At 39.4% G+C, this 72,089-nt stretch overlaps 1 protein-coding gene and 3 non-coding genes across 4 annotated transcripts; 3 read left to right on the top strand and 1 right to left on the bottom strand.

Annotated features, from left to right (window-relative positions):
* Positions 1 to 11,586: 11,586 nt before the first annotated feature.
* Positions 11,587 to 11,690, bottom strand: LOC148545379 (small nucleolar RNA R71). The gene has a single exon (XR_015900467.1). It is a non-coding gene; the product is annotated as a small nucleolar RNA R71 (small nucleolar RNA).
* A 15,092-nt stretch (positions 11,691 to 26,782) lies between these two features.
* Positions 26,783 to 26,889, top strand: LOC148545380 (small nucleolar RNA R71). Its single transcript, XR_015901495.1, has one exon. It is a non-coding gene; the product is annotated as a small nucleolar RNA R71 (small nucleolar RNA).
* A 3,405-nt stretch (positions 26,890 to 30,294) lies between these two features.
* LOC148545381 (uncharacterized) lies at positions 30,295 to 46,489 on the top strand. Its single transcript, XM_088499057.1, has 2 exons — positions 30,295 to 31,134; positions 46,160 to 46,489. Exons 1-2 carry the CDS (start codon positions 30,295 to 30,297, stop codon positions 46,487 to 46,489), a joined length of 1,170 nt encoding a protein of 389 aa, XP_088355183.1.
* Positions 46,490 to 65,770: 19,281 nt separating this feature from the next.
* LOC148545382 (small nucleolar RNA R71) lies at positions 65,771 to 65,877 on the top strand. The gene has a single exon (XR_015900529.1). It is a non-coding gene; the product is annotated as a small nucleolar RNA R71 (small nucleolar RNA).
* The last annotated feature ends 6,212 nt before the right edge of the window (positions 65,878 to 72,089 follow it).

Consider the following 72,089-nt stretch of genomic DNA (forward strand, 5'->3'; position numbering starts at 1 on the left):
GTCGCGTGGTGGACGCGATCGCGTGGGTGGCCAATATTGGAATACGACGCGGACGCGTGAGGCACACGTTCGTGTGGTAAGACTTGTGCGTCTAGCGTCAGTCCAACCTCACTCCAGCACAACTTTCGGCAATGCACCCTTTCTTACGTCGATTTTCAAGTCACGTGTCCGCGTGGGTGACGCGAACACGTGGGAGGCATTAATCCCACATGACGCGGACGCGTCAGCGACGCGGTCACGTGGGTCAATTTGTGCCAAAGGAACACCTCTAGCCACGCTCCCGCGTGACTTTCTGTTCGATTTACTTTTCCTTCTTACTCACCTGCGATGCGGACGCGTCGGCGACGCTGTCGCGTCGCGTGCCCCCCCCCCCTTTTTTTAAAAATATGCAAATGAAGATGTAAACTATATGTGCTAATAATGAGAAGATTTATTGAAAAAGAAAACTAAGAAGAAAGAAAGGAACGATCATACCATGGTGGGTTGTCTCCCACCCAGCACTTTGCTTTAACGTCTTTAAGTTGGACGCTCCACTAGCTCAGTCTTCTGCTGTGGGTGGATCCTCCAAGAGGAAAATTTCTAACTCCTTGTTTTTCGTCACCTTCTCACCATGATATAGTTTTAAGCGATGTCCATTAACTTTGATGAATTCAGATCTTGAAGGATGACTCAGGTGGAAAACTCCGTATGGTTCAGCCTTCTCTACTCTGTATGGACCTTCCCATTTTGATCTCAACTTGCCTGGCATGAGCCTCAGTCTAGAGTTGTAAAGGAGGACTAAGTCCCCAGGTTGGAACTCTCTCCTCTTGATGTGCTTATGATGCACAGCCTTCATCTTTTCCTTGTACAGCCTCGAGTTCTCATAAGCTTCTAGGCGAAGGCTTTCCAATTCTTGCAGTTGCAACTTCCTTTCAGCCCCGGCTTTCTCAAATCCCATGTTGCACTCCTTTACTACCCAAAAGGCTTTGTGCTCTACTTCAACTGGGAGGTGACAGGCTTTTCCATAAACTAAGCGGAAGGGACTCATCACAATGGGTGTCTTGTATGCTGTTCTGTATGGCCAGAGTGCATATTGTAGCCTGGTGCTCTAGTATCTTCTATGAGGTTTGACTATCTTCTGCAATATACGCTTTATCTCTCTGTTTGACACCTCGACTTGCCCATTAGTCTGAGGGTGATAGGCTGTTACTACTTTATGAATTATCCCATGCTTGTTCAGTAATTCTGTTAGTCTTCTGTTACAAAAATGGGTGCTTTGATCGCTCACGATTGCTCGTGGTGATCCAAAGCGACAAATAATATGGTTTCTAACAAAGGAAACAACAGTGTTAGCATCATCAGTGCGGGTAGGAATTGCTTTCACCCATTTAGAAACGTAATCTACAACTAACAATATATAAAAATAACCATTAGAATTTGGAAATGGACCCATGAAGTCAATGCCCCAAACATAAAATATTTCACAGAAAAGCATAATCTGTTGGGGCATCTCATCCCTCTTGGATATATTACCAAACTTTTGGCATGGGGAACAAGATTTACAAAATTCAGCAGCATCTTCAAAAAGAGTAGGCCACCAGAATCCACGGTTTTAAAATTTTTCTAGCTGTTCTTTGAGGGCCGAAATGTCCTCCACTCTTAGATGAGTGGCAGGCCTCTAAAATGGACTGGAATTCTGATTGAGGCACACACCGTCTAATTACTTGGTCAGCTCCACATATCCATAAATATGGGTCATCCCATATATAATATTTAGACTCGCTTTTCAGCTTGTCTCTTTGATGCTTAGTAAAGTTTGGAGGAAAAGTGCAGCTAACTAGATAATTAGCTACAGGTGCATACCAAGGGACTACTTCAGATACTGCTTGCAGGTTATCAAATGGAAAATTATCATTTATAGGAGTGGAGGCATCCTTGATGTGCTCAAGGCGACTCAAGTGGTCTGCCACTAGATTCTGGTTACCACTCCTATCCTTAATTTCTAAATCAAATTCTTGTAGTAGCAGTATCCAACGTATAAGCCTTGGTTTGGACTCCTTTTTAGATAATAAATACTTTAGAGCTGTGTGGTCTGAGTACACTACTACTTTAACACCAAGTAAATAGGCTTGGAATTTATCCAGAGCAAAAATAATAGCAAGAAGCTCTTTCTCAGTAGTAGTGTAATTGGACTGAGCAGTGTCTAAAGTCTTAGACGCATAAGCAATTACAAAAGTATCCTTACCTTCACGGTGAGCCAGCGCTGCTCCTACTGCATGGTTGAAAGCATCGCACATGATTTCAAATGGCTGGCTCCAGTCTGGTCCTCTCACAATTGGAGTTTGCGTCAGGGCGGTCTTCAGTCTATCAAACGCTTGTTTGCAATCCTCACTGAACTCAAACTCAATATCTTTCTGCAGTAGCCTGGATAAGGGTAGTGCTACCTTACTAAAGTCCTTAATGAATCTCCGGTAAAAATCTGCATGGCCAAGGAACGAATGGACTTCCCTCACAGAGGAGGGGTAAGGTAAACTAGAAATAACATCCACCTTTGCTGGATCTATAGAAATGCCAGTATTAGACACAATATGTCCTAGTACAATCCCTTGTTTTACCATAAAGTGACATTTTTCAAAATTCAATACAAGGTTTGTACTGACACATATATCTAATACTCTAGATAAACTATCTAAGCAAAGGCTAAATGAATCACCATAAATGCTAAAATCATCCATAAAAACCTCCATACAGCTTTCAATAAGGTCAGAGAAAAGACTTATCATGCACCTTTGGAAAGTAGCTGGTGAATTGCACAAGCCAAAGGGCATTCTCTTATAAGCATAAGTGCCAAAAGGACATGTAAAAGTAGTCTTTTTCTGATCTTCAAGAGCTATATGGATTTGAAAATAGCCTGTATAACCATCTAAAAAGCAATAATGGGATTTACCTGACAGGCGATCAAGCATCTGATCAATGAATGGCAAGGGGTAATGATCCTTGCGAGTGGCTTGGTTGAGACGCCTATAGTCAATGCAAACTCTCCATGAATTCTGCACTCTAGTTGTCAGAAGCTCTCCATGCTCATTTCTTACTGTTGTGATTCCAGACTTCTTGGGCACCACTTGTACTGGACTGACCCATTCGCTATCTGAGATGGGGTAAATGATATCTGCTTCAAGTAGCCTGGTCACTTCTTTCTTGACAACTTCTATGATGGTGGGATTCAGTCTTCTCTGAGGTTGACGGACGGACTTTTCTCCCTCTTCTAGGAATATTCTGTGCTCACAAACTTGAGGGCTGATGCCTACTATATCTACCAAGCTCCACCCAATTGCTTTCTTGTGTCTCCTCAGCACACTGAGTAGCTGTTCTTCTTGTTGGGAAGTGAGTTCCCTTGCAATGATGACTGGAAACTTCTGCTTGTCCTCAAGGTAAGCATACTTGAGGTGTGGAAGGAGGGTCTTTAATTCCAATCTCTGCTCATGGCCAGGCTCTAGATCATCCGGAGCTGGTAATAATGGCAAAGTGCCCTCATTGCCCTCTGAAAGTGTCCCCACACTTGGACCTTGTCCTGTATACTTCTCTTCTAATTTCTCCTGGTGAACTTCAGCCATGGTTTCATCTATGATGTCACACTGGGAGATAGAATGATCATCCGGAGGGTGCTCCAGAGCTCCATTTAAAATGAACTTCACTATTCTGCCATCTATTTCAAAAGAATAAGTTCCAGAAAATGCGTCCATCTTGAACTTTGAAGTCTTCAGGAATGGTCTTCCAAGCAGGATTGATGATGGCCTTCCTGAGTCATTAGGGGCATCTCCAGGATATAGAAGTCAATGGGAAATATGAGTCCCTTAATGCTCATTAATACATCTTCAGCAACTCCAACCACTGTAATAATGCTTTTATCTGCTAACACAAAACGAGCTGCCGACCTTTTTAAGGGAAGGAGACTCAAATTATCATATATAGACAAAGGCATTATACTAACACATGCTCCTAAATCACACGTGCAGTCAGAAAATATCACTCCACCAATAGTACAATTAACCATACATGGGCCTGGATCACTACACTTTTCAGGTATACCCCCCATTAAAGCAGATATAGAACTACCTAAAGGAATAGTTTCTAATTCATTAATTTTGTCTTTATGTATACATAAATCTTTTAGAAACTTTGCGTATTTAGGTACCTGCTGAATAACATCAAAAAGGGGAACAGTTACCTCAACCTTTTTGAATATTTCTACCATTTTGGGATCAAGTTCCATATGCTTCCTGGGCTTCCTTGCAATTTGTGGAAATGGAATAGGAAGGGCGTTTTCTGCAGGGTCTGCATCCTTTGATGCTTCCTTTTGTGGTTGAGCTTCTTCTTTTTCAACCATGTCTTATATGTCCTCTTCTTCTTCAGCATCATCTACTTCCACCACCTCTTCAGCTGAGGCGTGTTCTGATGGGATTGGCTCCTCCTGATTCCTCTCTTGCAGTGTGGTTTCGGACCTTAGGGTGATGGCATTGATGCCACCCTTTGGATTGGGTAAGGGTTGAGAAGGAATTCCACTGGAGCTTGCATATTGAGTGTTTGAAGTATTTGAAGTATTGGGTGATGCCAGCTGAGAGATGAGAGCTTGTATAGCGGATGCTAGGCCATTAACTGAACTTTCCACGTTCTTTTGTCCTTGCGCAATGGCTTGAAGAGCCTCGTCACTCGGAGAGGAATTAGATTGAGTGATCTACGGAACTTGTTGTTGGTTGTGCTGTGGTCCTTGGGACTGCCTCAGGTGAGGTGCCCTGTAAGGCTGGTTATGGTTCTGCTGCCTGTTGTTATTATTATTCCACCTTTGGTATCCTTGATTGTCTCTACCTCCTCTGTTATTGTTGTCCCTTCAACTCTGGTTAGAATTATCTCTCCAACCTTGGTTGGAATTGTCTTGCCATCCATGGTTGTAGCTGCCACCTTGATTGTATCCTTGGTTGGGGCGATCATAGAAGTTATGAGTGGCCGCCACAACGTTGTCTTCTTGCTGGAGCTGCGGATATTCGTCAGTGTAATGGCTATAATCAGCACAGGTCCCGCACACTCTCTGTGGGACTAACTGTTGGCTTTGCTGCACTTGCTGTTAATTCAACTGCATCTGCTTCAGTAAGTTGGTCATTTCGCATATACTCTGAGTCAGAGCAGTAGTTTTCTTGCTAGAAGATACCTCTGCAACAGCTTTTGACCGGCCTTGTTTCTGATTGTGATTCCTAGTAGATTCAGCCAAGTCGCTGATCAATTGCCATGCCTCATCAGTGGTCTTGTACTTTTTCATAGACCCATTGCTAGCACTTTCCAATGTGGTCTTATCTTGGGGCCTTATGTCCTGTGTGACGTAGCTGAGCAACACTATCTTGTTAATCATATGGTGGGGGCATGCTTCCAGAAGGTTGTTGAAGTGCTCCCAGTATTCATAGAGAGTCTCGGACTCGTCCTGAAAAATCATGGAAATGTCTTTCCTCAGTTTATCAGTAACTTCAGCTGGAAAGAATTTTTCCAAAAATTCTCTTCTAAGCGTATCCCAGTCAGAAAAAGTTGCTGCGGGTTGAGTGTAGTACCACTCTCTCGCCTTTCTCTCAAGAGAGAATGGGAAATCTTTCAACAGAATAGAAGTTTCATCTACACCATCACGCCTGACAGTAGAACAGGCTGCTTGGAAGTCCCTAAGGTGCTTGATAGGCTCTTGAGCAGGTAAGCCATGAAACTTGGGCATCAAGTTGAGCAATGCAGTCTTTATTTCAAAATCTGTAGCCACTGCTGGATGATGCGCTTGAAACGGTTGCATTGTAAAATCAGGGGCTCCAGCCTCCTGGATAGTAACTATTCTAGGTGCTGCCATGTCACCTGCACGTAAATCAACCGAATCAGTAGAACGGGGGCTTGTTTCTTCCTTACGTGACATTTCAGATTCGCCCTCGGAGAGGACTAACTGATGCCGAGCTTGCCTTATACGTGAAATAGTTCTTTCGATCTCAGGATCAAATACTGACAAGCTTGGATCAGGAAGTGAACGCGTCATTTAACGAAAGAAACATGCAGCTCATAGTAGCAAAATAAAATAAAATGCAAATAAATAAATTCCAATCAATAACTCAGCACTCTATTGCAACTCCCCGGCAACGGCGCCAAAAATTGACGTGGCAGAAATTGGCGAGTTAAGAAATTATTATAAGAGATACGTTGCAAGTACAGTTCTTAACCAACCGAAAATCCGCTTATCAATTTAGAAGGGGTTGTCACAAAATTAGAATTAAAATACTGGGAGTATGAATCCCAGGTCATCTCCCAACAAGTTGCAGAAAGGTGTGCTATTTTATTAATCAGATGTTTTCCAAAATAGTTTGAGTTGATAAATAGGAAATTAAATCAGAGAATTTATGTAATTTAAATAAAAGCCTTGACCGGGAGTAGATTAGTTGGAAGCCCTATCCTTGATGGAGTTCTCTCAAGATCAAAGTGATAATTAAAGGTTGTTCCGCTTAGTTATCCTTTACTAGGTAGAGGAAAGTCAAGCAAGTTGGAAGGCAACTTCTATTCACAAGTCTTAATCATCTCCCTTAGGAAGGATTAGTGTCAGTGACTAGAGGGCAATCCAACAATAAACCCAATTACAATTTTTCTCTTGATCGTTCCAACTCAATGTTCTCCTTTTAATCATCTCCCAATCAAGTTATGGAACTACTCGCTCATTATGAATATAAACTTCGCAAAATAAGAAATGGAAGTAAAGAAAGACATGATAAATAATAATCAAAAGGATAAATTAAAATAAAAATAATTCTTGTATTAATAAATTCTAAAAATAATCCAATAGTAACTCTGAAGAAATTAAGGATATGGAAGAGTAAGTGACAAGTAAGGAAACAAACTAGAATGACGAAGTCTTGACAGAGGTAATAACTCTTCTCAATATCCCAATCCAAAAAGCAATAAAATCAAAATCTTAAGAACTATGAATGTGTAGAGAGAAAACCTAGAGGAGGAGTAAAATTAGATTCTAAAAACTAAAATTATGTGGAATGATTCTTCTTCTCTGGTCTCTGCATGTTCCCTGGCTCTAATATGCTTTTTTGGGCCGAAAACTGGGTCAAAACAGGGCCCGAAATTGCCCCCAGCGAATTCTGCAGATTCTGCAGATCGCGCTTGTCACACGATTGCGTCATCCAGGTGTTTGCATCATCCAGCATTTTGCCTTGCCACGCGTGCGCATCGTCCACGCATTCGTGTCACTTGTGCAGTTTCCAATCCATGCGTTCGCGCCAGGCATGCGGGCGCTTCACTACAATTTTCTCTATTTCGCGCGGTCGCGTGAGCCATGCGTCCGTGTCACTTCTCGCTGGTCATCTCCTCCATTTCTTGTGTTCCTTCCATTTTTGCAAGCCTCCTCTCCAATTTCCAAGTTATTCATGCCCTATAAAGCCTGAAACACTTAACACACAGATCACGGCATCGAATGGAATAAAGGAGAATTAAAATATATAATTAAAAGTCTTCTAGGAAGCAAGTTTTCAACCATGGAGTAATTTTGGGAAGCAATTGTAAATACATGCTAATTTAATGAATAAGTGGGCAAAGATTTGATAAAACCACACAATTAAACACTATAAACCGTAAAATAATGGTTTATCAACTGCAGATGCTGTTGGATTCTGACCCTCCTGCACTCGAAGTAGATTTTCTGGAGCTACAGAAGCCCAACTGGCGCGCTCTCAATTGCTTTGGAAAGTAGACATCTTGGGATTTCCAGAAATATATAATAGTCCATACTTTTCCCGAGATTTGATGGCCCAAACTGGTGTTCAACACCAGCCAAAGACCCTTTTCTAGCGTAAAACGCCAGAACTGGCACCAGAACTGGAGTTAAACGCCCAAACTGGCATCCAAGCTGTTTAACTCTAGAAATGGCCTATGCACGTGTAAAACTCAATGCTCAGCCCAAGCACACACCAAGTGGGCCCTGGAAGTGGATTTCTGCATTATCTGCACTTAGTTACTTATTTTCTGTAATCCCTAGTAACTAGTTTAGTATAAATAGCACTTTTTACTATTGTATTCATATAATCATACCTTAACTTATGCCATTGTTCACGTTTGGAGGCTGGCCTCACGGTCATGCCTAGACCTCTTTTCACTTATGTATTTTCTACAGTGGAGTTTCTACAGCCCATATATTAAGGTGTGGAGCTCTGCTGTTCTTCATGAATTAATGCAAGAACTATTGTTTTTCTTTTAATTCACGCTTACTTCTTCTCCAAGATATACTCTCGTACTTAATTCAGTTAAGTCAGAATGAAGGGGTGACCCGTGACAATCACCCAATCTTCGTTACTCGCTTAGCCAAGATCCGCGTGCCTGATAACCACAAGTGGTCTACATGATGTTCAACGTAGTCATTGGATGACAGCCGGAGTATATTCTCTTGGGTCTCAAATTCTCGATTTGCATCATCTCTCCTGATAACAGAGCATCCGAATTCGTGATTAGAACCTTCGTGGTATAGGCTAGAACCAATTGGCAGCCATTCCTGAGATCCGGAAAGTCTACACCTTGTCTGTGGTATTCTGAGTAGGATTTGGAAAGGGATGACTGTGACGAGCTTCAAACTTACGAATGTTGGGCGCAATGACAGTGTGCAAAAGGACAAGGGTCCTATTCCGACGCTAGCGGGAACCGACAGATGATTAGTCGTGCGGTAGCTGTACTTGGTATTTTTCATCCGAGATGAGAAATCAGACAGTTGATTAGCCGTGCAGAGATCGTACATGGTATTTTTCATCTGAGAGGATCAAACAGCTTGCCATGGAAGGAAGCACGCATGATTGGAAGAAGACAATAGGAAAGCAGAGGTTCAGAAGCAACAAAAGCATCTCCAAACGCTTATCTGAAATTTCCACCAATGAATTACATAAGTATCTTTATTTTATTTTATGTTTTATTTATCTTTTAATTATCTAAACCTCATAACCAATTGAATCCGGCTGAATAAGATTTACAAGATGACCATAGCTTGCTTCAAGCCGACAATCTCCGTGGGATCGATCCTTACTCACGTAAGGTATTACTTAGACGACCCAGTGCACTTGCTGGTTAGTTGTGCGGAGTTGTGAAAAGTGTGAGTCACAATTTCGTGCATCAAGTTTATGGCACCGTTGCCAGGGATTGTTTGAGTTTGGAGAACTGATGGTTCATCTTGTTGCTTAGATTAGGTAATTTTATTTTATGTTTAAGCTTTTTTATTTTTAATTCCAAAAAATCATTCAAGGAAAAAAAAACAAAAAAAATATGTGTTTTCGAAAATCATCATTCAAAAATTTTTAAGAATGAATTCTAGAGTTTCATGAGATATGTTGAAGCCTGGCTAGCTGTTAAGCCGTGTCTAATCTTTCGGACTGAGGTTTCCACTTTCCATTGTAGAAAGGGCATGTCTGTATTTGTTATGCTAAAGCTTGGCTGGCCTTTTGGCCATGTCTAATTCTTTTGGACCGAAGCTTTAGACTAAACATTGCACGAATCCTGGAATTCTTATTAAAAATTTTGAATTTCTTTTCTTTTTCCAAAATAATTTCTAAAAATATACAAAAAATTAATAAAATCATAAAAGCAAAAAAAAAAATTTGTGTTTCTTGTTTAAGTCTTGTGTCAAATTTTAAGTTTGGTGTCAATTGCTTATTTTTAATTTTTCTTTAATTTTCGATAATTCATCATGTGTTCTTTCTTGATCTTCAAGTTGTTCTTGATGATTTTCCTTGTTTGATCTTTAATTTTTCTTGTTTTGTGTCTTTTGTTGTTTTTCATATGCATTTTCAAATTCATAGTGTCTAAACATTAAAAATTTCTAAGTTTGGTGTCTTGCATTTGTTTCTTTTCTTAAAAATTTTCAAAAATATGTTCTTGATGTTCATCATGATCTTCAAAGTGTTCTTGGTATTCATCTTGACATTCAAAGTGTTCTTGCATGCATTATTTGTTTTGATCTCAAATTCTTATGTCTTATGTCATTTTGTTATTTTTCTCTTTTCTCATTAATTCAAAAAAAATAAAAAATAATATATTTCCCTTATTTTACTCATAAATTTTGAAATTTTGGGTTGACTTAGTCTAAAATTTTCAAAATTTAGTTGTTTCTTGTTAGTCAAGTCAAAATTTCAACTTTAAAACTTTATCTTTTCAAATCTTTTTCAAAAATCAAATCTTTTTCATTTTTCTTCTTAACATTTTTGAATTTCTTAAATAAATTCTCAAAATCTTTTTCTTATTTTTATTTCATATTTTCGAAAACTTTACTAACAATTAATGTTTTGATTCAAAAATTTCAAGTTTGTTACTTTCCTGTTAAGAAAGGTTCAATCTTAAAATTCTAGAATAATATCTTTTAGTTTCTTGTTAGTCAAGTCATCAACTTTAATTTTAAAAATCAAATCTTTTTAAATTTTTTTTTTCAAATCTTTTTCAAAATAAATTTCAATCATATCTTTTTCAAAATTTAATTTCAAAATCTTTTTCTAACTTCTTATCTTTTCAAAATTTATTTTCAAATCTTTTTCAATTAACCACTTGACTTGTTTGTTTTAATTTTAAAAAAGTTTACTATTTCTTATCTTTTTCCCAAAAGAAATAAAAGCAAATTGAAAATTACTTAACTATTTTTTCACATATCATTTTCTAAAACAACTAACCACTTTTTCAAAATTCTTTTTAATTAACTAATTGTTTTAAATTCTAATTTTATTTTATTTCTTTTCTTAAATTTTGAATTCTAACTTATAATTAAAATAAAAATAAAAATATTTTTTTTTCTTTTTAAAATTCGAATACTCTCTCTCTCATCTCTTTCTATTTATTTAATTATTTACTAACACTTCTCTTCTACTCATAATTTGAACCATCTCCCTCTCTTTGTATTCGAATTCCTCTTATTCTCTCTCTACCTCATTCTTCTATTCTTATATTCTTATACTCACATAAAGGAATCTCTATACCGTGACATAGAAAATTTCTCTTCTTTTCTGTTCTTTTCTTTTTCATATGAGCAGGAACAAGGATAAGAACATTCTTGTTGAAGCTGATCCTGAACCTGAAAGGACTCTGAAGAGGAAGTTAAGAGAGGCTAAAGCACAACACTCTGGAGAGGACCTTACAGAAATTTTCAAAAAAGAAGAAGACATGGCAGCCAAAAATAACAACAATGGTGGAGATGCAATGAAGATGCTTGGGGACTTTACTGCACCAACTTCTGACTTCTATGGAAGAAGCATCTCAATTCCTACAATTGGAGCAAACAACTTTGAGCTTAAGCCTCAATTAGTTTCTCTAATGCAACATAATTGCAAGTTTCATGGACTTTCATTGGAAGATCCTCATCAGTTCTTAGCTAAATTCTTGCAAATTTGTGATACTGTTAAGACCAATGAGATTAATCCCGAGGTCTACAGACTTATGCTTTTCCCCTTTGCTGTAAGAGACAGAGCTAGGATATGGTTAGACTCACAACCCAAAGAAAGCCTGAACTCTTGGGAAAAGTTGGTCAATACCTTCTTGGCCAAATTCTTTTCACCTCAAAAGATGAGCAAGCTCAGAGTGGAAGTCCAAACCTTCAGACAGAAGGAAGGTGAATCCCTCTATGAAGCTTGGGAAAGATACAAGCAATTGATCAGAAGGTGTCCTTCTGACATGCTTTCAGAATGGAGCATCTTATGTATATTCTATGATGGTCTGTCTGAATTGTCCAAGATGTCATTGGATCACTCTGCTAGTGGATCTCTTCATCTGAAGAAAATGCCTGCAGAAGCTCAGGAACTCATTGAAGTGGTTACAAATAACCAGTTCATGTATACTTCTGAACGAAATCCTGTGAATAATGGGATGACTCAGAAGAAAGGAGTTCTTGAGATTGATACTTTGAATGCCATATTGGCACAGAATAAAATATTGACTCAGCAAGTCAATATGATTTCTCAGAATCTGACTGGAATGAAAGCTGCATCCGGCAGTCCTAAAGAAGCTTCCTCTGAAGGAGAAGCTTATGACCCTGAGAATCTTGGAATGGAAGAAGTAAATTACATGGGAGAATGATAGCACGGAAACTTGTCTCTCAACAATTTTCCTTCGGCAAGTATTGATGACAAGTCATCCTAGCCTAGTTTCACTAGTCTTTTTCCTTTGTTTTCATTTAGTTTTATGCACTTTCTTAAGCCACAAGTAAGCCAATTGGGTGGAATTTCATGTTTCCTTAGATTCAATCAACTATGGATGAATTGATGCATTTTCATGAGTTTTATGCCATAATTGCTTATATGACAAGAAAAAGAATAACTCTCATGATTAGAGCATAGCTTTGATGCAATTGTTGGTTGATGATAGGTAGAAGAAAGCTTGGAAGAAGGTTGAGGAAAACGGTGATAGCAAGAGGCAAGAGGAAGGACTCACGTTTGAGCCAAAGTTTGCCTCAAACTTGGGCTCAAACGTGAGGAAGAGTGCAACCACACCCTAGAGAAGAGCCAACATTTGCGCCAACGTTTGCCTCAAACGTTGAGGCAAACGTTGGCTGAAGAAGGAGCAAGGGAGGGCAACGTTTGCGCCAACGTTTGCCTCAAACGTGAGGTCAAACATTGGCGCCAAAAAGAAGAGAAAGAGCACTCCTGGGCATGGCAATGTTTGAGCCAACGTTTGCCTCAAACGTGAGGTCAAACGTTGGCTACATTTTGGCAAGGAAGAGCAAGCAAAAGCACCCCTGAAGCAAGCCAACGTTTGCGCCAACGTTTGCCTCAAACGTGAGGTCAAACGTTGGCGCCATTTTAGCATGAAGAAGAGTCCATGATTTATGAGTAATTTTGCCACGTTTGCGCCAACGTTTGCCTCAAACGTTAGGCCAAACGTTGGCCAAAAAGAGAGCATGGGGAGATCCACGTTTGAGCTCACGTTTGACCTCAAACGTTGAGCCAAACGTGGATGACAGCATCTTGGCCTAGCTGCATAATTTTACACAAGTGACGTTTGAGTCAACGTTTGCCTCAAACGTTGACTCAAACGTGAATGGTTCATGGCCCGGTTCACTAATGGATTTCTTCCCAACACCAAGAGCAATCAACGGAGGCTACTATCAACCCAATTCCATCAAGACTAAAGGCCCAATTCAAGGCTTAATGATCATTTGAAGAAAGTGTATAAATAGCTTAGGATTTGAAGTTTTAGGGAGCTTTTTTTCTTTAGAGTTTTCTTTAAGAATTTTTATAGTATTCACAGTAGAGAACTTTTGGGTTTTGAGCTATTTGGAGATTTAGAGTCTTGGGTGTTGAAGAATTGAGGAAATTCTGTCTCAATCTCACCTTGAGATCTCTTTCTGTTTCTTTCACTGCACCATTGGAGAATTTAGATTTGATTCCAAGTTTTCTTCTATGTTGATTTCTAATCTCTTGCAATTAAATTCTAAACTTGGATCTAAGAAGGCAGTGAGATCTAGACTTGGTTATCTAGTCTCCTTGAGTCCTGAGATCTACATCTTTCAATTTCAATTTCCTTGCTCCATTGCTACACCAAGTTTATTTTCATTTGCATTTAAGATCCTGTTTAATTGAATCCAGCTTCTACGTTTCTGTTTGTTGAGATTTACTGTTTTCTTGTTTAATTTTTGCAATCCCACATCCCTGATCCATTTACAATTCAAGCCATTTACGTTTCTTGCACTCTAAGATTCTGCAATTTACATTTCTTGCGTACTAAGTTTCTGCCATTTAATTTCTTGTTCTTTAAGATTCAGCACTTTTATTTTCTGTTCTCTTTAATTTCCTGCAATTTACCCCTCTCCCTTTACTTTTCATGCAATTTAATTTCTGTTAATCACAAATCACTCAACCAACACTTGATCCGCTTGACTAAATCAACCACTAAACTAAAATTGCTCAATCCTTCAATCCTTGTGGGATCGACCTCACTCCCGTGAGTTTTATTACTTGATGTGACCCGGTACACTTGCCGGTGAGTTTTGTGTCGGATCGTTTTCCGCACATCAAGTTTTTGGTGCCGTTGCCGGGGATTGAATAGATTGACAATGATTAAGTGAGGTGGTAGTTTAGATCAAGCACTTTTTCTTTAATTTTTGACTAACCCACTAACTGTTTGAAGTTTTGTCTCAACTAACTATACTCAATTTTCAAGAGTACCACTGTGTGTTCTGTTTGTTGATTTATATGTCACAGGAAAGAAGAGAGGCCAGAGGGAAGGATATCATTGAAGAAGGAGTTTCTGAGAAAGAAGAACACCACAACATGAAGCCGCAACTCATTACACTAATCAAGAACAATTGTTCCTATGGTAGAAGTCCATTGGAGGATCCTAAACAGCACCTATCCATTTTTCTGAGGACTTGTGGTGCTGTCAATCTCAATAGTGTAAATCATGATACCTATAAGCTCTTGTTATTTCCTTTCTCACTGAAGGATGAAGCGGCACAATGGCTTGAAACCTTTCCCCAAGGAAGTATCACTAGTTGGGATGATTTGGTTGCCAAGTTTCTAGCCAAATTCTCCTCATCCCAACAAAACATCAAGATGAAAGAGGGAATACATCCATTCATACAAGGAGAGGAAGAACCTTTGTTCAAAGCATGGGAAAGATACAAGAAAGCAAGTGACAAAGTGGGTTTCCAAGCGTTCTATGAAGGATTAACCTCAGAAACAAGAAGAGCGGTGGACTACTTCTCAGATGGCCTACTCAAAGCAACAGCAACTGGCCAAGGAACTGCAGAGTTCAATGACAAAAGAGCCAATAACCAACACTCATTTGAGACACCACAGAATGCAATTTCAGAAAAGGAAGTAATGAATCTTGAAGGAGTGAAGGCAGTCATGAATCAAAACAAACAGCTACACCAGCAAACTCAGCAACAATTGGAGTCAATAGCTAGACAAATCGATTTTCTACATTCTACTATAGTGAATGCACAATTTCCACCATGGAAGCCACATTCTTACCTAAGAATGAGGGAATCTCAACAGTAGAAACAAAGGGACTTCAACTACAACAACCCCAACTTCCCAAACCTACAAAAACACCACCATACCAACAACAATCACTACATACCACCACACTACCCACCCTTCCAACCCCCAACAACCCACAACCAAATAATCTCACAAGACTCTCAGAGGATCACCAATCTGGAGATCTTAATAGAGAGAATGATGAAACACCAAGAGGTGACAATGAAGAACCAGGAAGCCTCAGTCAGAAGAATCGAGAAGCAAATGCAACAACTGGCTAAGAACCTCGCAGAAATGGGTGAGAAGAGTGCTAAAGGAAAAGAATCACACATCCAGGATGAGCATCACAGAGCAAAGCCTCACTTAGGAGGACAATGGGACAAGGAGAAGGAAGCTCAGAATCTGAGCTGAGCAAGCATAGAGGATGTCAAGCTAATGACAATAAAGAAGCGCTTGTTGGGAGGCAACCCAACCTGAGGTAGTTCTCTTTTCATAGCTATTTTAATAAAAAGGTTAATTAACTTCATCTATATTGCAAGAAGCTAAGTTTGGTGTTACACACCAAAACAATATAAAGGAGAATGAAGGATTCTAAGTTTGGTGTTCCACCAAAATCCCATCATAAAACACATTCTCACTTTCTGCATAATGCTAGCTTCAAGCATCTAGACGAACTAGTTAACTATTCTGCTATTTCCTAGTTTTTAGTTCTATTGCTTTTGAAAAAGAAAAAGAGTTTCACACATGGTTAATCTGATGCATGAGAACCATTGGCAAGGTGCTAAGTTTGGTGTTCCCACACCAAAGTAAGTTCAAAGGCCCACAAATAAATTATGCATGCTAACCAATTTTCAAGTGCTTGGGGAACAAGCAACTTTCAATATCATTGCAGAGCACCATACAAACTTTTGGAAGATTTAGCATCATCAATCAAAGAGGTGAAAGAGGAATGTGAAGACCAGCAATGATGATGAGGAAGAGGACATCAAGTAAACTCCAAAAGGTTGTATTGTTCATTATCAGATATTGCTGTGATTGAAAGTGATATTATACCCCTGTCTGTCCTTCTGTCTAGTATAGTTTTACTGCAATTCAAGAATCAAGATGCTTGACCATTTACAACACTATACTCTCCAAACTTGTTTGCACTCAATATTTCAAAAATGCATCACATGAAAGTTCTTTGAAAAGAAGAAACGAGGAATTAAACAATTTTGAGGCAAGCAAAAGATTAGAAAAAGTGGTGGTTCTAGTTGTATGATTATGTATTGAGGTTGCATGCTTATGAAAACTTGCATGAGAGCTCATAGGCGGGATATAGAGTTCAAAGAAGTGTTGTGGAGATTCTCAAATATTTATTGATCCAAGAAGCAGCAAACAAAATAAAAGAAAATAAAGAAAATACAAAAACAAAAAGAACATGGCCCAAGGCTCTAAGCATCAATTACTAGGCAAAAAAAAAAAAAGAAGAAAGAAACAAGAACTCAAAGAGTTGTTATCCTAGTAAATGCTTGTGGTCGAACTGTGTCAAAGAGAGAGGCTTGAGCAAGTAAATCCTAAGGGGTGCTTCAACACCTAATACCTTAAAACCAACTGGTGTAGGAGTATTGATTGAAAGTTTATCTAAAGAGCCGCTTTGAGACATGACACTTAGAGTCAAGGCCAAAGCACAGAAACGATAAGCTGCTTCAAGGTGATTACCTATAGAGAGATCTCCATGATATTATTTGGATGAAAGTTCTAAGACCTAAGACTCCCAAGATGTAGGGACTAGTAAGCACTGAAGCCCTTGCATGAGCACATAATTTAGAGTTCACCCCACTGTCACTTAATCTCTTCACTCACAGAATAGTACATGTAATTCTTCAAATCCATTATAATTGAAAGGACCTTTGAGCATAATTCTTTTCTTGCTTGGGGACAAGCAAGTTTTAAGTTTGGTGTTGTGATGACAAGTCATCCTAGCCTAGTTTCACTAGTCTTTTTCCTTTGTTTTCATTTAGTTTTATGCACTTTCTTAAGCCACAAGTAAGCCAATTGGGTGGAATTTCATGTTTCCTTAGATTCAATCAACTATGGATGAATTGATGCATTTTCATGAGTTTTATGCCATAATTGCTTATATGACAAGAAAAAGAATAACTCTCATGATTAGAGCATAGCTTTGATGCAATTGTTGGTTGATGATAGGTAGAAGAAAGCTTGGAAGAAGGTTGAAGAAAAGGGTGATAGCAAGAGGCAAGAGGAAGGACTCACGTTTGAGCCAAAGTTTGCCTCAAACTTGGGCTCAAACGTGAGGAAGAGTGCAACCACACCCTGGAGAAGAGCCAACGTTTGCCTCAAATGTTGAGGCAAACGTTGGCTGAAGAAGGAGCAAGGGAGGGCAACGTTTGTGCCAACGTTTGCCTCAAACGTGAGGTCAAACGTTGGCGCCAAAAAGAAGAGAAAGAACACTCCTGGGCATGGCAACGTTTGAGCCAACGTTTGCCTCAAACGTGAGGTCAAACGTTGGCTACATTTTGGCAAGGAAGAGCAAGCAAAAGCACCCCTGAAGCAAGCCAACGTTTGCACCAACGTTTGCCTCAAACGTGAGGTCAAACGTTGGCGCCATTTTAGCATGAAGAAGAGTCCATGATTTATGAGTAATTGAGCCACGTTTGCGCCAACGTTTGCCTCAAACGTTGGGCCAAACGTTGGCCAAAAAGAGAGCATGGGGAGATCCATGTTTGAGCTCACGTTTGACTTCAAACGTTGAGCCAAACGTGGATGACAGCATCTTGGCCTAGCTGCATAATTTTACACAAGTGACGTTTGAGTCAACGTTTGCCTCAAACGTTGACTCAAACGTGAATGGTTCATGGCCCGGTTCACTAATGGATTTCTTCCCAACACCAAGAGCAATCAACGGAGGCTACTATCAACCCAATTCCATCAAGACTAAAGGCCCAATTCAAGGCTTAATGATCATTTGAAGAAAGTGTATAAATAGCTTAGGATTTGAAGTTTTAGGGAGCTTTTTTTCTTTAGAGTTTTCTTTAAGAATTTTCATAGTATTCACAGTAGAGAACTTTTGGGTTTTGAGCTATTTGGAGATTTAGAGTCTTGGGTGTTGAAGAATTGAGGAAATTCTGTCTCAATCTCACCTTGAGATCTCTTTCTGTTTCTTTCACTGCACCATTGGAGAATTGAGATTTGAATCCAAGTTTTCTTCTGTTTTGATTTCTAATCTCTTGCAATTAAATTCTAAACTTGGATCTAAGAAGGCAGTGAGATCTAGACTTGGTTATCTAGTCTCCTTGAGTCCTGAGATCTACATCTTTCAATTTCAATTTCCTTGCTCCATTGCTACACCAAGTTTATTTTCATTTGCATTTAAGATCCTGTTTAATTGAATCCAGCTTCTACGTTTCTGTTTGTTTAGATTTACTGTTTTCTTGTTTAATTTTTGCAATCCCACATCCCTGATCCATTTACAATTCAAGCCATTTACGTTTCTTGTACTCTAAGATTCTGCAATTTACATTTCTTGCGTACTAAGTTTCTGCCATTTAATTTCTTGTTCTTTAAGATTCAGCACTTTTATTTTCTGTTCTCTTTAATTTCCTGCAATTTACCCCTCTCCCTTTACTTTTCATGCAATTTAATTTCTGTTAATCACAAATCACTCAACCAACACTTGATCCGCTTGACTAAATCAACCACTAAACTAAAATTTCTCAATCCTTCAATCCTTGTGGGATCGACCTCACTCCCGTGAGTTTTATTACTTGATGCGACCCGATACACTTGCCGGTGAGTTTTGTGTCGGATCATTTTCCGCACATCAAGTATACCGAATTGTCGTCAAGTAAAAACTCACAATAGAGTGAGGTCGAATCCCACAGGGATTGATTGGTCAAGCAACTTTAATTGGAGGAATGTTCTAGTTGAGCGAAGTAGAACGTGGTTTGAGAGTTGCAGGAAATTAAATGGCGGGAAAGTAAATAGCAGAAAATGTAAATGCTGGAAGTAAAGAGCTGAAAGTAAATGACGGAAAGTAAATTGCAGAATTGTAATTGGGAATGGGGAAGATGCTCATGAAAGTAAATTGCAGAAATTAAAGAGAATGGGTAAGTTCAGAAATTGGGATTCATTGGGCTTAGGAGATGTTGCATTCTCCGGATCAAGTTCATTTTCATCTCTTCCTCAATCAATGCATTCATTGATCTCCTTGGCAATCTTAAGTGATCGAATTCCAATTCCTTGGTAATTCAATCTATCAAATCTTGATCAATAGCCAATTCCTTGGTCAATTGCTCATGAGAAGAGATGAAGTATGGTCACTGATTATACCACATGCATTCCCAAATCAAGTGTTGGTTGGATTATAGTCACCATACCCAACCAAACCCAATTTGGTCCAACATGAGAAAGCATTTCTAGCATGATCTCTTCATTCCTCTTCCATGGTTCAGAAGAGATCCAAGTATGAATAGCTTCTTTTCCAAGATAACTACCCAATTGGATGAAGATTGAAAGCTTTCTAGTAAAATCAAGAGAAAAGATAGAAGAAGTGTAATGAAAATAAGTATTGATCCATCAAATTACAACAGAGCTCCCTAACCCAATGAAAGGGGTTTAGTTGTTCATAGCTCTGAAAATGGAAAACAAAGATGGATAATACATCATGAAAACTAGAACTAGAAGTGCAGAGAAAGTAAATTATACAGAGAGTAGTTCTCAATTTCTCATCCCCCAAAAGCTCCTTCTTGATTCAAAACTACCCCTATATATACTACTCTTCTGATGTTTTAGTTGGTTCTTCAAGTCTTGGATATGGGCCTTTGGATCTTGAGTTTGAAGCAGTTATACTCTTCACTGGGCTTAGCTTTACTTGCAGAGAGAAAGTGCGGAGTAGGCAGGGTGTTTAGCTCAGGACGTTAGTGGCGTTAACGTTAAGTGAGAGTGTGGGTTCGAGAACGTTAGTGGCAATCACCTTTTTCACTAACGTTCCTCACCCAGGGATGATCCACGTTAACTTCAACGTTAGTGGCATCAACGTGACCACTAACGTTGCCTCTTGATCCTTCGCACACATTATTGGGACTCGCCTTTTCCAATAACGTTGAGAGTCCTCCCTCCCCCTACGTTAGAGTTCACGTTAACATAGTTAACGTGGCTCTTAACGTAGGCTTGCCAATTCTTCGAGACCGTTAGTGACACTTACCTTGGTCACTAACGTTCCAAGGTGCCCCTACTTCCCACGTTAGAGTCCACGTTAACTAAGTTAACGTGGCTTCTAACGTGGTAATGATAGGCATCTCCAACGTTAGTGACAAAGGTGAGTGTCACTAATATTGGCTCATCATCCTATCCTCAACGTTAGCTTCCACGTTAACTAAGTTAACGTGGAAGTTAACGTGGCTCATAGTGGCTTGTGGTGGTACATCCCAATGTTAGTGACAAAGGTAAGTGTCACTAACGTTGGCGATCACTTGCTTTCTCCACATTAGCTTCCACGTTAACTAAGTTAACGTGGCAACTAACGTGGCTCATTGTAGCTTGGCCAACGTTAGTGACAAAGGTGAGTGTCACTAACGTTGGCTTCTCTTTTGCTTCCCAACGTTAGAGTCCACGTTAACTGAGTTAACGTGGCTCTTAACATGGCCACTTATGAGCTTGGTCCAACGTTAGTGACAAAGGTGAGTGTCACTAACGTTGGCCTTATTTCTTTCTTCCACGTTAGAGTTCACGTTAACTTAGTTAACGTGACTCTTAACGTGGGCTATGATGGCTTTCGAGGACGTTATTGGCGATTACTTTTCTCATTAACGTTGCAAGCTAGCTCCCATTCCACGTTGGTGGTCACGTTAGTTAGACTAACGTGGCTGCGAACGTGGCTCTTTCTTACTTCCTTTGTCCTGAAATCAAGCAATAAAGTGCATCAAAGTTCTAATCCACATCATGAGACAACCATCGTCGAATTTGTCATCTAATTCATGCAAAATTCTCATGAAATCATGTAAAGTGCTCAATGTATGCTTAAATCAAGATGTAAGTAAAATTCTACCCAAAACTTGCTTATTTCCTAAGAAAATGCATGAAACTACCCTAAAATAGTAAAGAAAAGGTCAGTGAAACTGGCCAAAATGCCCTGGCATCACAACACCAAACTTAAAGCTTGCTTGTCCCTAAGCAAGTACTAGAACAAGAGAATGATGAATGGAATGCCAAGAGAAATGAGTCATTATTATGGAGGTCATATACTTGGTTTTATGGTGGTTTCATGCATAGCAACTTAGGTTCATTCCTTCACTGGCTTTCAGACCTTTATCATGTCCTGGAATACTCACTTGATTACACCCTATGAGACTCTTATTCATTGATCCTTTTATTGTTTTCTGGGCTTATTTGTGTTCTTAGGCTAAGTGCTCTGTGAGGGGGCGACTCTTTAAGATAAGCTTTCAGCCAGCACTCCCGAACCAGTTGGTTCAAGGTGCTAGGTGTTAAGACACCCCTAAGGACTTACTCCCTCAAGTCTCTTTCCCCTATACATACACACCACAGGCACATGGTTCGTTATTTCCTTTCTTGAGACCTTGGTGTCCAGCACCTCTTTGGGTTACTAAATGTTCTGTAGCAAGGTTGCTCTTGATAGTGGATTTTCAGTTGATAATCCCGGGTTAGTTAACCCAAGTTACCAAGTGATGAAGCACTCCTACGAACTTATTCATCCAAGCAGATCCTTGGTACAGGAGCACCACAGACACATCTCTCAAGTTTCAAACCCTTGGTGCCTAGCCTTATTCTTTATTAACTTTTCTTTCTTTTTCAACTCTTATTGTTCTTTTCCCCTTTTTCTTATTAGGATATTATTATTTAGCTAGTCTCATGGGGTGTGTTTCAAGCATATAATTCAGGACAGATAGTTGTCTTCCCACCCTTGTTGGTGAGCCAACTTAGCTAACTTATGACCACATCACACACTAAGGAACTTACTCCACAATATGAACTCCACTCTGGTCTTTGATAACAAACATTCTCTTTTTATTTGATTCAAAAGGAGACAAGCAACACAATAAGCAGGATGGAATTGAAGCAGGTATTGACTAGTAATCATAGACCTAGGCAATGAAAAACTTAAAGACAGAATTTAAAATTTCTAAACTACCATGGACATGTTCTATTTCATACATGATTTTCCTTATTTAAAGCTTGAAAAAGATGGAACAGATAGGGAACTCCACCACCTTTTACTCATGGGATTGCCCATGCTCTCCCTCTGACTTGTCCTCTTTGTGTCTACTTGTGCTTCCTTGCATCCGTGCTAGTCTGTCTCTTTTCCAGTCTTCAAGTGCCTTCTTTACCGATTCATGACTCTTCTCCACCCTTACTCTTTCTTCTCGTGCTAACTCATCCTTCACTTCGTCATATTTTGTGATTCCTGGATGTACATTAGGTAGCTGTCCAACTAAGTATCCAAGCCTTGCTAGCATGTTTACATGATTTCCACTTTCACTCATGTAAACCCCTTCAGAGAATGCCCTGTGCTCGTCAAAGAGTTCTGCTTGTTCTATTTGTTTTCGATGTATCTCATGTATGTGTGCACCTTGATGTGCTTGGATTTTGATTAGCTTCTGGATAGATTCTTGTTGTTCAATTTGCCTTTGTTCTATCCTGTGGAAAGATTCACCCCATTGTTTTCCTTGTTCCAATTGCTGCTCCATCATTTTCTTCTCCCACTCCCCTTGTTGATTCGTCCAACTAGAAAATGATTCTTCTTGGCGGTTCATTATTTGTAGCTGGAGCTCCTTCTGTGCCTCTTGATTTTCCTAATATTGCCTAGATAAGCCATCAATGGCTTCTTGTAATTGGTGCATGTTCAAGGTGGCTGGGGCTTGCTCTTCTAGGTCTTGTCCTTCTACTACTTGGTGGGCTAGCCTCTTTCTTGGCTTCCGTTGAGGTAGGGGGGATGCAACAGCATTCATCCTTTGGACTGTAATGGGAATGCCCTCTTTGATCCACTCGGGGTCTTCATCTTCAAACACCACCCCAGCCTTGTCGCAGAGTCGGAAAATAGTGCTGGGGTAGCCTAACTTTCCTCTAGAATTGCTATTTTTGGCCCTTTTCCTAATGCCTTGGGCTATGAGTTCATGAACCTTGATCTCTCCCCCTTTGAGAATACAGTGTACCATTGTGGCTCTTTTGAGATTTACCTCTGAGTTGTTCCCTGCGGGGAGGATGGATCTCCTTACAATTTTGAACCACCCCTTTGCTTCAGGAGTGAGGTCCCCTCTCTTAATGAACTTGGGTTTCCTTTCGGAATCTCGCACCCAATCAACACCTAGTACACATATATCTCGCACAATCTGGTCATAATTTGGACTGTTATCAATTCTTGAATGATAGCTCTCTTCCTCAAACGGTATAGACCGCAGCTTTAATGCTCTCATGACACTCATGGGACTGAAATCCACGGTCTTTCCTCTTACGAAACATGTATAAGACTCATCTGCCTTATCATAACGAATAGCATTTGCATAAAATTCTCTTACAAGATTTGCATTTACCCTAGTGACCGGATAAGTGAGGAACTCATATCTTCTCTTTTCCACCTTCTTTGTGATTTTGGGACACTACGTTTTTTTTACTTGAAAGCCCAGCTCATAGACGATCTCCTTATCAACTATCCATCCGTACTGTAATGCATGATAAAAAGTTCTGAACTTCTTTTCATCAAAAGGGCGTTGCTCCATAGGCTCCTTTGCCTTTCTTCTTTTAGAGCTTGATGATGCCATGAGTGACTTTTGAAAAGAAAGGGTATGGAGAATGGGCTTCGGTTGATTAGGATTTGGTGCAATGAAGGGAGTTGGTGAGAATGTTTTTAATGTGGTAGGAAGTGCTTAGTTCCGAAAAGGGAGAGGTGTGAAGAGTGGGAGTGGAATGTGAAGGTGGGTTACGGAAAACAGATTACTTATATAGAAAGGTGGTGAATGAATGGAAGGTGTGGATTGATGGAGTTGTTGTGTGATGGACGAATGGGGTTTATCATGGGAGGAGGACAAGGATCATCAACTTTATGAAGGGAATTTGTTCGGTCTCCAAGAGTATCCTTCTTCCAATGTTGCATGGCCACATTTTCCAATGTATTCCCCTTGAGACACGTGTGTATTCTCCCTTCATGAAGTGGCCGAACCCTCCTCATTTAATTGTCCACTCAATCCACTTCAATACCCCTTTCTTCTCTCCTACAAAATAAAAGAATTGTGATTAAAAAAAATATATGTGTTGAAAGTGGCGGCAAAATTAAAAGAATAACTACTTTTTAAAGTTTTTGTTTTAACTAACTAAGTGCCATTCAATAGATCAAACCAACTGATTAACTCAACATCCATGTGTGCAATATTTGCAACACCAAACTTAGTTTGGTGCCGTGTGGTGTAAAAGATTTGTTCAAGGCCCCTAAGAGTGACATGATATGGGTTACGTTGATGTTCTCTTAGTGTGCCTTGAACACCAAACTTGTTCTTCACTATATGTTGCACACAAGGATTCATTCAAGTCCATGTCAAGTTGATTTGAAATCCCTGAACCTTGCATTATTAACTACTTTCAAAAGCATGTAAAACATGGGTTGCCTCCCATGAAGCGCTTCTTTAGCATCACTAGCTTGACGTTTTGCCTTTGTCATGGTGGTTGGTAATGCTTCAGATCTTCCCCTCTTGCAGTAGGCCTATATCCATTGGCTTCATCAAGGATCTCCACATGTTCTAGAGAGAGAACTCTGTTGATGGTAAAGACCTTAGGTAGCTGAGATGGGATAGTGGGGAGATGAGGAGGAATAGCTGGAAAGTAGGCTGAGATCACTTTATCCCCCAGAGAAAAGTCCTCTGTAGGGATCTTCTTGTTCTTTCACCTCCTTGGTGCCTTCTTCTTTGTCCCTTTTGATGTTGCCTTGCTCTTTGTGACCTCCTCTTCTAAGGGAATTTTGTTGCTGGTCTCATATGACTTTGGTGGTTTAGGTTCCTCCTTATTTTCCTTGAGCTGTGATAGCTGCTGATTGCCTTGTTCTTCAACCAAGTGGTTTCCCAGAGGTGTTGGTTGTGCTTCAGTGCTTGCCTCCTCCCTCAGTATCTCATTATGGTCTGTTTTTTGTGAGAGTTTGAAGACATTGAAGCTGAGTTGTTCATCATGGATCCTCAAAATTAGCTCCCCTCACTCCACATCTATGAGTGCTCTGGCTGTAGCTAAGAACGGTCTTCCCAATATGATTGGGTGAGTGTGACTTTCTTCCATGTCCAAGATGACAAAGTCTGTGGGAAGGAAGTATTTTCCCACCTTCACCAGTACATTTTCAACCACTCCTACTGCTTGTTTTTGAGTTTTGTCAGCCAGCCTGATAACTACATCTGTGGGTATTATCTCATTGATCTGCAGCCTTTTCATAAGGGATAAAGGCATTAAGTTGATGCTTGCTCCCAAATCGCAGAGTGCTTTATCAAACATTGTTTCTCCTATGCCACAGGGGATGTGAAAACTCCCTGGGTCCTTCCTTTTTATAGGCAACTCTGGTTGAATGAGAGCATTGCACTCCTGATTCATCACTATTGTTTGTCCTCCCTTGAGTGAGCTTTTCCTGGTCAGCAGCTCCTTCATATACTTAATATATGAGGGCATTTGTTGGAGGGCCTTGATGAATGGTATGTTTACATGGAGGGATGCAAACAGGTCAAGAAACCTTGAGTATATTCTCTTTTCTACAGCACCATTGAGTAATTGGGGAAACGGTGCATAGAGTTTCAGCAGCTCCTTCTGTGTCAGCTCTTTTTGTGAAATTTTGGGTTCTTGGTGATCCTTTTCCTGTTTCTCTGCTGATGTCTCTCCAAGTTGTTCTAATGGCTTGTTTTGCTTTTCCTCAGTCTCTTTATTACTTATAGTAACCATCTTGCAATCTTCCCATCTGACTTTCTTTGCTTCACCTCTCGGATTTTTCTCTGTGTCACTTGGGAAGCTATCAGTAGGTTTGGGAATCTTTTCAGATAAGTATCCCACTTGAAATTCCAGCCTCTTGATGGTGTCCCCCTGGTTCTTGATACTAGCTCGTACCTCCTCTTTGAATACCTTATTATCTTGAATCTCTTTGCATATGCCTTCAAGCAGAGTCTCAATTTTGGAGAGTCTTTCTTCAGATGATGGTGAGTTGAGAGTGGATGGGTGAGTTGGGTCATTTTGGTTTTGGTATGGATGTGGAGAGGTGTTGTTAGGGTGGTGCTGATATGATCTCTGTGTGGAATGTTGGTGAGCTGCATGGTTGTTAGGGTTGTGACGTCTCTGATCTTTGGCTTTGATCTTGTTGATTTCCCCACCCAAAGTTTGGGTGATTCCTCCAACCAGGGTTGTATGTTTTGGAGTAAGGATCATGGGTCTGCCTGGGTGAGTTTCCAATGTAGTTGGCTTGTTCTTGCTCCTTTTCTGCCTCATCATTCACTCCCTCTTGGGTTGCTGATGAGGTGGTGATTGCTGCCACTTGGTTCCTCTCCATCTTCTTGGTGAGGTCAGCCAGCTGCTTGGTAATAAGCTTGTTTTGGGCCAGCAGTGCATCCACATTGTTTAGCTCCATCACTCCTCTAGTGCTGCCTCTTTCAGAAGCATAGAAGTAGTCATTCTCCGCTACAGTCTCAATGATATCTATAGCTTCTTCAATAGTCTTCTTCTGGTTCAGAGATCCTCCGGATGAATGGTCTACTGCCTTCTTTGATTCATAAGAGAGGCCTTCATAGAAAATGTGTAGTTGCACTCATTCATTGAACATATCTGGTGGACACCTTCTTGTCAGGTCCTTAAACCTCTCCCATGCTTCATATAGAGTCTCACCATCCTGCTGCCTGAATGTTTGTACCTCAGCTCTCAGCTTGTTGATCCGTTGAGGAGGATAGAATCTTGCCAAAAATTTGTTCACCACATCTTCCCAGGTTGCTAAACTCTCCTTTGGGAAGGATTCCAGCCATTTAGATGCCTTGTCCTTAAGTGAGAAAGGGAACAGAAGTAGTCTATAGGTGTCAGGATGAATACCATTAGACTTCACAGTATCACATATGCTCAGGAAGGTGGTTAGATGTTGATTGGGGTCTTCTTGGACACTTCCTCTGAATGAACAATTGTTCTAAACAATGGTGATGAGCTGTGGCTTTAGTTTAAAGTTGTTGGTATGTATGGTTGGCCTTTAGATGCTGCTTCCATAGTTTCCTGGGTTTGGGTTGATGTAAGAACCCAGAACTCTTCTCTCTTGTCCAGCCTGATGCACTGGACCTTCTCTGCCATGGTTGTGAGCCTCTTCTTCATGATGGTTCTCCATGTTTTCATTCATGTCTGGTTCAAAGTACTCCTCCTCTTCCTCAGCACCAACTACTCTCTTTCCTCTTGCTTCCCTCCTTAATCTAAGGAAGGTCCTCTCAGGTTCAGAATCAAAGGAAGTTGAAGCCCCGCTTCTTCTCCCTGTCATACAACCAACAAGGCACAAGCAAGGAAATAGATGCAGAAAGTACTCTTGTTAAAATTGCTGTTAGTGTGAGTGATGCAATATATCAAACAGTTAGTGGGTTAGTGAACTGAATGGTAAATAACTAAGAAAAAGGAGTAGGGGGGAGGGAGGAAAATAACTAAAACTAAAAGTAATTAACTCAAACAGAAATTTAAATCAAACAAAAGAAAAATGCTCAATCTAGTTATCCTCCAATTTAGTCATTGTTGATACAAAATCAATCCCCGGCAACGGTGCCATAAACTTGATAGCACGGAAACTTGTCCCTCAACAATTTTCCTTCGGCAAGTATACCGAATTGTCGTCAAGTAAAAACTCACAATAGAGTGAGGTCGAATCTCACAGGGATTGATTGGTCAAGCAACTTTAATTGGAGGAATGTTCTAGTTGAGTGAAGCAGAATGTGGTTTGAGAGTTGTAGGAAATTAAATGGCGGAAAATGTAAATGCTGGAAGTAAAGAGCTGAAAGTAAATGACGGAAAGTAAATTGCAGAATTGTAAATGGGAACGGGGAAGATGCTCATGAAAGTAAATTGCAGAAATTAAAGAGAATGGGTAAGATCAGAAATGGGGATTCATTGGGCTTAGGAGATGTTGCATTCTCCGGATCAAGTTCATTTTCATCTCTTCCTCAATCAATGCATTCATTGATCTCCTTGTCAATCTTAAGTGATCGAATTCCAATTCCTTGGTAATTCAATCTCTCAAATCTCAAGTATGGTCACTGATTATACCACATGCATTCCCAAATCAAGTGTTGGTAGGATTATAGTCACCATACCCAACCAAACCCAATTTGGTCCAACATGAGAAAGCATTTCTAGCATGATCTCTTCATTCCTCTTCCAAGGTTCAGAAGAGATCCAAGTATGAATAGCTTCTTTTTCAAGATAACTACCCAATTGGATGAAGATTGAAAGCTTTCTAGTAAAATCAAGAGAAAAGATAGAAGAAGAGTAATGAAAATAAGTATTGATCCATCAAATTACAACAGAGCTCCCTAACCCAATGAAAGGGGTTTAGTTGTTCATAGCTTTGAAAATGGAAAACAAAGATGGAGAATACATCATGAAAACTAGAACTAGAAGTGCAGTGAAAGTAAATTATACAGAGAGTAGTTCTCAATTTCCCATCCCTCCAAAAGCTCCTTCCTGATTCAAAACTACCCCTATATATACTACTCTTCTGATCTTCTAGTTGGTTCTTCAAGTCTTGGATATGGGCCTTTGGATCTTGAGTTTGAAGCAGTTATACTCTTCATTGGACTTAGCTTTACTTGCAGAGAGAAAGTGTGGAGTAGGCAGGGTGTTTAGCTCAGGACGTTAGTGGCGTTAATGTTAAGTGAGAGTGTGGGTTCGAGAACGTTAGTGGCAATTACCTTTTTTACTAACGTTCCTCACCCAGGGATGATCCACGTCACCTTCAATGTTAGTGGCATCAACATGACCACTAACGTTGCCTCTTGATCCTTCGCACACGTTATTGGGACTCGCCTTTCCCAATAACGTTGAGAGTCTTCCCTCCCCCTACGTTAGAGTTCACGTTAACTTAGTTAACGTGGCTCTTAACGTAGGCTTGCCAATTCTTCGAGAACGTTAGTGACACTTACCTTTGTCACTAACGTTCCAAGGTGCCCCTACTTTCCACGTTAGAGTCCACGTTAACTAAGTTAACATGGCTTCTAATGTGGTAATGATAGCCATCTCCAATGTTAGTGATAAAGGTGAGTGTCACTAACGTTGGCTCATCATCCTATCCTCAACGTTAGCTTCCACGTTAACTAAGTTGACGTAGAAGTTAACGTGGCTCATAGTGGCTTGTGGTGGTACATCCCAACGTTAGTGACAAAGTTAAGTGTCACTAACGTTGGCGATCACTTGCTTTCTCCACGTTAGCTTCCACGTTAACTAAGTTAACGTGGCAACTAACGTGGCTCATTGTAGCTTGGCCAACGTTAGTGACAAAGGTGAGTGTCACTAACGTTGGCTTCTCTTTTGCTTCCCAACGTTAGAGTCCACGTTAACTGAGTTAACGTGGCTCTTAACGTGGCCACTTATGAGCTTGGTCCAACGTTAGTGACAAAGGTGAGTGTCACTAACGTTGGCCTTATTTCTTTCTTCCACGTTAGAGTTCACGTTAACTTAGTTAATGTGACTCTTAACGTGGGCTATGATGGCTTTCGAGGACGTTATTGGCGATTACTTTTCTCATTAACGTTGCAAGCTAGCTCCCATTCCACGTTGGTGGTCATGTTAGTTAGACTAACGTGGCTGCTAACGTGGCTCTTTCTTGCTTCCTTTGTCCTGAAATCAAGTAATAAAGTGCATCAAAGTTCTAATCCACATCATGAGACATGCATCGTCCAATTTGTTATCTAATTCATGCAAAATTCTCATGAAATCATGTAAAATGCTCAATGTATGCTTAAATCAAGATGTAAGTGAAATTCTACCCAAAACATGCTTATTTCCTAAGAAAATGCATGAAACTACCCTAAAACAGTAAAGAAAAGGTTAGTGAAACTGGCCAAAATGCCCTGGCATCAGAGAATCCTATGGAAATACCTATAATCCTTCATGGAGAAATCATCCAAATTTCTCATAGAAGGATCAGCAAAAGCCTAATCAAGGCTTCAATAATAATAATGGTGGGGGAAATAGGTTTGGCAATAGCAAGCCTTTTCCATCATCTTCTCAGCAACAGACAGAGAATTCTAAGCAGAGCCTCTTTGACTTAGCAACCTTAGTCTCTGATCTATCTGAAACCACTCTTAGTTTCATGACTGAAATAAGGTCCTCCATCAGAAATTTGGAGGCACAAGTGGGTCAGCTGAGTAAAAGAGTTACTAAAATCCCTCCTAGTACTCTCCCAAGCAATACAAAAGAGAATCCAAAGAGAGAGTGCAAGGCCATCAATATAACCAAAGTGGCCAATCCTATAGAAGAGGAAAAGGCAGTGATTTCCAGTGAGGAAGACCTCAATGGACGTCTACTGACTACTAAGGAGTTCCTTATTGAGGAACCAAAGGAATTTGAGGCTCATACAGAGACCATAGAGATTCCACTGAACTTACTGTTGCCATTCATAAGCTCTGATGAGTATTTCTCCTCTGAAGAGGATGAAGATATTGTTGAAGAGCAAGTTGCTCAATATCTAGGAGCAATCATGAAGCTGAATGCCAAGTTATTTGGTAATGAGACTTGGGGGGATGAACCTCCATTGCTCATCAATGAACTGAATGCCTTGGTTCAATTGAAATTACCTCAGAAGAAACTGGATCCCGGAAAATTCTTAATACCCTGTACCATAGGCACCATGACCTTTAAGAAGGCTCTGTGTGACCTGGGGTCAGGTATAAACCTCATGCCACTCTCTGTAATAGAGAAACTAGGGATCTTTGAGGTACAAGCTGCAAGAATCTCACTTGAGATGGCAGACAAATCAATAAAACAGGCTTATGGACTTGTAGAGGATGTCTTAGTAAAGGTTGAAAGCTTTTACATCCCTACTGATTTCATAATTCTAGACACTGGGAAGGATGAAGATGAATCCATTATCCTTGGAAGACCCTTCCTAGCCACAACAAGAGCTATGATTGATGTGGACAGAGGAGAATTAGTCCTTCAATTGAATGAAGACTACCTTGTGTTTAAGGCTCAAGGATCTTCTTCTGTAACCATGGAGAGAAAGCATGAAAAGATTCTCTCAATACAGAGTCAAACAGAGCCCCCACACTCAACTTCTAAGTTTGGTGTTGGGAGGCCACCATTAAGCTCTGAGTCTCTGTGAAGCTCTCTAAGAGCTCACTGTCAAGCTATTGACATTAAAGAAGTGCTTATTAGAAGGCAACCCAATGTTATTTAATTATGTTTATTTTTATAGATATTTGTTTTCCATTATCGTGTTATGTTTTCTTTAGGTTGATGATCATGTGGAGTTACAAAAATAGCTGCAGAATTAAAGTGGAATAAAAAACAGCATAAAAAATAGCACACCTTGGAGGACAGGCTTACTCGCGTTTAAACACCAGTAAGGATAGTACAATGGGCGTTTAATGCCCATGCAAGCAGCATTCTGGCCGTTTAACGCCAGAAATGGCAGTATTCTGGGCGTTCAGAAAAACACCCAGTAAAGAAGGATTCCTGGCGTTTAACGCCAGCCAGGGTATCTGGTTGGGTGTTAAACGCCCAAAGAGGCAGTCAAGGGGCGTTAAACGCTAGAATGGATAGCATTCTGGGCGTTTAACCCCAGGATGACACAAGGGAGGTAATTTTGTTTCCAATTCGATTTTTTTTTAAAATTTTTATGTTTTAATTCATAATTTTTTGCATCAAACATATTTTAAACGTTCTTCTTTCAATTTCTATTTTCAAAAATTAATAATCTTTCCAATTCTTTTTAATTCTTTTTCAATTCTTTTCAATTCCTTCCAAAACGTTTTCAAAACTTACATATCTTTTCAAATTCTTCTCAACTCTTTTTAATTTTTCTTGTATACATTAATAAGTTTTCAAAATTAATTGCATCATTCTTCTTCTACCCCCTTCTATCTTATTTTGCTCGAGGACGAGCAAAGCTTTTAAGTTTGGTGTGGAAAAGCTCAGCTTTTTGTTTTTCCATAACCATTAATGGCACCTAAGGCCAGAAAAACCTCTAGAAAGAGGAAAGGAAAGGCAGTTGCTTCCAACTCCGAGTCATGGGAGATGGAGAGATTCATCTCAAAAGCCCATCACTAGAAAGAGGATGGAGCAAACAAGAGAGCCCACTCATGGACCTCAACAAGAGCACTCCATTATCCTCCATGAAATCAGAGAGGACCAAAAGGCCATGAGAGAGGAGCAACAAAGGCATGGAAGAGACATAGAGGAGCTCAAGAACTCCATTGGTTCTTCAAGAGGAAGAAGAAGCCACCGTCACTAAGGTGGACTCGTTCTTTAATTCCCTTGTTCTTATTTTTCTATTTTTTGGTTTCTATGCTTTGTGTTTTGTCTATGTTTGTGTCTTTATTACATGATCATTAGTGTTTAGTGTCTATGTCTTAAAGCTGTGAATGTCCTAAGAATCCTTCACCTTTCTTAAAAAATGAAAAATGTTTTCTGAAAAAGAAAAAGAAGTACATGAGTTTCGAATTCTATCTTGAAAATAGTTTAATTATTTTGATGTAGTGGCAATACTTTTTATTTTCTGAATGAATGCTTGAACAGTGCATATTTTTGATAGTGAAGTTTATGAATGTTAAAATTGTTGGCTCTTGAAAGAATAATGAAAAAAGAGAAATGTTATTGATAATTTGAAAAATCATAAAATTGATTCTTGAAGCAAGAAAAAGCAGTGAAAAACACAAAGCTTGCGAAAAAATGGGGGAAAATAAAGAAAAAAAGAAGGAAAAAGAAAAAAAAAAAGCAAGCAGAAAAAGCTAATAACCCTTTAAACCAAAAGGCAAGGGTAAAAAGGATCCAAGGCTTTGAGCATTAATGGATAGGAGGGCCCAAAGGAATAAAATCCTGGCCTAAGCAGCTAAATCAAGCTGTCCCTAACCATGTGCTTGTGGCGTGAAGGTGTCAAGTAAAAAGCTTGAGACTGAGCGGTTAAAGAGCTTGTTTGGGTGAGCTTCTAAGAAAAAATCTTTTTTTGAGTTATCTTTTTTTAAAAGATCTTATGGAAAAGTAAAAGTAATTTTATGTTTGGGTATCTCATGCAAAAAGATCTTTTTATCTATCAATTATGTTTGGGTATAACGATATAAAAGTACTTTTTTGTTTATTTATTAGATGAAAAACATCTTTTTTTTTAAGAGAAAAAGATCTTTTAAAAAAAGATGTAAATTACAGCTTCTCAAAAAAGATCTTTTTTTTTATTTTTCTAGTGCTTTTACTTTTACTACTAGAAATTTTCCAAACACGCTAAAAAATAAAAAAGATCTTTTTTCATTGAAAAAATATCTTTTTTATCAAAATAATGGCGCCCAAACAAGCACAAAGTCATGGTCCAAAGCAAAAAGAGTGTGCTTAAGAGCTCTGGGCACCTCTAATTGGGGACTCTAGCAAAGCTGAGTCACAATCTGAAAAGGTTCACCCAGTTATGTGTCTGTGGCATTTATGTATCCGGTGGTAATACTGGAAAACAAAATGCTTAGGGTTACGGCCAAGACTCATAAAGTAGCTGTGTTCAAGAATCAACATACTGAACTAGGATAAAGTGAGATGCTAAAACTGTTCAGAAACAGAAAGCTACTAGCCCCGCTCATCTAATTAAAACTAATCTTCATTGATAATTTTGGAATTTATTGTATTTTCTCTTCTTTTTATCCTATTTTGTTTTTAGTTGCTTGGGGACAAGCAACAATTTAAGTTTGGTGTTGTGATGAGCGGATAATTTATACCCTTTTTCGCATTGTTTTTACATAGTTTTTAGTATGTTTTAGTTACTTTTTACTATATTTTTATTAGTTTTTATGAAAAAATCATATTTCAGGACTTTACTATGAGTTTCTGTGTTTTTCTGTAATTTCAGATATTTTCTAGCTGAAATTGAGGGACCTGAGCAAAAATCTGATTCAGAGGCTGAGAAAGGACTGCAGATGCTGTTGGATTCTGACCCTCCTGAACTCGAAGTAGATTTTCTGGAGCTACAGAAACCCAATTGGCGTGCTCTCAATTGCGTTGGAAAGTAGACATCTTGGGCTTTCCAGCGATATATAATAGTTCATATTTTTCCCGAGATTTGATGGCCTAAACTGGCGTTCAACGCCAGCCAAAGACCCTTTTCTGGCGTAGAACGCCAGAACTGGCACCAGAACTGGAGTTAAATGCCCAAACTGGCATCCAAGCTGGTGTTTAACTCTAGAAATGGCCTATGCACGTGTCAAACTCAATGCTCAGCCCAAGCACACACCAAGTGGGCCCTGGAAGTGGATTTCTGCATTATATGCACTTAGTTACTTATTTTCTGTAATCCCTAGTAACTAGTTTAGTATAAATAGCACTTTTTACTATTGTAATCATATCATCATACCTTAACTTATGCCATTGTTCACATTTGGAGGCTGGCCTCACGGCCATGCCTAGACCTCTTTTCACTTATGTATTTTCTACGGTTGAGTTTCTACACCCCATAGATTAAGGTGTGGAGCTCTGCTGTTCTTCATGAATTAATGCAAGTACTATTGTTTTTCTTTCAATTCACGCCTACTTCTTCTCCAAGATATACTCTCGTACTTAATTCAGTTAAGTCAGAATGAAGGGGTGACCCGTGACAATCACCCAATCTTCGTTACTCCCTTAGCCAAGATCCGCGTGCCTGACAACCACAAGCGGTCTACATGATGTTCAACGTAGTCATTGGACGACAGCTGGAGTATATTCTCTTGGGTCTCAAATTCTCGATTCGCATCGTCTCTCCTGACAACAGAGCATCCGAATTTGTGATTAGAACCTTCCTGGTATAGGCTAGAACCAATTGGCAGCCATTCTTGAGATCTGGAAAGTCTAAACCTTGTCTGTGGTATTTTGAGTAGGATCTGGGAAGGGATGAGTGTGACGAGCTTCAAACTTGCGAATGTTGGGTGTAGTGACAGTGTGCAAAAGGACAAGGGTCCTATTCCGATGCTAGCGGGAACCGACAGATGATTAGTCGTGCGGTAGCTGTACTTGGTATTTTTCATCCGAGACGAGAAATCTAACAGTTGATTAGCCGTGCAGAGATCGTACCTGGTATTTTTTATACGAGAGGATCATACAGCTTGCCATGGAAGGAAGTACGCATGATTGGAAGAAAACAATAGGAAAGCAGAGGTTCAGAAGCAACAAAGCATCTCCAGATACTTATTTGAAATTCCCACCAATGAATTATATAAGTATCTTTATTTTATTTTATGTTTTATTTATCTTTTAATTATCTAAACCTCATAACCAATTGAATCTGCCTGACTGAGATTTACAAGATGACCATAGCTTGCTTCAAGCCAACAATCTCCATGGGATCGACCCTTACTCACGTAATGTATTACTTGGACGACCCAGTGAACTTGCTGGTTAGTTGTGTGGAGTTGTGAAAAGTGTGAATCACAATTTCGTGCACCACTAACCTTGAACAAATTATGGTTAAAGGTAAGCCTAGGGATTAAGTTTGGTGTGGCCACCACCACACGAAATACCACCATCTAGCAAGCCTAATACTACTAAATCTGAAAACATTTAATATATTAGGGAGAGCATAAACGTGGTTTAAATGTGTTCAAAAGAGGATGAAAGCAAAAGCATATGAAAAGATTGGAATTATTCTACCTTTATGAACACATTTAAAACCCAATGATAAACCCAATTTATTATGATGCAAGGGGATTAAGTTTGGTGTCTCAGGGGACACCCATCAGTTGCAAATTCAACCATCCATATCAAAGAGGAATGTGGAGGATTCTTTTGTCATTACTAATGAGGTTTCAGTTTCATTTTCAGGAGAGAGAATGGGACCCACATGATTGATAGCACATAAAGCAAAGAGGTCAAAGTGTACTTGCACTTTGGAACTCAAAATATGCAGGAAGCTAAGTGGGATAAGGATTGACGCCTCTTCCCACACTAGGCGCCACTCCCCAAGTGGGAAAATATTGAATTCCTTTACTTCCCACCATTCGAACCCCACTTTACACCCCTATAAAAACCCCCACTTTTCCCACCTCTTCTCACACTTCAAACCCCAACCCACAGACGAAAAGACTCCACAAAGCCTTCCTTCTTTTTATCTCTCTTCTTTTTCCTTAACCTTTCTTTCACTACTCCCCTACCATTTTCTTGATCGGGACGATCAAGCTCTAAGTTTGGTATTGGAGCAAATCAAAGCAAAACTTTGTTTTGCTTGCTAATGAGCAGATAATTTATACGTTTTTTGGCATTGTTTTTAGGTAGTTTTTAGTATGATTTAGTTAGTTTTTACTATGTTTTTATTAGTTTTTATGCAAAATTCATATTTCTGGACTTTACTATGAGTTTGTGTGTGTTTTCTGTGATTTCAGGTATTTTCTAGCTAAAATTGAGGGACCTGAGCAAAAATCTCATTCAGAGGCTGAAAAAGGACTGCAGATGCTGTTGGATTCTGACCTTTCTGCACTCAAAATGGATTTTCTAGAGCTACAGAAGCCCAATTGGCGCTCTCTCAATTGCTTTGGAAAGTAGACATCCAGGGCTTTCCAGCAATATATAATAGTCCATACTTTGCCCAAGCTTTGATGACGCAAATTGGCGTTTAACACCAAGTCTTTACCCTATTCTGGCGTTAAACGCCAGAAACAGGTTGCAAACCAGAGTTAAACGCCAGAAACATGCTACAACCTGGCGTTTAACTCCAAAAAAAGTCTCTACATATGGAAGCTTCAATGCTCAGCCCAAGCACACACCAAGTGGACCCTGGAAGTGGATTTCTGCACTATCTATCTTTGTCTACTTAATTTCTGTAAACCTAGGTCACTAGCTTAGTATAAAAATTACTTTTAGAGATTTATTTTGCACCTCATGACATTTTTACCCTTTACATTGTATTTCTAACAGCATGAGTCTCTAAACCCCATGGTTGGGGATGAGGAGCTCTGCTGTGTTTCGATGAATTAATGCAATTACTACTGTTTTTCATTCAATCACACTTGTTTCTATTCTAAGATATTCACTCGCACTTCACCCGGATGAATGTGATGATCTGTGACACTCATCATCATTCTCACCTATGAATGCGTACTTGACAACCACCTCTGTTCTATCTGCATTAGCTTGAGTGTGTATCTCTTTGCCTCCTGGTTCACGATCAGAGTCTTCGTGGTACAGGCTAGAATTATTGGCGGCCATTCCTGAGATCCGGAAAGTCTAAACCTTGTCTGTGGTATTCCGAGTAGGATCTGGGAAGGGATGACTGTGATGAGCTTCAAACTCGCAAGTGTTGGGCGTAGTGACAGACGCAAAAGAATCAATGGATTCTATTCCAACATGAGTGAGAACCGACAGATGATTAGCCGTGCGGTGACAGCACATTTGGACCATTTTCACTGAGAGGATGGATGGTAGCCATTGACAACGATGATCCACCAACATACAGCTTGCCATGGAAGGAGCCTTGCGTGCGTGAAGGAGAAGACAGTAGGAAAGCAGAGATTCAGAAGACAGAGCATCTCCAAAATCTCAACCTGTTCTCCATTACTGCATAACAAGTATTATTTAATCCGTGTTCTTTTACTCATTCCAATTAAAACTGAGAATTATTATTGATATCCTGACTAAGAGTTACAAGATAACCATAGCTTGCTTCAAGCCAAGAATCTTCGTGGGATCAACCCTTACTCACGTAAGGTATTACTTGGACGACCCAGTGCACTTGCTGGTTAGTTGTGCGGAATTGCAAGAGTGTGATTGTAATTTCGTGCACCAAGTTTTTGGCCCCGTTGCCGGGGATTGTTCGAGTTTGGACAACTGACGGTTTATTTTGTTGCTTAGATTAGGAAAATTTTTTTCTTTTTAGTTTAGAGTCTTCTATTATTGTTTTTGGTTGAAACTTTTTTTTAAAAATCCTTATTTTCTCTTTTTAAATTTTTCGAAAATTTTTATTAACTAATAATTGAGTTTTTCTGTTTGAGTTTAGTTTCATATTTTAAGTTTGGTGTCAATTGCATGATTTTATTTTTCTTTCAATTTTTTTTCGAATTATTAGTGCTTAGAATATAAAAATTTTTAATTTTGGTGTCCTTTGTGTTTCTGTTTTCTTAAAAAATTTTCAAAAGTTGTTCTTAGCGTTCATCGTGATATTCAAAGTTTTCCTATTTGTTTCCTTTGTTTTAATCTAAAAATTTAAGTTTGGTATCATTTTGACTGTTTTTCTCTTTCTTCATTAAATTCAAAAATATCTTTTCTCTTTATTTTAATCAATTTTCAAATTTTCTTTTAAAAATTCATATTTTTATTTTAAAACTCTCTATTTTATCTTATCTTAGTTTTGAAATTTCAAAATTCAAAATCTTTTTCAAAAATCATATCCAAAGTTTTTCAAATCTTCTTAATTAAGTAATTATTTTCGTTTTCAAATTTATTTTTCTCTTAGTTTTCGAAATTTATATTTTAATTTCTAATTATTTTATTTTATCTTATTATTTTTATTTATTCTTAATAATTCGGTTTGTTTCTACTTAAATAAAATAAAAACAAAAATATATTTTGTTTGCAATTCATATAAATTCCATTTTATCCATCATGGACCTAAATGGAAATGAACAGTCAAGAAGGACTCTGGGGTCATATGCTAACCCCATTACTGCTGCATATAGGAGTAGCATCTGTATACCTCCCATCAAGGCAAGCAGTTTTGAGCTAAATCCTCAGCTTATTGTCATGGTGTAGCAAAATTGCCAATATTTCGGTCTTCCACAGGAAGAACCTACTGAGTTTCTAGCACAGTTCTTGTAAATTGCTGACACAGTACGTGACAAAGAGGTAGATCAGGATGTATACAGGCTGTTACTGTTTCCATTTGCTGTAAAAGATCAAGCTAAGAGGTGGTTAAATAACCAACCCACAGCAAGCATAAGAACATGAAAACAGTTATCAGACAAATTTCTGAATCAATATTTCCCTCCAAAAAGGATAACACAGCTAAGGCTGGACATCCAAGGCTTTAAACAAGAGGATGATGAATCCCTTTATAACGCCTAGGAGAGGTACAGAGGGATGCTAAGGAAATGCCCCTCTGAAATGTTTTCAGAGTGGGTACAATTAGACATCTTCTACTATGGGCTTACAGAAAAAGCTCAAACATCTCTAGACCACTCAGCTGGTGGATCTATACACATGAGAAAGACCATTGAAGAGGATCAAGAGCTCATTGATATAGTTGCCAAGAATCAGCATCTGTACATAAGTGATGAGTCTTCCATGAAAGAAGAAGCTAAGGCAGTATCAATTGACTTTAGTCCTCAGGATCAAGTTACTGAACTCAATCAGCAACTATCCTCTATAACAAGGCAGTTAGCAAAATTTAAGGAGATGCTACAAGAAACCAAAATTGCTAACAAGGATATGGAATCACAATTGAATCAGACAAAATAACAGTTATCAAAATAGATAACAGAGGAGTGCCAAGCAGTTTAATTAAGAAGTGGAAAAACGTTAAATACCTCAACTCAAAGCAGCAGAAAGCCAAGAAAAGAACAGCTGACAGAGGATGAGCAACCTGCTACCCAAAATCCCTCTGAGGACAGTAAGAGCCCAGAGAGGAACAAGTCTGGCATTCAAACGCCAGAAAAGGGTGAAAAATTGGCGTTAAACGCCCAATCCATGTCCAGTTCTGGCGTTCAAACGCCAGTGAGGGATCAGACACCTGCAAGTGTTGATAATAACTCCTTCAAGAGGGCTTCTCAACCTGCCTCTGTAGGAAATAAACCTGCAGAAACTAAGGTTGAAGAATATAAAGCAAAAATGCCTTATCCTCAGAAACTTCGCCAAGCAGAACAGGATAAACAATTTGCCAGCTTTGCAGACTATCTCAGGACTCTTGAAATAAAGATTCCATTTGCAAAGGCACTTGAGCAAATACCCTCTTATGCTAAGTTCATGAAAGAGATCTTAAGTCATAAGAAGGATTGGAGAGAAATAGAAAAAGTTTTTCTCACTGAAGAATGCAGTGTAGTCATCCTAACAAGCTTACCAGAAAAGCTTAAGGATCCCGGAAGCTTTATGATACCATGCACATTAGAGGGTGTTTGTACCAAGATAGTTCTATGTGATCTTTAGTCAAGTATCAACCTAATCCCTGCATCCACTATCAGAAAGCTTGGCTTGACTAAAGACGTCAAACCAACCCAAATATGTCTTCAACTTGCTGATGGCTCCATTAAATACCAATCAGGTATAATTGAGGACATGATTGTCAAGGTTGGGCCATTTGCCTTCCCTACTGACTTTATAGTGCTGGAAATGGAGTAGCACAAGAGTGTAACTCTCATTCTAGGAAGACCATTCCTAGCAACTGGACGAACCCTCATTGACGTCCAAAAAGGGGAGATAACCTTGAGAGTCAATGAGGATGAGTTTAAGTTGAATGTTGTCAAAGCTATGCAGCATCCAGACACATCAGAAGACTGCCTGAACGTTGATATTATTGACTCCCTGGTGGAAGAGGTCAATATGACTGAGAGTATCGAATTAGAGCTAGAGGACATTTTTAAAGATGTTCAGTCTGATCTGGAGGAACCAGAGGAAATAAAAGAACCTCTGAAAACTCCTCAGGAAGAGGAGAAACCTCCTAAACCCGAGCTCAAACCACTACCACCATCCCTGAAATATGCATTTCTGGGAGAAGGTGACACTTTTCCTGTAATCATAAGTTCTGCTTTAGAGCCACAGGAAGAGAAAGCACTAATTCAGGTGCTAAGGACACACAAGACAGCTCTTGGGTGGTCCATAAGTGATCTTAAGGGCATTAGCCCAGCCAGATGCATGCACAAGATCCTATTGGAGGATGATGCTAAGCCAGTGGTTTAACCACAGAGGCGGCTAAATCATGCCATGAAGGAGGTGGTCCAGAAAGAGGTCACTAAGTTACTAGAGGCTGGGATTATTTATCCTATTTCTGATAGCCCCTGGGTGAGCCCTGTCCATGTTGTCCCTAAGAAGGGAGGAATGACAGTGGTTCATAATGAAAAGAATGAACTGGTTCCTACAAGAACAGTTACAGGGTGGTGTATGTGTATTGACTATAGAAGGCTCAATACAGCCACCAGGAAGGATCATTTTCCTTTACCATTCATAGACCAGATGCTAGAGAGACTAGCAGGTCATGAATACTATTGCTTTTTGGATGGCTATTCAGGTTACAACCAAATTGTAGTAGATCCTCAGGACCAAGAGAAAACAGCATTCACATGTCCATCTGGAGTATTTGCATACAGAAGAATGCCTTTTGGTCTGTACAATGCACCTGCAACCTTTTAGAGGTGCATGCTCTCTATCTTCTCTGATATGGTAGAGAAATTTCTGGAAGTCTTTATGGATGACTTCTCAGTATTTGAAGACTCATTTAGCTCCTGTCTTAACCATCTAGCACTTGTTCTGAAAGGATGCCAAGAGACTAACCTGGTTTTAAATTGGGAAAAATGTCACTTTATGGTGACTGAAGGAATTGTCCTTGGGCATAAAATTTCGAACAAGGGAATAGAAGTGGATCAAACTAAGGTAGAGGTAATTGAAAAATTACCACCACCCACCAATGTTAAGGCAATCAGAAGCTTTCTGGGGCATGCAGGATTCTATAGGAGGTTTATAAAGGATTTTTCAAAAATCGCAAAACCTTTGAGCAATCTGCTAGCTGCTGAAATACCATTTGTCTTTGACACAGGGTGTTTGCAGGCCTTTGAGACTCTGAAGGCTAAGTTGGTCACAGCACCTGTCATTTCTGCACCAGACTGGACATTACCATTCGAACTAATGTGTGATTCCAGTGACTATGCCATTGGTGCAGTATTAGGACAGAGGCATAACAAGCTTCTGCACGTCATTTACTATGCTAGCCGTGTTTTGAATGATGCACAGAAGAATTACACAACCACAGAAAAGGAGTTGCTTGCAGTGGCTTATGCCATTGACAAGTTCAGATCTTATTTAGTGGGATCAAAAATGATTGTGTACACTGACCATGCTGGTCTAAAATATCTCCTCACAAAGCAGGATTCAAAACCCAGACTCATAAGATCGGTGTTGCTTCTGCAAGAGTTTGATATAGAAATAAGAGATAGAAAAGGGACAGAGAATCAAGTAGCTGATCACCTGTCCCGGATAGAACCAGTAGCAGGAGCATCCCTCCCTCTTTCTAAGATCTCTGAAACCTTTCCGGATGAGCAATTGTTTGCTATTCAGGAAGCTCCATGGTTTGCAGACACTGCAAACTATAAGGCTCAGTAATGTCAACCTGTTGACAGTAAAGAAGCACTTATTGGGAGGCAACCCAATCTTATTTATCTATGTTAATTACTTTTTCATTTCATTTTCCATTATTATTTTATGTTTTCTTTAGGTTGATGATCATGTGGAGTCATAAAAATAGCTGCAGAATTAAAGCAGAATCAAAAATAGCATAAAAAATACCACACCCTGGAGGACAGACTTACTGGCATTTAAACGCCAGTAAGAAGCATCAAACTGGCGTTTAAACGCCAGAAAGAAGCATCAAGCTGGTGTTAAACGCCAGAAACAGGCTACAGCTTGGCGTTTAACGCCAGAAACAAGCACCAAGTTGGCGTTCAATGCCAAGAAAGGGGGAAAAGTTGGCGTTTAATGCCAGAAACAAGCAGCAGTCTGGCGTTAAATGCCAGGATTGCACTCTAAGGGCATTTTGCACACCTCAATGTAGCAGGGATGCTAAGTCCTTGACCCCTCAAGATCTGTGGACCCCATAGGATCCCAACCTACCCCACCCTCTTTTCCATACTCTCTTCACCACTCACATCCATCCATCATAAACCCCTCATACACACTATCACCCTCCCTTGGCCGAACCCACCACACATCTCCATCTCCTCCTTTCTTTCTTCTTTTGCTCGAGGACGAGCAAACATTTTAAGTTTGGTGTGGAAAAAGCCCCGCTTTTTAATTTTCCATAACCATATGGCACCTTCCCTGAGATTAGAGAAGATCAAAGAGCTATGAGGGAGGAGCAACAAAGGCAAGGAAGAGACATAAAGGAGCTCAAGAGCACCATTGGTTCTTCAAGAGGAAGAAGACGCCACCCTTACTAAGGTGGACCCGTTCCTTAATCTCCTTGTCTATTTATTTTTACTGTTTTCGTTCTCTAGGCTTTATGTTTATTTATGTTTGTGCCTTTCTTACATGATTATTAGTGTCTAGTGTCTATGCCTTAAAGCTATGAATGTACTATGAATCCATCACCTTTCTTAAATGAAAAATGTTTTTAATCACAAAAGAACAAGAAGTACATGATTTCGAATTCATCCTTGAAATTAGTTTAATTATTTTGATGTGGTGATAATACTTTTTGTTTCTCTGAATGAATGCTTGAACAGTGCATATGTCTTTTGAATTTGTTGTTTATGAATGTTAAAATTGTTGGCTCTTGAAAGAAGGATGAAAAAGAAGAAATGTTATTTGATAATCTGAAAAATCATAAAATTGATTCTAGAAGCAAGAAAAAGCAATGAAATGCAAAGGCTTGCAAAAAAAAAATTGGCAAAAAAATAGAAAAAAATAATAATAAAAAAAAGCAAGCATAGAAAGCCAAGAGCTCTTTAAACCAAAAGGCAAGAGCAGAAAGCCAGTAACCCTTTAAACCAAAAGGCAAGGGTAAAAAGGATCCAAGGCTTTGAGCGTCAGTGGATAGGAGGGCCCACAGGAATAAAATCCTGGCCTAAGTGGCTAAACCAAGCTGTCCCTAACCATGTGCTTGTGGTGTGAAGGTGTCAAGTGAAAAGCTTGAGACTGAGCGGTTAAAGTTGTGATCCAAAGCAAAAAGAGTGTGCTTAAGAACCCTGAACACCTCTAATTGGGGACTCTAGCAAAGCTGAGTCACAATCTGAAAAGGTTCACCCAGTTATGTGTTTGTGGCATTTATGTATCCGGTGGTAATACTGGAAAACAAAGTGCTTAGGGCCACGGCCAAGACTCATAAAGTAGCTGTGTTCAAGAATCAACATACTAAATTAGGAGAATTAATAACACTATCTGGATTCTGAGTTTCTATAGATGCCAACCATTCTGAACTTCAAAGGATAAAGTGAGATGCCAAAACTGTTCAGAGGCAAAAAGCTACTAGTCTCGCTCATCTAATTGGAGCTAAGTTTCATTGATATTTTAGAATTTATAGTATATTCTCTTCTTTTTATCCTATTTGATTTTCAGTTGCTTGGGGACAAGCAACAATTTAAGTTTGGTGTTATGATGAGCGGATAATTTATACGCTTTTTGGCATTGTTTTTAGGTAGTTTTTAGTATGATTTAGTTAGTTTTTACTATGTTTTCATTAGTTTTAATGATTTTTGAACTTTACTATGAGTTTGTGTATTTTTCTGTGATTTCAGATATTTTCTGACTGAAATTGAGGGACCTGAGCAAAAATCTGATTCAGAGGCTGAAAAAGGACTGCACATGCTGTTGGATTCTGACCTCCCTGCACTCGAAATAGATTTTCTGGAGCTTCAGAAGCCCAATTTTTGTGCTCTCAATTGCATTGGAAAGTAGACATCCAGGGCTTTCCAGAAATATATAATAGTCCATACTTTGCCCAAGCTTTGATGACGCCAATTGGCGTTTAACGCCAAGTCTTTACCCTATTCTAGCGTTAAACGCCAGAAACAGGTTGCAAACCAGAGTTAAACGCCAGAAACAGGCTACAACCTGGCATTTAACTCCAAAAAAAGTCTCTACACATGGAAGCTTCAATGTTCAGCCCAAGCACACACCAAGTAGTCTCCGGAAGTGGATTTCTACACTATCTATCTTAGTCTACTTAATTTCTGTAAACCTAGGTCACTAGCTTAGTATAAAAAATACTTTTAGAGATTTATTTTGCATCTCATGACATTTTTACACTTTACATTGTATTTCTAACGGCATGAGTCTCTAAACCCCATGGTTGGGGGGGAGGAGCTTTGCTGTGTTTCGATGAATTAATGCAATTACTACTGTTTTTCATTCAATCACGCTTGTTTCTATTCTAAGATATTCACTCGCACTTCACCTGGATGAATGTGATGATCTGTGACACTCATCATCATTCTCACCTATGAATGCGTGCCTGACAACCACCTTTGTTCTATCTGAATTAGCTTGAGTGTGTATCTCTTAGCCTCCTGGTTCACGATCAGAGTCTTCGTGTTACAGGCTAGAATTATTGGCGGCCATTCCTGAGATCCGGAAAGTCTAAACCTTGTCTGTGGTATTCCGAGTAGAATCTGGGAAGGGATAACTGTGACGAGCTTCAAACTCGCGAGTGTTGGGCGTTGTGACAGACGCAAAAGAATCAATGGATTCTATTCCAACATGAGTGAGAACCGACAGATGATTAGCTGTGCGATGACAGCGCATTTGGACAATTTTCACTGAGAGGATGGATGGTAGCCATTGACAACGGTGATCCACCAACATACAGCTTGCCATGGAAGGAGCCTTGCGTGCGTGAAGAAGAAGACAGTAGGAAAGCAGAGATTCAGAAGACAGAGCATCTCCAAAACCTCAATCTATTCTCCATTACTGCATAACAAGTATTATTTAATCCATGTTCTTTTACTCATTCCAATTAAAACTGAGAATTATTATTGATATCCTGACTAAGAGCTACAAGATAACCATAGCTTGCTTCAAGCCGACAATCTCCGTGGGATCGACCCTTACTCACGTAAGGTATTACTTGTACGACCCAGTGCACTTGCTGGTTAGTTGTGCGAAATTGCAAGAGTGTGATTGTAATTTCGTGCACCACTTGCTCTCTTTTGTAACCTTCCCCATCACCTTCTCCAAACCTTTAAACACACTCCCTCAACCCAATGGCACCACCAAAAACCTCAACAGCATCAAAGAAAAGAAAGACTAAGGAACCAACTTCTGGATCCTCAAGCTTAGGTTTCAACGAGTACAAGTTTCTCTGTTCATTCAACCATAACCAGTTTTATAGTTGGGTGAGTGAGAGGGGGATCATCCCAGAGGTCGGTTTCCAGCTAGGGAGGAATGAGCACCCTGAGATCAACAGGGAGATAAATAATAGAGGCTGGGCACTCTTGTGCAACCCACCAAGGAAGGTGGTGGAAAGCTTGGTGAGAGAGTTCTATGCTAATGCCGTGCCTCAGCCAGGACAACCCTATGGCTATCTTAGCTATGCAAGGGGGAAGTCCATTGATTACAGCCCCACTAACATAGAGAGGATGCTGATGGTGAAGCAGACAACCTCCACCCGGAGCTGTGAGGAGAGAATGAAGCAACAAAGACCCAAGATTTGATGAAATCCTAAATAAAATCTGTGTGTTGAATGTACAATAGATAAACGACAAGGATGGGAGGCCCAACCAGCTGAGAAGAAGAGACTTGAGCCCCCAAGCTAGAGAGTGGCTGGATTTTGTGAGGAGGTCCCTAATCCCTACATCCAACACTTCAGAGGTGACCAAAGAGAGAGCTGTGCTCATATATAGCATCATGAAAGGTGAGAATGTCAATGTTGGGGAATTGATTGCCAACAACATCAACGAAATTCTGAAAAGCACCAAAGATAGCTCAAGGTTGGCATTCCGTAGCATCATCCAAAGGCTGTGTGATGAAGCAGGGGTGGAGAGGATAATTGATGAAGTGCTAGTGGAGCAAGAAAAGCCCATAACTGCCAAGAAGATGGCCAAAGTGGTGGCTGTCAACCCACTTCAAAGGGCCAAGGAGCATAGGGCTCATGCTCATGAGCCACATGTGCAACAACAACAACAAGAAGAAGAAAAGGCAGAGGAGCAATCACATTTCCTAGCACTCCAACCACCACCATATCAACAATACCAACCATTTCCAGAGGGATTCAATTGGGAACAATTGCAAGGAGATGTACACCAAATGAAGGGAGACCTACACCATCTGAGAGAGGATGTCAACCAATTCAAGGATAATCAACAACAACAATAGAACCAAGTAAATCAAAGCATACAACAACTCCAAGGGAGTTGGGAGAACATGAAGAAGGAGCAGCATGAACAGTTTGATTGGGGAGAGGTGCGAAGTGCACTTGATAAAATTGTAGAGCAAGGCAAATGGCAACAGAGGAACCTCACTGAGTTCAGACATCTTTATGATGCTAGAACCATTTCAAGGAGGCAATATGATATCAACACATAAGCGAAACTGAATCACTTGTGCAATGCTGTGGCCGTTCTAAACCCAGGATACCCAACGTTCATGCAAGGAATGGAGGAGTTAAGTGCAAGACAAGAAGAAATTCTGGCCAAACACAAGGAGGATGAAAGAAACTACATGAGAAGGCTAGGATTTTGGAAGCCCAAGGACAAGAAAGCACAAGAAGGATCCTCCAACAAGGATGAAGATGACTCCTCCCCTTCCAAGAAAACAGACAAAGGCAAAGGGCCAATGAACTGAAGTTGAAGCTGCTCAAGGTTGTTAAATCCCATGGTTGACACTCTCTAATTTTTGAATCACGTTTAAGTTTTTCTCTCTATTTTAAATTTTGTTACTGAATAATTGCAACATTAGGATAGTTTATTTTCAATGCTTAGTTTTTTTTATATATCCTGAAGTCTTTTGTGAGTCTTTTTTAATTTCAAGAAAGAAAATGCAATGTTATTTCAAGTTTTTACAATATCAATAAAAGTATAGTTTGTCTTCATGAGAATTGTGTGAGTTGTTATAAGAGCAAGAATAAAAGAGATTAAGACCAAGAGAGATCATTCAACAAAACTAAGAAACAAGAAACTAAGTGTAGAACCTTGAATGAATGAAAAGGGAAAATAAGTCATGAAAGGCAACTAGTCCTAGAAGGTATGACAAGTAAAGGTTAAGGGGTATTCCTTGAACATCTATAGAACCAAGAAGTAGTAAGCAATAAAGACCCAAGGCTCTGAGCATCAACTACTAGGATGGAAAGAAACATCAAGAAGCTCCCAAGAGTTAGAGAACCTAGTAAATGCTTGTGGTAAAGATGTGTCAAGAAGAAGCCTGGGCAAGTAAATTCTTAGGGGTGTTTCAACACCTAGTACCCTAAAGCCAACTGGTTTGGGAGTGCTAATTGAAAGCCTAATTTAAGGGTTGTCTTGAGACAAAACACTTAGAGTCATGGTCAATAAATAGAAAAGAAAGAACAACCAAAAAGAAAATGAAATAACTCTTGCTACTTCAAGGTGACAATCAATAAAAAGGACCCCTGAAGCTTATACGTGAAGGAACCCTCAAGGATCTAGAAACCTTTGTGATAATGAAACAAAATTATTCATGCATGTGTTAAGCACTTAGTCCTACTCTTAGTCATGTTTGCATCTATTCAAGGTCAAAGTCTCAAGTCATAAAAACAGCTACTCACACTAATTTGCTTGAGACAAGCAAAGCTTAAGTTTGGTGTTGTGATGACTTGCATCATCTACCCTTTTTCTTGCATAAAAAGGACCATAAAAGAGCATAATCTCATTTGATCATTGCAATTCATGCATTATTTGATGAGCATTATAGTACATTGCTTTGAAATGAGCTTGTGCTAAATTTCAGGTGAAAAAGACATCAAAAAGTGGGAGAAACAACAAAAGAAGCTGGTTGTGTGAAACTGGCGTGCCACTTGGAGCAAACGCCACAAAATTACATTGGCGTGGCACGCCAAAATCTGGACGTGGCACGCTAGTACTAAAATCTAGAGTGGATCCTCCAAGAATTTACATGGGTGTCGCACGCCAGAATCTGGGGGCGTGGCACGCTAGTACAACTTTCCAGAGAGTAACAATGAAGGCCACGAAAGGGGCGTGGCACGCCAGGCTTGGCCTGGCACGCCAAACCCACCACTTGAACCATGGGCGTGCCACTTGAGGAACCAGGCGTGGCACGCCAAGCTAAGAAGGACACAAATGAATGGGCATGCCACTTGAGCAGCATGGTACAAAATTCCAGAGAGGAAGTTGAAGGCTAAAAAGGCTGGGCGTGCCACTTGAGCACATGGGCGTGGCACGCCAAGGTACAAAGAAGGCTAAAGTAAAGGCTGGGCGTGCCACTTGGTGTCGAAGACGTGGCACGCCAGCTCAAGATCCTCACCTGGGCGTGCCACTCGAATGCTGGGCGTGGCACGCCAGCTACTGGAACTAAGGCAAATGATGGGCATGGCACGCCAACACCTGGGCGTGGCACGCTGGTTATATTTTCCAGAGAGTGAGAAACAAGGCCAACCATATGGGCGTGCCACTTGGTATCGAAGGAGTGGCACACCAGCTTTAAAAATCACTTGGGCGTGCTACTTGAGTCCCAGGCGTGGCACGCCATCATCACCAATCACCCAAGAGAAGACCTGGGCGCGCCACTTGAGTTCTGGGCGTGGCACGCCAAGCAGGGGAGCCAAGCACATGATGGGCGTGGCACGCCAAACCCTGGGCATGCCATGTTAGTTTAACATTCTAGAGAGATAGATCAAGCACATAGCACGGGCGTGGCACGCCAAACCCTGGGCGTGCCACGCTAGTTCAAATTTCCAGAAGCTAAAAAGGAGAGGGAAAAAGGCCTGGGCGTGCCACTTGGGCTCAAAGGTGTGGCACGCTAGGCTAACCAAGGCTTTAAAAAGGCCTGGGCGTGCCACTTGGGTTTGAAGGCGTGGCACGCCAGGCTATCCAAGGTTTTAAAGAACCCTGGGCGTGCCACTTGGGCTCGAAGGCATGGCATGCCAGGGTGGTTAATAAAGGAAGACATGCCACTTGAGGATTGGGCGTAGCACGCCAAGTCAGATTCAGAGTGAGGCGTGGTATGCCACTGAAGCGCCAACCACACGCCAGCTGTGAGATCACGTTTATTGAGTTTCTTTTCCCTCCAAAATGTAATTTTACTTTCACTTTTGTATTTTTTTTATTTGCTAGTGCTAGGAGTAGTATAAATACCCCTTGAAATTACTGAAGAAGGGGGTTAAGCAGTTGAGTTATTAGTTGAAGCATAGTTAGATTCATTTTCCATCTTTTACTTTTTCTTGAGCTATGAGTAACTAAATTCCCTCTCATTGAGAGAGGGAGCTCTGTTGTACTTGATGGATTAATGATAGTGAATTTCTTCTTCTCTTCATCTTCTCTTTGATTTGCTAGAAGGAATTTCGTTCTTCATGCTAGTGTTCAATCACCTTGGAAAAGGGGTTGAATACAAAATGGGTTTCATGGGAACCTTGGAAAAGGAAACATGAAACCATGCTAGAAATCCCTTCTCACAGTTGAGTAAGATCTGGGTTTTGGTGTTTGGATATGGTGACATAAAATTCTCCCTCTACTTGGACCTATGATGATGTGTGGTATAATCAGGAACCAAGCATATCTATCTTCATGAGCAATTAGATCAAGGAATTGGCTATTGATCAAGATCTGAGAGATTGAGTCACCAAGGGATTGGGGCTCAATCAATCATGATTGCCAAGAGGTCAATGAGTTGCATGATTGAAGAGGATATGAGCTGGATTTAATCCAAAGAGACAACATCTCCTAGCCTCAATGAATTCCCTTATTCTTATCTTCTACTTTCTTTACATTCTGCAATTCCCCATTCCCATTTACAATTGAGTCACTTAAGTTTTTGCTCTTTATTTTCTTGTCATTTTCAATTCTACTATTTACTGCTTTCTTTTACTTTTTTAGTCATTTATATTTCTGCACATTTACAATTCCGTAATCACAATCTATTCTGCTTAGCTTGACTAATTCACCAATTAATTAAAATTGCTCAAATCTATCAATCTCTGTGGATACGATCCCACTCCACTGTGGGTTATTACTTGACGATAATTTTGGTGTGCTTGCCAAAAGAACGGATTCACAAATTTTATAATGGGGTGTGAATTCGGCTCATCAATAGAAATGGAAATTCATTGTAAGCATAGTTCCAAACCAACTAATAATACTTAATCAAATTTTAATAATCAGTTTTGGTTGTCACAAGTACAAACCTCAATGAAAATTAACCAAAGTATTCAAACCTCGAGTCGTCTCACAAGGAATTGCAATGAAGTGCTCAATTATTGGCTATGAAAGAACAAGAGGGGTTTGATTGGTAAAAGGGCAAGAAAATAACTGGCAAGAAAATAAAGTAGGAAACTAAAGAAAGCAATTAATAAAGAGAGACATTCATGGCAAGGATTGAGAATATAGGCTTTCTATCCTAGTCACTAATAACAATAATTAACAAGAATTTATCCTAGTTCGTCATCCCTAACAATGGAAGAAGGTACAATGTTATCTTCACTCGAGAGAAAGTCAAATTAGACTAGCTAATCTCAATACAAAAGTCCTAATCAATTTACTAATTGAATTAGTAAAAGATTAGCGTTAATGGAAACAATATTAGCTAACAACTCTAGATCACCAACATGAGTTAGGTATTCATGACTTAAGATTGTCCAATTCCTCTTTCCAAGCCAAGAATGCTCAAAAAGCTACTCTAACATCCAACCAAGCATTTTGTCAAACACTTGGAAGGCATAAAAGGAAAGCATATTAATTTGTAAGAAAGAATAAAATCTACAACTACCCAATTGCAAGAAAACAATAACAACAACTCAAATCAACAATAAAAGAACATAAAACATAAATTGCATTAAAGGAAATCCAAATCAAACAAGAATTCATCAATAAACTAAAAGAGGCATAAAAAGGGAATTAACAATGCAAACTAAGAGGATTAAGATGTAGGAACAAGAAATTACAAGGAAAACTAAAGGAAAACAAGAATTGAACCCTAGATCTAAGATGCAAAGTACCCTAAGAACCCTAATTATAGAAAGAAGAGGGAGCTTCTCTCTCTAGAAAACTAAATTACATGATGCTAACCTACAACTAATTGCTCCCCCCTTTGCCCAAGCTTGAATTTTGCATGAAATAGCCTTAGGAATGAGTTGGATTTGGGCCTGGGTAGCTCAAAAATCGACCCCAACGTTTTCACTTTAACGAGGTCACGTGCGAGTTGTGACGCGTACGCATGGGTCACGCATACGCGTCGCTTGGCTTTTCCTTCTCACGTGTACGCGTCATGTCACGTGTACGCATCGCCTGGACAACCTCATTTTCTTGCATGCGCATCTGTCACGCGTGCGCGTCGATGTATGCACTCCAAATCCTTGATTTTCCATGAATTCTCCACTTTGCATGCTTTTCTCTTCACCACTTTGATCCATTCTTAGCCGTTTCAACCTGAATTCACTCAACAAACACATCAAGGCATCAAAAGAAATTAAAGTGAATTAAATTTATCTATTTTAAGGCCTAAAAAGCATGTTTTTACACTTAAGCATAAATTAAGGAAGAATTGCAAAACCATGCTATTTCATTGAATAAATGTGAGATAAGTTGATAAAATCCCCAAAATTAAGCACAAGATAAACCACGAAATTGGGGTTTATCAAACCTCCCCACACATAAACCAAGCATGTCCTCATGCTAAACTCAAGAAAGAAACAAAGGGTATCAACATTTATTCAATGCAAATTATCTATATACAATCTACCTACATGCAATCTATCTATATGAAGTGCAACTAAATGCAAAGTGATTCTACCTACTTGGTTAAAAGTAAATCAATATCCAAGAACACATATGCACATGTAGGGCTAAGTAGTATGATGAATCATGAATCCCACCAATTCAAATATCAAAATGAAGTTCAAATAGACTTGCAAGAAGAAAGCTCATGAAAGCCGGGAACAAGGAATTGAGCATCAAACCCTCATCGGACGTGTATCCGCTCTAGTCGCTCAAGTGTATAGGGTTGATCACTCAATTCTCTTCTACTCATGCTTTCCAAGATTTGTTTTTCTTCTAAAAATCAACAATTATTCAATACATGCATACATTTATCATGAGGACTTATTCATAGGTTGTAATGGGGCAAGGGTAAAGGTAGGGATGCATATGGTTAAGTGAGCTTGAAATTTGAATCTTTGATTAACCTAAGCTCTCACCATACACATATAACAACCTATACAAATCTAATACAATACCTAGCTACCCATGATTCCCACTTTTTTCACATACTCATGCATTCTCTTTAATTCACATTCCATATGCATTGTTATTTTACTTTGCTTTGGGGTATTTTTGTTCCCTTTTTACTGCTTTCTTTTTCTATATATTTTTTTCTTTCTTTTGTTTTTCTATTTCTTTTTTTTTCTACAATTTTTTTTCACATTTTTTTTCACAACAAAGTACATACAAACGTATCAATGCATATGGTTTTACATATTTAATGCATAAGCACGTACCCAATCCCATGATTTTCAATAAAAATACAAAATACACTTTTACCTCAACCAATATCCCAAGCTTCCCATACCCAAATGATATACACCCTCACTAGTTTAAGCTAATCAAAGATCCAAATTAAGGGACATTTATTGTTTTTCATTTAGGGGTAATGATGTGCTAAAATTAGGAACAAAAGGAATTAAATAGGCTCAAAATTGGCTAACAATGGTTGATGAACGGTAGGCTATTTGGGTAAGTGAGCTAAATGAAATGATGGCCTCAATCATATAAATACATTCATACATGCAATAATGGACATAAAGAATCAAACAAATCAAAGATCACAATCATAGAGAGAAAATAATACACACAAGAATGAAAATAAGTGGTTATATGATGTAACCACGCAATTGGGCTCAAAACTCACATCCTTGTGTTCTTAGCTCAAAAACCATGTTCCAAAATAAATTATTCAAGAAAGTTCAACAAAAAATTTTTTCAAATTGGTAGGGTGCCCTAAAAACATTTTCTTGGAACAGAAATCATCACCCTAACCAAGTAGTCCTAACATAAAAAAGAAGTGGTAAAATATGTACAAATTCTAACTAACATGCACCCTATCATGCAATGCAACAACTAGCAAACAAGTGGTTACCCACGGAGATCGGTCGGACGACCTCCCCACACTTGAAGATTGCACCGTGATGAGAGATTTTATGCCGGTGTAGAATTTATCAATAAATCTAATCGTGAGTATAGTCTAAACTGAAAGGTAATTCCACATCAAACAAAGAAATTGTGTCACCACAATCCAAAATCAATAACCGAGAGTATTAGTCCCGAATTATTCTCCCTATGAATGCTCCAAGATGCACATCATTGGTTAGAAGTTGTATTGGTGTTTTGGAGTTTAATGCAAGAAAGGAACAAGCTAATAGTGTGAATGACAATCAAGCAACATAAAAGCCTTGGCTAGGAGTGAGACTTGGACTTCCTATCATCATCATCTCCATCAATTGTGACCACATTTAGTTATTGCTTCACTTAGTTAACCTCTACTATGAAGGAAAGTCAAGTGAAGGTAATCAATTTGAGTTCACAAGTCCTAGTCTAACCCTAGGGAAGTCTAGCTTTAGTGACATTCAAACCAATTAGTAATTTCCAATTGATAATCAACAAAAGACATTGATAATTCAAGTGTCTCAAATATCTCAACCCCCAAGCCAAGAATGAAAAGTCTACTCCATAGCTAAAGTTGGCATTTTCTCAAACACTTGGAGAGCAAGGATGAGAGACATTGTAAAATTGAGAAAAAACTTGAAATCAAAGATATCCACTACAAGAGATTAACAACAATCAAACAATTGGCAACAATGAACATAAAATTCCTCAAGCATTAATGAAAATCAAAGTAACAAAATCCAAATCTAAGATCCACAAGTAACTTGAGTAATAAGAACTAAATTGAGAGGAGGTGACTTAGATCTACAACTTGAAGCAACGTAGAATTGAATTAACAATAGATCTCACCAATGGATCCAAGAGAATTCTAAATTGAGAAGCAAAACCCTAGAGAGAAGTTAGAGTTTCTCTCTCTATAAAATGTAACTTCCAAAAACTAACTAGAAAAATATCTAAATGTGTGAAAGAATGAGAATCCCTTCATCCCTTGGTCCTCTTAAGTGTTTTGACGCCAGAGTTGGTTCAGATTGGGCCCCACAGCCTCTGTAAAATCGCCCAGCACGTTTTCACTTAAAAATCACGTGCGAGCACCGACGCATACGCGTACAGTACGCGTGCGTGTCCTTGGGGTTTTATGATAAACCCCGATTTCATGGTTTATCTTGTGCTTATTGTAGGGAATTTTATCACCTTTTCCCACATTTATTCAATAAAATAGCATGGTTTTGTAATTCTTCCTTGAATTATGCTTAAGTGTGAAAACATACTTTTTAGGCCCTTAAATTGGTGATTTTAACCCACTTTAATTCCATTCGATGCCTTGATGTGTTTGTTTAGTGATTTCAGGTTCATAAAGGCAAGTATTGGATGGAAGAAATGAGGAGAAAAGAATACAAAGTGGAGAATGCATGAAGAAATAAGAATTGGGAATGCATCGATGGGCACGCACGTGTACAAGGCGCGCACGCGCCGAAGTGATTTCGCATAGAGACGCGCACGCGTACATGCCGCGTACGTGCAGATGAAGAAACAGCCAATCGACGCGCACGCGCACATGGCGCGTATGCACCGATACTAGCACGTGACCCACTTAAAGGCAAAACGCTGGGGGCAATTTCTGAGCTGCCCAGGCCCAATTCCAACTTGTTTCTGAGTGTATTTCATGCAGAATTGAAGTCCAAGCAAAGGGGGAGCAATTAGTTTTGTCAACATGAGCCTTTAGTTAGTTTTCTAGAGAGAGAAGCTCCCTCTTCTCTCTAGAATTAGGTTAGGATTAGGTTAAATTGTCTTGGATCTTGAATTAATTACTTGATTTCATCTTGTTCCTTTTACAATTTCTCAATTTTACATCTTGATTTTCTTAGTTGTAAAGTCAATTTCTCATTTCGCTCTCTTGTATGTTGATGAAAATTGTTAGATCCAATTTCCTTTTAATGCAAATTTATGTTTCCTTGTTTCTTTTATGTTGATCTTGCTTGCTATTGTTGAGTTCTTGCTTATGATAGTTATGGGTTTCCTTAATTTTAGCATTTTGTGATGTTTACTTTTATTGCACATTAGGTATTTGACATAATGCTTCCTATAGTTTTTGAGTAGTTCTCTTGACCCTTGGCCTAGGCTAAGGGATTGAGTGATCTTGAGTCCTTAGGCTTCATTGAATTGGTAATTCTAGAACCCTTGGGGATCAATTTGATAACCATTGATTCTAGCCTACTACTAAGTTAATTAGTAGCTAGGTTGGGACTTATGGATTGATATTGATCAAGCCATTTGACGTACTCCAAGCCTAGGAGTAGACATTACGTACTTAAGGCTTTAGTGAGTAGACCTAATGAGCTTGGTTCCGCATAATTATCAATATTTGGATTGTTGACAAGGATAGTGATCTCAATTACCTAAGTCTTAGCCAAGAGTTCTTTATCTTGCTTTCTTTAATTACTTGTTTGATTTACGCGTTTTGTCATTTAAATTCTTGCTCGTTTAATTTCTTGCCCTCTTATTAATCAAACCCCCCTTGCATTCTCATAGCCAATAATTGACCACTTCATTGCTATCCTCGTGAGACGACCCGGAGTTTAAATACTTCGGTTAATTTTTATTTGGGGTTTGTTACTTGTGACAACCAAAATTTTTGATGTGAGAGTTGTTTGTTGGTTTGGAGCTATGCTTACAATGAAGTAATTCTTTTCTATAAGAAGAAATTAAGACCATCGAGCAAGAATACTCATTATCATTTTACGATCCACGCTCTTGCATAAAGCACGCGTGCGCGTCCATGAGGTTCTGGCTTAGACATGCGAATGTGTCGGCTTCTAGCTCTGGCTTCTTTGCGCCGATCCCAGTAGCGCGCATCCACGTGTACGCGTACGGCACGCGTACGCGTCGCTGCTTAGAAAGCAATATTGAGGAGGACGTGCAACCTCCAGGGCATATTGTGAATGAAGAATTAGAAGAAGTGTCCCAAGCAACAAGCCCCCTTATACATGATGATTCCGCATCAACAAATGACCCTTTCGAGTTTGAAGAGTCCTTCCCCACTATGCTTGGAATTGAAGATGAGGTAGACTTCACTAGACCTCCTATCTATGAGGAGAGTGATGGGGAAGGGATAGAAGAAATTAATGGAGAAGAAGGAGAACTTGAGGAAGCTTGGCGAGAGGAAAAGCTTGAAGAACCTTGCCAAGTGGTGGAAAACTCTAGAAGAGGATGGACGGGCGTGGAGCGTGCTTTGTCAAGATCATTGGGAACTCGTCCACCTATGTTATCATCCAATCTTTCATTTGAGTGGGTAAAACTTCTAACTCTTAGCTTTATTATCTCACTTGAATATGGTTTGCTTGAGACGGATGGCCAACTTAGGGCGCTTTGTGGAATTAAGCAAAAGAGGAGGATGTTTAGTGGTTGGCGTTGTAAATCTAGACTCATTATAGTTGGAAGCTCAAAATCGAAGAGTATGGATTGGTGTTATGCTCAATCGAATGGGTCTAGGAGGGTAGTTTGGTGCTTTCATGAGAATTCAGCTTTCTTGTCACCCGAACGGAATCAAGGCGATCAACTAGAAGATGGGTGCGAAGATAAGATATGGGACCCTAGATCACAACATAGAATTCAAATTTGGGAGCTCATATCTTGGAGAGAACCTCACCAAAGCTTGGTGAAAATGGTTGAAACTTCTGACAACCAATTGAAGGACAAGCACTCTTGGAGGTTCAAGGATGAATACCGGCATAAACCACCTTGACAAGGAACCTTCCAAATGTCCAACTTAAGGACTTAAACCAAAAGTGCTTGGTGGGAGACACCCCACCATGGTAAACTCTTTCCATTCTCTTGTAGATATAATGAATGAATGAATTGGGTTCCATTGTATATTGTTTCTTTATTTCTTAGTATGTTTTGCGTTACTTACTGAGTTGTTTATACACTCTATGCCTTAATTAGGGATGATTCTTTGAATTTGAGTTTTTGCTTAGATTGCAAGTTTCTTCAATTTGTTTGAAAATTTCCCAAAAATTCAAAAGTATGTTTGATTTTACATTTCAGCTGGTTTTAGAGTCCTAGAGAAGGTTGGGAAGATTTTGAGCTCTTCTTGGCGCTCTTAAAAAAAAAAAAGCCACGCGCAAGTGCACAGTGCGCGTGTGCGTTGGCTGCGCATTTAAGCTTTCTGGGCCAAGGACCAGAGAGTTGTGCCACTTTTGGGCCAAGTCTGTGCCTTAACCCACGCGGACGCACACTATACGCATCCGCGTCCTTTTTTTCGTTGCCCTACCCATGCGTAGGCGCACCTGGTGCTTTCGCGCCCCATCATCAATCAACTCATCGACGCGCAAGCACACAGTGTGCGCGCGCGTCAATGCAGACTTGCATCACCCAGGCCAAAGACCCGAGAGCTATGCCAACTTTGGGCCCCTTTTGTGCCTTTGGTCCAACTCACCCGCGCGGACGCGCACCGTACGCGTCCGCACCCATTCTCAAATATCTTATCTACGCGCAGGCACATATGACGCTTCAGCGCCACTTCCTTATTATCTTACCCACGCGGACGCGCACGGTGCGCGCTCACGTGGATTCAAAATTTACTAACCCCAGGGATGCGAGAGCCCTAGCACAGTCGCGCCCCAAATCCTTTTCTTCTCCAACATTCCATTTCCCCTTCTCTCCCTCCATAACCAGCTCAACCACCAACCACCCAGCCACCTCCAGTGACCACATTCCGCTAGCATAAACTGCCACGAAACCCCCTCTCGCTTCCCTCCCTCTTTCTTTCTCTCTTCCTCTATTTCCTACTCACCCTAGCTCCACTCTCCATCTCTGCCTTCGAAAGCCAGAATAGAGCAAAGGCCTATTTTCATTGCTGGGCAACTCACCGCCACTGCACCACCAGGCCGCCGTCCCTGCTCTGGCCGTTCACTCCTCTTCCTCCACCTTTCCTTCCTCTGTTCTGATCCCCTGTTTCCCAGGTTTCCCTTTCTGCTCATTTTCATTTTATTTCTGTTTGATTAATCTGGTTTAGCTCATTCTGTTTAGCTTGCTTAGTTCAATTAGTTTGGTTTAGTTTAGTTTAATTAGATGGTTAGAGAACCTGAGCTGGATAGTAGATTTAGGTTTGTTTTGAATAATGATGATGATTGAAAGTGTTGCTGCTTCATTAACTTTTTTTGGCTTGTTTGTTGCTGGATGACTTGCCCTGTGCTGATTTAGTTTGCTTGATGCTGTTGCCTGGTTGTTCATTATTGCTTTGTTCTTGCTAAGTGCTGTGGGTTGAGTTCTTCTCCAATTTGCACTTCATTGTTGGATTCAATTATGCTTAATTGTTTGAATTCATGCTGCTTGCAAGTGGAATGATTATTGTCTTGGAATGGTATTTGCAAGTTGAATTCAATGAATAGCATGCTGCCTGAATCCATTATCCTCATTCATTTGGCAGATTTGATGCTGTATTTTAAGCCAGTATTTTTGTTCATTGTTCGAAGAAAGAATATTATTTGTTGCTGGCTAGTTTAGTTTAAATTGCTTTTTGATGTTTTGCTGCTGAAAGATTGGCTTATCTGTTCAATTCATATGAACTCATATATGGTTTTTGTGTTTTTAATTGTTAATGAATTCATATGGAATCTGAATTGATTGTTTGAATTTGAAAAAAAGCCACTTTACTGCTGAAATGTGATGCACGGAAACTTGTCTCTCAACAATTTTCCTTCGGCAAGTATATCGAATTGTCGTCAAGTAAAAACTCACAATAGAGTGAGGTCCAATCCCACAGGGATTGATTGGTCAAGCAACTTTAATTAGAGGAATGTTCTAGTTGAACTAAGCAGAATTCGATTTGAGATATGCAGAAAATTAAATGGCAGGAAACTAAATAGCAGAAAACGTAAATGCTGGAAATAAAGAGCTGAATGTAAATAGCAGAAAGTAAATTACAGAATCTTAAATGGGAATGGGGAAGATGCTCATAAAAGTACATTGCAGAATTTATAGAGAATGGGTAAGATCAGAAATGGGGAATTCATTGGGCTTAGGAGATGTTGCATTCTCCGGATCAAGTTCATTTTCATCTCTTTCTCATTCAATGCATTCATTGATCTCCTTGGCAATCTTAAGTGATCGAATTCCAATTTCTTGGTAATTCAATCTCTCAAATCTTGATCAATAGCCACTTCCTTGGTTAATTGCTCATGAGAAGAGATGAAGTATGGTCTCTGATTATATCACTTGTATTTCAAAATCAAAGTGTTGGTAGGATTATATGTCACTATATCCATCCAAACCCCAATTTGGTCCAACATGAGAAAGTATTTCTAGCATGATCTCTTCATTCCTCTTCCAAAGTTCCGAAGGGATCCAAGTATGAATAGCTTCTTTTCCAAGATAACTACCTAACTGAATGAAGATTGAAAGCTTTCTAGTAAAATCAAGAGAAAAGATAGAAGAAGAATAATGAAAACTAATATTGATCCATCAAATTACAACAGAGCTCCCTAACCCAATGAAAGGGGTTTAGTTGTTTATAGCTCTGAGAATGAAAAGCATAGATGGAGAGTACATTCTAAGAATTAAACTAAAAGTTCCAGAGAAAGTAAAATACAGAGAGTAGTTCTCCAATTTCCAACCCCCTTTTTGATTCAAAACTACCCCTATATATACTACTCTTCTGATCTTCTAGTTGGTTCTTCAAATCTTGGATATGGGCCTTTGGATCTTGAGTTTGAAGCAGTTATCCTCTTCAGTGGGCTTAGCTTTACTTGCAGAGAGAAAGTATGAAGTAGGCAGGGACTTTTAGCTTAGGACGTTAGTGGCGTTAACGTTAAGTGAATGTGTGGGTTCGAGAACGTTAGTGGCAGTCACCTTTTTCACTAACGTTCCTAACCCAAGGGTGACCCACGTTAACTTCAACGTTAGTGGTACCAACGTGACCACTAACGTTGCCTCTTGATCCTTCGCACACATTATTGGGACTTACCTTTTCCAATAACGTTGAGAATCCTCCCTTCCCTACGTTAGAGTTCACGTTAGTGTGGCTAATTGTGACCTTTAACGTAGGCTTGCCAAATCTTCGAAAATGTTAGTGACACTTACCTTTGTCACTAACGTTTCAAAACGCCCCTACTTCCCACGTTAGAGTTCACATTAACTAGGTTAACGTGGCTTCTAACGTGGTGGTGATAGCCATCTCCAACGTTAGTGACAAAGGTGAGTGTTACTAACATTGGCTCATCATTCTTTCATCCACGTTAGCTTCCACGTTAACTAAGTTAACATGGGAGTTAATGTTGCTCATAGTGGCTCATTCCAACGTTAGTGACAAAGGTGAGTGTCACTAACGTTGGCGATTCTTGCTCCCTCCACGTTAGCTTCCACATTAACTACGTTAACGTGGCAACTAACGTGGCTCAAAGTGGCTTAGTCCAACGTTAGTGACAAAGGTGAGTGTCACTAACGTTGGCATCAATTCCTTAAGTTAACGTGACTCTTAACGTGGGCTATGATGGCTTCGAGGACGTTATTGGCGATTACTTTTCTCATTAACGTTGCAAGCTAGCTCCCATTCCACGTTAGAGGTCACGTTAGTTAGACTAACGTGGCTGCTAACGTGGTTCTTCCTTGCTTCCTTTGTCCTAAAATCAAGCAATAAAGTGCATCAAAGTTCTAGTCCAAGTTATGAGATATGCATTATCCAATTTGTCATTCAATTTATGCATAATTCTCATGAATTCATATAAAAATCACAATGTTTAATTGAATCAAGATGTAAGTGAAATTCTACCCAAAACTTGCTTATTTCTTAAGAAAGTGCATGAAACTACCTTAAAACCATAAAGAAAAGGTCGGTGAAACTGGCCAAAATACCCTGGCATCACAACACCAAACTTAAAGCTTGCTTGTCCTTAAGCAAGTACTGGAACAAGAGAATGATGAATGAAATGCTAAAAGATATGAGTCATTATTGTGGAAGTCATGTCCTTGGTTTTATGGTGGTTTCATGTAGAGCAACTTAGGTTCATTCCTTCACTGGCTTTCAGACCTTTATCATGTCTTGAATACTCACTTGATTGCACCCTATGAGACTTTTATTCATTGATCCTTTTATTGTTTTCAGGGTTTATTGCATCCTTGTGCTAAGTGCTCTGTGAGGGGGCGACTCTTTAAAATAAGCTTTCAGCCAACACTCCCGAAACAGTTGGTTCAAGGTGCTAGGTGTTGAAGCACCCCTAAGGACTTACTCCCTCAAGTCTCTCTCCCCCATACATGCACATCACAGGCACATGGTTTGTTATTTTCTTTCCTTGAGGTCTTGGTGTCCAGCACCTCTTTGGGTTACTAAATGTTCTGTAGCCAGGTTGCTCTTGATAATGGATTTTCAGTTGATAATCCCGGGTTAGTTAACCCAAGTTTCCAAGTGATGAAGCACTCCTAAGAACTTATTCATCCAAGCAGATCCTTGGTACAAGAGCACCACAGACACATCCCTCAAGGTTCAAACCCTTGGTGCCCAGCCTTATCCTTTATTAACTTTTCTTTCGTTTTCAACTCTTATTGTTCTTTTCCCTTTTTCTTATTAGGATCTTATTATTTAGCTAGTCTCATGGGGTGTGTTTCAAGCATATGATTCAAGACAGATAGTTTCCTTCCCACCTTGTTGGTGAACTAACTTAGCTAATCTATTACCACACCACAAAATTAGGAACTTACTCCATAATATGGATTCTACTCTGTCTTTTATAACAAACATTCTCTTTTTATTTGGCTTAAAAAGGACAAGCATACAAGTAAACAAGGTAAAGATGCAGCATTGACATTAAAACCAGCACATATATGACAAAAGCAATAAAAATAAACATTAAATTCTAATGATTTAAACTAATGAGTAACTATTAATCGAGGGCACCTTGGGACTTTCAATTTTTAGCATTTCAAGTATATGAAATTAAGTAACAATACAACCTTCGGATGATGGTTTCTAGCTGTCCCCTTGTTGTCATCATCCATAGTTTTTGCTCCTTCACTTCCTTGGATGATGGTGTACCATTTCCTCAGAAGGTTCCTGCAAAGTTATTGGAAGTTGCTTGTTCCCAAAGCACTTGAGAAATAGTTAGCTTACATGTATGCTTGTGAATTTCTGAACTTAATTTGGTGTGTGAACACCAAACTTAGTTCCTTGCCTAGTACAACAGATTGCATACTTGCAGAGAGCCTCATATGTTGTTATTAAATAAACAACTATTAACTAAAGACTAAACTACTGCTAAGTGGTTTCCCTGATTGGTTGGAGCTAGCATTTTGCCCTTGAAGGAGTGTAGTGTGATTCTAACTGAAATCTTTGGTGGAACACCAAACTTAGAATTACACACTTACTCTTGTATTGTTTTGGTGTGTAACACCAAACTTAGCTCCTCGCAATACGGGGGAAACTACTTGTGATTTTTATTAAAATGCAAATGAAAAGAAAACTACCTTAGGTTGGGTTGCCTCCCAACGAAGCGCTCTTTTAGCGTCACTAGCTTGACGTTCTGCCTTTGTCATGGTGGTTGGTAATGCTTCAGATCTTCCCCTCTTGCAGTAAACCTATATCCATTAGCTTCATCAATGATCTCCACATGTTCTAGGGAGAGAACTTTGTTGATGGTGAAAACCTTAGGTAACTGAGATGGGATGGTGGGGAGATGAGGTGGGATATCTAGGAAGTAAGCTGAGATCACTTTATCCCCTAGAGAGAAATCTTCTGTAGGGATCTTTTTATTCCTCCATCTCCTTGGTACTTTCTTCTTTGTTTCTTTTGCTGTTATCCTGCTCTTTGTGGTCTCTTTCCCTAGGGAGATTTTGTTGCTGGTCTCATATGATTCTGGTGGTTTTGGCTCCACTTGAGTTTCCTTTAGCTGTGACAGCTGCTGATTCTCTTGTTCATCACCTAAAGGAATTCCAGGGTGTACAGCTTGTGCTTCAATGCTTTTTTCTCCCACCATTGCTCTGTCATGCTCTGCCTTTAGTTCCTTGCCTTCCTGACTTGCTTCTTGTGAGGGTTTGAAGACGTTGAAGGTGAGTTGTTCATCATGTATCCTCAGTATTAGCTCTCCTCACTCCACATCTATGAGCGCTCTGGCTGTAGCTAAGAATGGTCTTCCAAATATGATTGGGTGAAGGTGACTTTCTTCCATTTCCAGTATGACAAAGTCTGTGGGAAGGAAGTAGTTCCCAACCTTCACCAGCACGTTTTCAACCACTCCAATTGCTTATTTTTGAGTTTTGTCCGCCAGCCTGATGACTACGTCTGTGGGCATCAGCTCATTGATTTGCAGCCTCTTCATAAGGGATAAAGGCATTAAGTTGATGCTTGCTCCCAGATCACAGAGTCCTTTGTCAAACATTATTTCTCCTATGGCACAAGGGATGTGAAAACTCCTTGGGTCCTTCCTTTTTGTAGGCAGCTCTGGTTGAATGAGAGCACTGCACTCCTTGTTCATCACTATGATTTGTCCTTCCTTGAGTGAGCTTTTCCTGGTCAGCAGCTTCTTCATATACTTGATGTATGAGGGCATTTGTTGGAGAGCCTTGATGAATAGTATATTTACATGGAGGGGTGCAAATATGTCAAGAAACCTTATGTATATTCTCTTCTCTACTCCACCATTTAGTAATTGGGGAAAGGGTGCATAGAGCCTCAGCAACTCTTTCTGCGTAATTGTGATTTCCTGAGGATTCTCTTCTTGCTTTCCTGCTGATGTATCTTCAGATTGTTCTGATGGTTTGTTCAGCTCTTCCTTAGTCTCCTTATCACTTATAGTAACCATCTTGCAATCTTCCCATCTGACTTTCTTTGCTTCACCTCTCGGATTTTTCTCTGTGTCACTTAGGAAGCTATCATTAGGTTTGGGAATCTTCTCAGATAGGTATCCCACTTGAAATTTCAACCTCTTGATGGTGTCTCCCTGACTCTTGATATTAGCTCGCACCTCCTCCTTGAACACCTTGTTATCTTGAATTTCCTTGCATATGCCTTCAAGTAGGGTTTCAATCCTGGAGAGTCTATCTTCAGATGATGGTGAGTTGAGATTGGAGGGGTGAGAAGGGCCAGTTTGACTTTGGTATGGATGTTGAGGTGTGTTGTTAGGTGGGTGCTGATATGATCTCTGTGTGGAATGTTGGTGAGTTGCATTGTTACTGGGGTTATGGCGTCTCTGATCTTGGCTTTGATCCTGTCGATTTTCCCACCCAAAGTTTGGGTGGTTCCTCCAACCAGGATTATATGTTTTGGAGTATGGGTCATGGTGCTGCCTGGGTGAATTTCCAATGTAGTTGGCCTGTTCCTGATCACCCTCTGCCTCTTCATTCACTCCTTTTTGAGTTGCTGCTGAAGTGGTGATTGCTACTACTTGATTCCTCTCCATCATCTTGGTGAGGTCAGCTAATTGCTTGGTAATCATCTTGTTTTGAGCTAGTAGTGCATCCATGTTGTTCAGCTCCATCACTCCTCTAGTGTTGCCTCTTTCAGAAGCATAGAAGTAGTCATTCTCAGCTACAGTCTCAATGACATCTATGGCTTCTTCAATGGTCTTCTTCTTGTTCAGAGATCCCCCGGATGAGTGGTCTACTACCTTCTTCGATTCATAAGAAAAACCTTCATAGAAAATGTGCAGCTGCACCCATTCATTGAACATATTTGGTGGGCACCTTCTTGTCAGGTCCTTAAACCTCTCCCATGCTTCATATAGAGTCTCACCATCTTGCTGCCAGAAGGTTTGTACCTCAGCTCTCAACCTGTTGATCCGTTGAGGAGGATAGAATCTTGCCAAGAATTTGTTCACCACATCTTCCCAGGTTGCTAAACTCTCCTATGGAAAGGATTCCAGCCATTTAGATGCTTTGTCCTTGAGTGAGAAAGGGAACAGAAGTAGTCTATAAGTGTCAGGATGAACACCATTAGACTTCACAGTATCACATATCCTCAGGAAGGTGGTTAGATGTTGATTGGGGTCTTCTTGGACACTCCCTCCGAATGAACAATTGTTCTGAACAAGGGTGATGAGCTGTGGCTTTAGTTCAAAGTTGTTGGCATGTATGGTTGGCCTTTGGATGCTACTTCCGCAATTTCCTGGGTTTGGATTGATGTACGAACCCAGAACCCTTCTCTCTTGCCCAGCTTGATGTGCTGGACCTTCTCGGCCATGGTTGTGAGCCTCTTCTTCATGATGGTTCTCCATATTTTCATCCATGTTTGGTTCAAAATACTCCTCTTCTTCCTCCGCACCAACTACTCGTTTTCCTCTTGCTTCCTTCCTTAATCTCAAGAAGGTCCTCTCAGGTTCAGAATCAAAGGAAGTTGAAGCCCCGCTTCTTCTCCCTGTCATACAACCAACAAGGCACAAGCAACGAAATAGATGCAGAAAGTATTTCTGTTAGAATTGCTATTAGTGTGAGTGATGTAATATATCAAACAGTTAGTGGGTTAGTGGACTGAATTGTAAACAACTAAGAAAATGGGTAGGGGAAAGGGGAGAAAATAACTAAAACTGAAAGTAAATTACTCAAACAGAATTTTAAATCAAACAAAAGAAAAATGCTCAATCTAGTTATCCTCCAATTTAATCATTGTTGATACAAAATCAATCCCCGGCAACGGCGCCATAAACTTGATGCACGGAAACTTGTCTCTCAATAATTTTCCTTCGGCAAGTATACCGAATTGTCGTCAAGTAAAAACTCACAATAGAGTGAGGTCGAATCCCACAGGGATTGATTGGTCAAGCAACTTTAATTAGAGGAATGTTCTAGTTGAACTAAGCAGAATTCGATTTGAGATTTGCAGAAAATTAAATGGCGGGAAAGTAAATAGCAGAAAACGTAAATGGTGGAAATAAAGAGCTGAATGTAAATAGCAGAAAGTAAATTGCAGAATCTTAAATGGGAATGGGGAAGATGCTCATAAAAGTAGATTGAAGAATTTATAGAGAATGGGTAAGATCAGAAATGGGGAATTCATTGGGCTTAGGAGATGTTGCATTCTCCGGATCAAGTTCATTTTCATCTCTTCCTCAATCAATGCATTCATTGATCTCCTTGGCAATCTTAAGTGATCGAATTCCAATTTCTTGGTAATTCAATCTCTCAAATCTTGATCAATAGCCAATTCCTTGGTCAATTGCTCATGAGAAGAGATGAAGTATGGTCACTGATTATACCACATGTATTTCCAAATCAAAGTGTTGGTAGGATTATATGTCACTATATCCATCCAAACCCCAATTTGGTCCAACTTGAGAAAGTATTTCTAGCATGATCTCTTCATTCCTCTTCCAAAGTTCCGAAGAGATCCAAGTATGAATAGCTTCTTTTCCAAGATAACTACCCAATTGAATGAAGATTGAAAGCTTTCTAGTAAAATCAAGAGAAAAGATAGAAGAAGAATAATGAAAACTAATATTGATCCATCAAATTACAACAGAGCTCCCTAACCCAATGAAAGGGGTTTAGTTGTTCATAGCTCTGAGAATGAAAAGCATAGATGGAGAGTACATTCTGAGAATTAAACTAAAAATTGCAGAGAAAGTAAAATACAGAGAGTAGTTCTCCAATTTCCAACCCTCTTTTTGATTCAAAACAACCCCTATATATACTACTCTTCTGATCTTCTAGTTGGTTCTTCAAATCTTGGATATGGGCCTTTGGATCTTGAGTTTGAAGCAGTTATCCTCTTCAGTGGGCTTAGCTTTACTTGCAGAGAGAAAGTATGAAGTAGGCAAGGACTTTTAGCTTAGGACGTTAGTGGTGTTAATGTTAAGTGAAAGTGTGGGTTCGAGAACATTAGTGGCAGTCACCTTTTTCACTAACGTTCCTAACCCAAGGGTGACCCACGTTAACTTCAACGTTAGTGGCACCAACGTGACCACTAACGTTTCCTCTTGATCCTTCGCACACGTTATTGGGACTTACCTTTTCCAATAACGTTGAGAACCCTCCCTTCCCTACGTTAGAGTTCACGTTAGTTTGGCTAATCGTGACCTTTAATATAGGCTTGCCAAATCTTCGAAAACGTTAGTGACACTTACCTTTGTCACTAATGTTTCAAAACGCCCCTACTTCCCACGTTAGAGTTCACGTTAACTAGGTTAACGTGGCTTCTAACGTGGTGGTTATAGCCATCTCCAATATTAGTGACAAAGGTGAGTGTCACTAATGTTGGCTCATCATTCTTTCATCCACGTTAGCTTCCACGTTAACTAAGTTAACGTGGGAGTTAACGTTGCTCATAGTGGCTCATTCCAACGTTAGTGACAAAGGTGAGTGTCACCACTACAACAAATAAGGGTTTTCGCAACGGTCAAAAATCATTGCCGTAGATTGAAAAACCGTTCCTAAAACTTTAGGCAACACTTTGGCAACGGTTTTTGACCTGTGGTATATGCGGCCGTTGCCAATGGTCAAAGGCAACGGTTTTTTACCTAAGGCAACAGTAACCAAAAAACCGTTGCCAAAATTACTGGTATAGACAACGGTTTTGAAAGAAAATTTTAAACAACGGTTTTGAACCGTTACTCAATATGTAACGGTTTTAAAACGTTCTCTTTCATAATCCAACGGTTTAAAACCATAACTGAATAGGCAACGGTTTTAAACTATTGCAGTTTTATTATTCACAAAGCCAACGGTTTTAAAGCGTTACTGTTGGTGTCGTTTTTGGCAACGGTTTTAATATCATTGCCATTTTATAGTCGTCTAAGACAACGGTTTTAAAACGTTACCATTTGTGTCATTTTTTGGCAACAGTTTTAATTTCAATTTTTTTTAATTATTTAGTGTCAATAAATAATCTAAACTATTTGAATAAATTCACTAAAGAAAAATAATTGCACATTTCCCATCAAATTTGACTTATAAACATTGTTGTCAGATCCACAATCACATTATTTGCTAGTAAGAATAAAATATGTGTACATGTCCTTATGTTTCTAAAAGAAACAAGACTAATATTCTCAATTGAACATATTCCCAAATAGCTTCTTTATCTTTAATCCCCTTGCAGTTTGTGAAAATTAATGGACAAATATCTGAATTCCTTGCCACTGTGCCCAATTTGCTCAAGTTGTTTACAACTTCATCAGTAGGACCAATTGCCTCTCCTTCAATATCTAGAGTAATTTTTTCTCTATCTTTCAACTGTCCTGCATGAATCTTCAAGCATTCTGTAGGTCCTCATGTTTTCTTCACTGTTGTCTCTATACAAAGAGACTAATTAAAATTACCATAATATATTCAAAGATACTAAAACTACTAGAAAAGATGCAGAATGAACTAGAAACTTCCTCAAAGAATGAACTAGAAACTTTCCCAAAAAAGAAAGAAGAAAGAATGAACTAGGACTAAATAGAAAAGATGCAGAAGCTAAAAAAAATAGATAGCTTGCAGCGAAAGTAAACTGAACTATTATTTAGAAAAATGATAGAAATTACACCTCAATTACATAGAGAGAGAGTTATTTATAGCCTAGTGCATCAAGTAAAAGTCACAGACTCTCACAACTGCTATAAGAAAACTAACTATTTAACACTTGAGTCTTGATTTTCTTGTTCGGGTTTTGCTATTTAACTTGAGTCTTGATTTTATTGAAACCCTAGCTCAAATTAATCAATTCAAGTAAATTAATCGTGCTTATTAATGAAAATAACAAAAAACCATGTCCTCACATACAACCATTTTCATTATCATGCTCACCGAACACTCTTTTTCAACCCCCACCCTGCTGCCCCTCACCAATTAATAGATCCAATAAATTATTTATTAAAATATATCCCTATTATACAAAGAAGTCATCATATATAAATCTTTCACAGCAGTAAATTTAAAGAGAAATGATGTCATAAAATATTTTTAAAGAGATCAAAAATTTACCTTTCACAGTATTATCTATGACCTTAGTCTCAATTGGATTAATATAATCCTTGTCTTGCTCCTCTATATTATTTCCTTCATTCTCATCCAATTGCTCTTTACCTGTAATGTAGCTCAATTGTAGAAGATTTAAATTTTGGATTCATTGTGATTCAATATGATTAAGAAAAAAGTTCAAATAGTAAAGACTATGATAGAGAATATAAAGTTAGCAAATTAAATATAATACTAAGGTCTCCCTCACCTTTATAATGATTTTTCAGTGAACAAAAAAGTTAGCAAATTAAATATAATACTAAGCCTAATGCTAATAATGTTTACTAAGAGAGAGAGGGAACGAGGAAAAGAAAGATAACTATTAGGATAAAATTTGTGGAAAGAAGACTAAATAAAATATTTAAACAATTCGGCTACCTGATGTTTCTCAGAGCAGTACCGCACTTTACTGCAACCACTGCAGAGTTTATCTCCTTTCCATGTTACACACCAATTGCAAAAAGCAGTTAAAAGAAAAAAGATTCCCATCTTTTAATAAGATGTGCCTAATCAATAGAAGTACTAATACACTGATCTTAATGTGAAAACAGGTCATCTATTATACAAAGCAAAAATAATAGTAGAAATAATGCACAGTATAGCAACAATAAAAATACAATGTAAGAGCAGCTTGTTCAGGGCATCAAATTAAGTTTGAGATTGAAATGTAGCAAAAGCATAGTGCCACAAAATCAAAAAGATGGATCGCATGTACTTATGAACTCTATAACTCATGCAATAACTCATTAACTCTAGAATGCTACTCCTCATAAAGAAATAGTCACCAGTTATAATCCATCTCCATGTTTACAGTATCTTTAGGGTGGTGAAGTGTGATAATCCATCTCTATGTTTATAGGGAGTGTCATAAAACTTAATTTACATAAAAGTTGCATCACTCAATCACCTAGAATATTATCACTGAGAGAATCCATCATTTAAACTCAGAGAACTAGTGACCAAAATAGACAGCATTATACCAAATTAAAATTCAAATCAAAACAGAAACCAAATCAATTAAACTCCAACAACAGTGACCATGGTTACAGCAAAATGGAGAATTCAAACTCAATGGAATCGAAAATAGAAATGAATTTAATGGAATTCAAAACAGAGACAGCTTACAATAAAAGTACGAAGCAGCAGCAACAGGAGTGGCAGCCCCTTCTCCCCGGTCCGTGATTCCGGCGACCAGAGGCACGGCGGTACGGTGTGTTTTCCAGTGACAATCGACGGTGGCAGCGGCTCCTCTTTTGGTGGCAACAAGCATGAACGGCGGCTCCTCTCCACGGCCACGGCGACGGACCTTCGACGGCGATAGTGGAGATCATATGCGACGGAGCTGGCAGCATAGGCGGCGTCTTTTTTCTCCCCTACGAGCTTCCTTTCTCACGCATCTCTTCTCCCTTGCGACAGCAATGACATCACGGCAGCGGCGGTGTGACGGGTTCGACGGAGGCAGAGCGACGGTGACGTGATGGTGCGGCTTCGACGGCGTTTGGCTCCTCGGCGGCTTCAGATCTGACGGTGAAATGACCTCTCTTCTCTTCCTTTGCTGTGTGTGCGTGGGTTGAAAGAGAAAAGGGGGGTGAAAGGCTGCGTGTTTCAGGCTGGGAAAAGGGAAAAATTAGGGTTTCTTTTGTTTAAGGTGGGAATTTAGGGTAAAATGAAATTGGAAATTTAGAGTTAAAGGAATTTGTTATATCAATTTATTAATTGATTTTTAATTATGCATTCTCATTTAAAATTATAAGACGAAATAATTAATTTTTTACTCATAAAAAATAAAGTATTAAATTATATGAATATTAATTATTTAAATCAAATTATATAATGTAAAATATTCATAATAATGAATAAAGTATTAATAAGGAAGTTAATTAAATCATAAATTATTTGTAATAAAAGTTATTTAACTTAAATTATATATATTTTTTTATTTATTAATTACTGAAATTATGTGAAACATTCAATTATAATAAAGATTATAATAAAATTTTAATTAATTTAAACTTTAATTTTCATAAAATTCTAATTAATTATTCTCAGT

Source organism: Arachis ipaensis, chromosome B9 (assembly GCF_059453495.1).
Source record: "Arachis ipaensis isolate K30076 ecotype BB chromosome B9, ASM5945349v1, whole genome shotgun sequence".
Lineage (NCBI taxonomy): Eukaryota > Viridiplantae > Streptophyta > Magnoliopsida > Fabales > Fabaceae > Arachis > Arachis ipaensis.

Bases quoted from the DNA above. Each gene is read 5' to 3' on its own strand.
- LOC148545381 (XM_088499057.1), top strand. From the start codon at position 30,295: ATGACTGAAATAAGGTCCTCCATCAGAAATTTGGAGGCACAAGTGGGT. The intron at 31,135-46,159 runs GTCCTTCAATTG...AACCATAACCAG, and splicing joins ATGTGGACAGAGGAGAATTA to TTTTATAGTTGGGTGAGTGA.